The 72,089-nt window shown below is 39.4% G+C and overlaps 2 protein-coding genes across 2 annotated transcripts in view; one reads left to right on the forward strand and one right to left on the reverse strand.

Moving 5' to 3' along the window:
* Positions 1-4,017, forward strand: part of RB1 (RB transcriptional corepressor 1) — an 80,076-nt gene extending 76,059 nt beyond the window's left edge. Inside the window, exons 22-27 of the mRNA XM_075142225.1 lie at positions 41-154; positions 245-411; positions 1,333-1,363; positions 1,711-1,853; positions 2,291-2,340; positions 3,590-4,017. Of these exons, the coding sequence (XP_074998326.1) occupies positions 41-154; positions 245-411; positions 1,333-1,363; positions 1,711-1,853; positions 2,291-2,340; positions 3,590-3,663 (579 nt within the window). The 3' untranslated portion in view covers positions 3,664-4,017. The remainder of the gene's footprint in view (positions 1-40; positions 155-244; positions 412-1,332; positions 1,364-1,710; positions 1,854-2,290; positions 2,341-3,589) is intronic.
* A 1,657-nt stretch (positions 4,018-5,674) lies between these two features.
* Positions 5,675-41,072, reverse strand: RCBTB2 (RCC1 and BTB domain containing protein 2). Its single transcript, XM_075139606.1, has 13 exons — positions 40,978-41,072; positions 33,232-33,295; positions 30,226-30,384; positions 29,592-29,742; positions 27,345-27,511; positions 26,487-26,645; positions 24,830-24,937; positions 22,703-22,845; positions 20,752-20,942; positions 16,903-17,029; positions 13,912-14,048; positions 13,126-13,256; positions 5,675-9,545 (listed from the first exon to the last, which is right to left on the reverse strand). The coding sequence occupies exons 2-13, from the start codon at positions 33,271-33,273 to the stop codon at positions 9,405-9,407; spliced, it is 1,656 nt and encodes a 551-aa protein (XP_074995707.1). The 5' UTR covers positions 33,274-33,295; positions 40,978-41,072; the 3' UTR covers positions 5,675-9,404.
* Positions 41,073-72,089: the final 31,017 nt, after the last annotated feature.

The raw sequence follows: 72,089 nt of genomic DNA on the forward strand, positions 1-72,089 counted from the left end.
TTTTTTTGTTTGCTGTGTATGATTTTCTCACCCTATGTAGACTTTCAAACGTGTTCTTATCAGAGAAGAACAGTATGACTCCATTATAGTCTTCTACAACTTAGTGTTTATGCAGAAGCTGAAAACAAACATTTTGCAGTATGCCTCCAACAGGGTAAGCGGCTAGTTGTGTTAAATATTAATTATTTAATAGAATAGGAATAGGTAGACAATAAAACCTATGATTATTTTATTATCTTTATAGCCTCCCACTCTGTCACCTATCCCACACATTCCTCGCAGCCCTTACCAGTTTTCCAACTCTCCTCGGCGTGTCCCTGCTGGCAATAACATCTACATCTCACCCTTGAAGAGCCCATATAAATTCTCCGATGGGTTTCAGTCGCCCACAAAGATGACTCCAAGGTCTAGGTAGGTTGTTGACAAGCATTTCTTTGACTAAATTAAAGGTATTTGGGGGATTTTAGTGGAGGCAAATTAGAAAACCGCACAGTCTAGTTTGTCAATACTCTGTGGTTGTTATCTCTTTTCTGGTTAAAAGTTTGTGTCCTGTATTTGGAATCTTTATTCATGTTTGAGCACTTTTCTGTTTCAGTTGAGTCAGTGTGCTCAAGGAGTTTGGTTTTTTTTTCCTTTTTTTTTTTTAGAATAGTCACACCCAGGAGGGGTTTTCTGAGCTAGTTGCTTAAATGTAGTTGGCTTTGACTCTGGATCACACTCCTGAAAAATATAGATGAGCTTTGTACACTTGTTTAAAGAGAAAATACTTTTTTGGAACAAAATGGTTCAGAGTATTTAGTTGACCGAGCAGAACATTTTGAACTGTTGGTCACTAGTTCTTAGCAGACGAGGATGACAGCAAATATGCAAGTCTCCAGTGGGTTTTTCAAACTAGGATCAAGTGAGTCCCATTGCACCTGGCCCACTGGGTACAAAAGTTAAAATATTATTGTATATTTTAGGTTGAAGTCCTGCATGATTTTGATTAGCAAACACTACAGGTAATGTTGAAAGGATGATTATCTGGATGCCCAGCACTGAAGTGTCTTCCTGCTGATCAGGGACGGACTGCGGGGGCCTCTGATTCTTTCAAGCCACAGTTTCTTTTCTGTCTGTATGGTGCGGTTGATTTGGCGATTCAGCATTCACTGGCCCGAAGGGAAATGTGCATGGTCTCAACACAGTGAAATGCAGTCTGGGTTTGCACTGTTAATGCAGAGAGAGAGGAAGAGACTTTGTTGATGTTCTATACTAAGCTGTGCAAATTAGTGGATGCATCTATCATTGTTAAATGTAGCTTAATCTTAAACACTTCTCTTCTTCATTTGGCAGAATTCTGGTGTCGATTGGTGAATCATTTGGGGTGAGTTTTAAAATTTTTAATGTCTGGTCTTGAATGCATGTAACTTTTGGAGGAATGGGGTAGCCTGCTGGCACCTGTAGAACGGGCCAGTGAGTGTCTCTAATTTAATGTAGTGTTTTATGGAATCTGTAAGCACAAAGATTACAGGGGTGTCTTGTTAACTCCTTTCAAATATCCAGACTTCTCTTTAAAATATTTTGCATTTTATGTTAGTTGCTTTGAAAGAAGATAGAGTTCTTAAACTGGAGAGTTTTAGAACTCCTAATTTTTTTTAGTGGATAATCTGGAAAGTTTGAGTAGCTTCAGGATTTACTGGCAATTCTTTCCTTATTTTTTCGTAATTTCAGACTTCTGAAAAGTTTCAAAAAATAAACCAGATGGTGTGCAACAGTGACTGCCAGCTAAAACGCAGCGCAGAAGTAAGCGCTGCTCCTAAGCCACTGAAGAGGCTGCGCTTTGATATAGAAGGGCAAGACGAAGCAGATGGAAGGTAAGGGATTGTTCTCAGCTTTTCAGTAAACTTATGTGCATTTGGTTCTCGGGGACAGACATCCTAACTTCTGTTAATTTGTGAACTTTAGTAAATATATTAAATGAGAGATGGTAGCATAATACTTCTCAATTAGATGCTTTGATGTCAGAAGCAAGAATTTATTTGGTGCCTATACATCCAGCATCTCAGTGTTACTGCTGAGTGCTAAACCATGCTGTCGTCTTTAGTCAGTCTTTTAAAAAACAACCCCCAAATTTTTTAGACATAAGAGAAATCAAGCAACTCTTGAGTTTAGTGTGGAGGAAAAAAGAATTTGCATCTTTGTAAGAGAAGGCAGTAGCATGAAATGAACTAACCTTGATTTAAAGTTAGGTTATGAGGATAAAAAGTTTTTTTTTTAAACTTCCACTTTATCATATGCTTTCTGTCTGCAGCAAACACCTACCCCAGGAGTCCAAGTTCCAACAAAAGCTTGCAGAAATGAGTGAGTATTATTTTTTCATTAACTGCACAGCACTGAGTGCCTTGGATAAAACCGTTTATGCCCACAGCAATAATGTCATTTCGGTAACTTGCTTAGTTTTTTGTACTTGCTCCATTTAATCTTGAAAATGCAGATTATAAAATGGAAATCCTCAAAAGCCTTTTAGAGGATATTAAATGACACAGCAGCATAGAAGATGCGGTATTACATGTAAATAAGAAAATGAGCATGACACATTCTTCCTAAACACTAGAATTCTTGAAATGGAATTAAATGCTTGCCAAGATTTTCCCACTTGTTCCAGTGACAGACCTTTGGCTGAGAGCTAGCGGGTAGGAATCAGTAGTAATTGCAGCAGCATTTAGTTGACCAGAACACCTTTTTAGGCGATTACAGTATAGTAAAGGAAAATTATACACACAGGAAAATGGTATGTAATTTTGTATGTTGCTTTGCTGTCTTTTATACTAAAATGCCTGAGACTTTTTCTTCTACTGTGGATCAGTGTTTCTTTCAGATTTTACGGGATCACTTTTCTGTTTTTCAAATGAAACTCACATCTAGCTCATGAAAAGCAAAACAGCCCCGTCCCCACATCTGAGTTGTATTTTCCACTCCCAAGAAGGAACACACTTGGTCTGACCAGGCATTCTCACTCTCTGGTGGACTCTGAGCTCTGCAGCTGAGCGGATTTGCCCGTTAAAAATTCTTACCTAGGAAGTGTTTGCTCATCAAGATAGGTATGAGTACGGATCTAGGCACCTTTTGTTTATTTTAGGATAGGGGAAATGTTGCAGTGTTTACTTGTGGCAGAGGTTAAGAAGGGATGTGCTGTCTCACGTCCAGTTGTGTTAGTGTGCGTCGCTGGGGGGGAAGGCATCTCCTCTGCAGGCTGGCTGTGGGATGCGGGGACTGCTCAGCCCATAGCATCCGCCTGGCGACAAGACGAGATCCCCGCGTGATGCAGTCCATCTGCCCGCCTCCAGGATGAAAACAGGCAAAGTGAGGGTACAGAAGCAACGAGAACTTCGGTGAATGGGTGAAATGGATTTAAGATGTGTGAGATTGAGCAGGAATTGCTGAAGCAACTCAGAATTACGTGTTTACTTTTAAAATGTGGGATTTGTTTTATTTAGAATAGTGTAATTCAATTCCTTGTGCCATTACCAATTTTTAAAATAAATAATCATGTCTGAAGTAATTCTGAAGAAAGCATTTAATTTCATTCTTTTTTTTTTTTTTTTTAAAGCATCTACTCGAACAAGAATGCAAAAGCAGAAACTGAATGATGGAAATGATACCTCAGCCAGTGAAGAAAAGTGAGACTCTTCTCAGGACCAGGGGCTGCACTGCAGGCCCTCTTACCTTGTTTTTGTTTTACAGCCTTCATTAATTGAGTTGCTTTTTTAGTTGCTTTTTATTCCAAACTGCTAGTTGAAAGCATTTGGACTTTTTAAATTTTTAAATGTTTTTCATGATACTTTGCCTTATGATGTAGCATATATACAACATAAGCCACTAAATTTAATTTATGTATTTTTTTGAGGATTTTAAAAACAGACTTGGAAGGTGTCTTAGTTTCCTATTGCAACATTACTGATTTAAGCCAATTCAGTCTACTTGGATTGAATTCAGTTTCTCTCCTTTCAAGATAAATAAAATAGCTTTTAAAAGATTTATAGTTGGTAATTTTCTTTTATTAGATGAGAAGGCGCCTTCATATGGTAATGATGTCCTGCTGTATCACACTTCCACCATGATTCTGCAGCTGGTACAAGCAGAGGTCACTCCATCTCCAGTGATTCCCTGCGGGTGCAGAGGTCCAGATAGCTGCGCTGTCGGGCTTGGCGTTACCTTCAGAAGTTTCCACAGGACGTTCTGGACATGTTCTCGCCAGACCTGTTGTGCCAGGGCCCCCACTGGTAACGCTTCTGGCAGACGCAGGCCCGTATCGTGGTCTGGGTCAGTGTCACGGCCCTTGCAGAGGTGCTTGAGGCAGTCCTTCGGAGAAGCTGGTGTCCGCATTTAGAAGCGTCCCCCTCATGTCTCCACCCTGCTTTTCATAATCGATTCTTTTGCCTTCAGAGCTGCTGAAAACAGCCCAAGATGTCAAAACTCCCGTGTAAGCCGCCATGGCTTTCTGGGCCGGGCATCTGGCTGTAGGCACGTCAGCCTCGCAGGCTCCCTGCCGCTGCTTTGTTAGAGCCCATAGGTGCCTTGTGACTCATAACTCTGCTGAACTTGCAGTGCTATTTATAGCAGCGCCGTTCATGACAATGCTGAGAGCACAACGTGCACCGGCCGACTTGCCAGTCCCTGCCCCCTCCGGAAACACATTTTCAGTATTTTTAAGCAGATACATATGCAAACGTGTATTGAAACTAACGGCTTTTTATGAGATTTGGAAATCTTACTATGTTTGAGAGTACCTTTCTTATAGCGAGACCTTGTTGTATTCAAAATGGGCTAGAATATTGAAACTGTTTCAGGAAAAAAGAAAATTGGAATTCAGAGCAGAAGAGTTGGACAGAAAAGGGGACGGGCATTTCAGGTGCCCGATGGTGAGGATTGCACCACTGATCAAACTCTTCTTATCACAGTGGAGAAACGTACATGTGTGGAGAAAACTTGTCTCTGCCTAAGCTGTTCGTGTAAAATGAGGTCATGTGAAATGCATCTCGGAGAGATCTGTTTCTCTCCATTAAGACTGAGGGGAATTTAATCTGTGGCTTGGCTGTGTAGTCATCTCGAGACAGATGAGCTGACTCCCAGCGTCTTTATTTGCAGTTTTATCCCTTAATCTCTTGCTGCTGTCCCCTGTTTCCAAATGCTGTTTGTTCTGACGTGTCACAGAATGTGTAATCTGTGTGTTTTCAGGTACAGGAGTGGCTGCAGGAAGATAACCTGTGTCAGATGTAAAACAGCTGGAGAAGATCATGGCTGTGTGCAAAGTACAAGCTGAAATATTTTAAAATGTAACAAATAAGCTGGTCATGATGTACATTTGCTTCAGAAACAATTCTTTGTGTTTTGAGGACCGTTTTATTAATCATTAAGTCACTAGGGCATTAATTTCTTTGAAAGGTGGAAATACACTTATGCAAATTCTCCAGCTCTTTTTTTGCAGACTCAGTTTTCATTCTGCTTACAAATACTTCATCTGGTGGCAGTTATCTCCTGAAGAACACAAACAGTCTTTGAAGTATCTCTCTGAAATACTATCTCTGTTTTATTTCTTTTTTTCCCACACTACTAACGACATAGTCAACTTAGTTTACAAGTGTCGGACTTTCTTCACTTTTACTGAAAAGAAAGGAAAAAATCTGACTCATACTTTTTAAATATTATGGCATTTTTATTAATGGTCTATTAAAACCAGGCAAGTTTATAAAGAAACAAGAAATCAAAACATAATTTTATGTTCAGGCTGTAAACTTTCTACATCATTAGGTGGTAGCCAATGAGTCCTGTCTCTATGGGGGTAATTAAATGCTTTGCTTTACAAGGAAAGCCCATGGAAATTGTTCAGATCACGTAAATACAGCAGTTTACATAGTTACCAGGCATTGTAATAAAACTCTTGAGGTGGGTATGGGATGACAATGCAATGCTGGCTCTTTGCTTCAGTAACTTAAGAGCACCTTTAAATGACCCCTATCCCTGTCATTTCTTTTTCTTTCAAATTCATTTGATTCAGAAAGTTATCCACCTGGATTCTGCAATGTGGAACATCCCTCTTTATTTAAACCCCAGATACAGCTTATGCTTGACCTTATTTTCACTTCTTAGTAAATACCTTTTTGTCTGTGGTGTCCTAAAACAGAACAATACTTACATACTTAAATACTTAATAAGTATTTAAGCTACAAGATCCACAAACATAAGTTTGTTGCAGACCATCTCACAATGATGAAACGCATCCCTCATTTCTTCTAAAGTGTCCCACGATTGGATTTCAAGCACATATTTATATACATGCATTGATGTTTAACCACCTAAGCTGATATGTTTTTTTTAAACATTGACCTTTAAGTGCCAAGGAAAGTGCATGCCAATGAAAGTTTAAAAAAAAAAAAATAAATAAAGTCTCCATGAATGTAATGCTATCACATCCAGGTCAGAGGGTACATACTGCATGAATAAAAGCCACCAGTGACACACGGGATCTTTAGAATCCCCTTCATTCAGTCCAGAGATGCTTTTTCTCAAATTACCGGCTTCGTCAATCTGAAATTGCAACTAGGCTTTAATGTGTACAGTAGGTTGGAAATTAGAGCAGGAAGGAAATAAATCGAAGAAAAATGGCACTATTGGTTACATTAAGCCAAAAATGCCTTGCTAAGAAAGCACGCCATTTTGACTACAGTAGTTGTTGAACTACTGCGTTATGAACTTGAGCCAGCTTAGGAGGGTGGTACCACACTCCAGTGCTGTCACTCAATGGAGTGGTGTCTCCAGGGAACCAGGCTCTTCATTAAGCAGAGAATGTTTTTGATCAGACGTCGAATTAAAAACAATCATTTCACATTTACAGTTTTGGTTTAGTTCTTTAAGTAAAACAACAGAAACATTTGGAGAGACCTTTTATAGTACATTTCTTGGGAAGGCCGCGGTGACCGAAAGGCTGTTACAAGTGGCACGGGTGCCCAGCTGGTTCCACTTCCTAGTGCGGCTGGCTGCGTGCCAGCGCAATGCCGTGGATGTGGGGCAGGATCCAGCACAAGCTGCTACCCAAAGGCTGGCCTGTGGCAGCACACCCTCGGGTGTGCTGCTGCGGCTAAGAAAATGCTGGCAGGTGAATCCGGCAGTTCTTGAGCCCAGGACTGAAAGAGGCAGACTTCGCTCCAGCCATCCCTGGCTTAAGCAAAACATCTGGAATGACCCGTCCCTGGCTTACGTAGAATTGCCTTGTGTCTATGCTTTGGTACTAGTGTCGGGCGGTATCGTGTAAGGTTTGCAGTAAGTTGTGCCCTACCGTGATACTGTTGTACTGTCTGCGTTAACCTCTATCTGTCTGCCTGAGCCAAGTGCTTTTCAACACAAACTTACCAAAACTCATCTCGTTCCCCCAGGGAAGTTGTGGTTTTGATGAAACTGCATTATGTACTGGAAAGTTTTTGACTAGTTCTGTTTGAATACAAAATACTGACACAGCTGCTGAAGTATGGACTTATGCTGCTGGAGGAAGTTGTACTGGTCACTGAGAGGGTGGCAGAACATGCTTGTTAGCAGTAGATGATCCAATACATTTCCAGTGACAGTCTGAGGCAAATGTCTCACACACAAGTGATTTTTTACCACAGCATTTTCCAAAATAATTTGCTTATGGCCCTCTTCCTAAGTAAATTCTGCTGTCTGCATGCCTCACCCTTCAACTCACCCCCGCAGGGACTGATGTGAAGAGAGGCACTACTCACTACTTCTCATTTTCTTCCCTGAAGATGTGCTTCTCCTCCTCCTCCTTCTTCTCACGGAACAGGATTGTTTGAGAAATGATCCTCCAATACAATAAAGAACAGTTATTTCTACTTTAGAAATGAGAAAATGAGGCTGCGATCATTTAAGAGAATTAGGTTCTTAGAAACCACATTTGAGGATTAGAAAAAGTCATTGAAGGATTCTGTGGCACAGCAAGGATCTGAAGGAAGGTCGCATGACTTACTAGTGTACTGAGCCTGGTCATCCAGCTTCTTGCCTTTGCCATTTGTAAAATACTACAAAAGGCACTTAAGGCCACTTCACCCGGTCAAACTTTTAAGAGAAATAATTTCTCAGGGTTAATTCACAGTTGCCTATTAGAAAATTCAAGTAAATGCTTCATGAGCTCAGCATCTTCTGTAATGGGGCAAGCCTCCCTCCGTGAAACACTGGGTGGGGTTTCATCTTAACTCACTTCAGTCAGAAATTAAGCACCTACTCTACCTTAGCCATCTGGTCCTCTCGATGATCAGTGATGAGAGAGAGGCATGTCCAGAGGGCAACTCCTCTCACCTAAAAGGCATGTAAGGTACGTGGTATGGTCACCTCGCAGCACTGACCAAAGGAGAACCTGAAACAATGTATTTGGACAAGGTGTCCTTATTGCCACGTGGAAATAATGTGAGTTTCACTCCTATGTTTTAATTGTACGACCCATTTCATCACTTCAAAACTACCTTTTTCTCCATTTTTCTTAAGATGAGCTATCTGGGGATAGATAGTAAGACAGGAATAAAAAAACCTCAAGTGGAACTTCCCTTTCCTTGAGATTTTTGGATTTGGGTTTCTTTTTCTTGGTAACAAGCAACCAGATGGTTTTCTCAGTACCAAAACACACGGCACAGTAATTCATGTCCAGACAAATACTGTGAATGCTTCCTGGCCCACTGGGGTGCCAGGGAACATGCTTGGTGTAATGGAAAGGAAGATTCTTTTCATTCTGTCTAGAACAATGGATGTAAGTGCCAGGAACTCAAAACTGTAATATCCAGCTGAAGCTCTTCATGGCTTATGTATTTACACTCCAAATAAACACCAAGTGAGACATATCCTCCTACCAATCAGAAAGCCTCTCATCCTAAAGAATTTGTATTACTTTATCATATGTTCAGAAAAACAAGTTTGTATCTGTCTTCACCGGATAATAAACCAGGCAAAAAGAAGCCCACTATGGCATATTAGCTTAGTTTGGTGATAAAAGTATACTATGAAAGTTTTAGCAGCAAACAGGTCACTGTCGATAAAATCCAAATGCAGGTTGTTTGAAAAAAAAAAAAAAGAAAAAACTCAAAACAAAGATAATGATAGCTTAGTTTGCTTGACTTTAAGTGGGAAAGGGTAGTTACTGCATTAGATTTTTGATGTTAAATTCTGACTGTTGGCTATGAACTCTCACCATACATCTATGCTGTAGCCATCTTTACAAAACCTATATGTTAGCAGACTTTTACACATCTCCTAAGCTGATGGACACCGAGTCTTCCTTTCCAAACCTTTGCACATTCTGACCATGGATAAGTTCTCCAAAGGAGAAGTATTTCCAGGAGGGAAGAGAACGTGCTCTTCAGCTTGGTGGTAGTCAGACCTCAATTTCGGAATGCTCCCACTCTGCTTGCTTTGCTAATGAAGTTTTTCAGGAGGTCGTGGTCCATTTCTGCAAAGCCTTGAGTTTGTGTAACAACAGTTAAATGGTTTATGCAAAATCGGAAGCAAAATTCTTCCAAGTCCTAGGAACAAATTGAGGTAATTTGTAATATGAATGACTATAGCAAAGTTATTATTTTTCTTTTTCAAATCTGTCATTTAATTAGCGGAGAATACACCAGATATAGTTCACATTACCAATCCCTTTTCTGATCAGTTTGATTAGATCACAAATGATAGGATGAAATTTGTTCATACAATCTATTCAATAAACCCACTCTGATAAAACAGGAGTAGCCACCTAAATCGACTCTAGAACTCCATCACATTTACTGAGCTCATTAGAAAAGTTATTAATAAGTGAAAACATCGACTTTCCCCACATACAACTACTAGAGCATCAGTAACTCCTTTCTTTTCCTCCCTGCACTGAATTCAGTAGTGGTCCTGTGAAAAACAGCAGATATCCTAGTCTTGCAGAAAATAAAGCAAAATATGATGTAACATTCAATGATGCTCACTGAACACAAACTGGATGTTAGGATACATGCGTCCTTTGTGGCAAACCTAGGAATTGTGTGTCCCTATCTAGGAACTGGGATACCTGGATAGCAAAAACGGTTCTGTCTTGCCCTGGATGCTGTAACAGGATGTTCAGATGTTCAGCACAGGACAGGTACAAGCCATTAGACCATACTACCATGATTTCACACAGCAAATTTTGCCCACTGAAAGTCCTCACAACAGTGGCAATCCTTCTCTCCATGCACTGGGTCAATCCCCTTTTGCTGGTTCCTATGCAACAATTTGCGGTTGAAGGAAAATTAATTACCTTCTGCAGCAAGCAGAGCTGGAGCTAGCAGCAAGGCAAGTCTAAATTGGCAGTATGATCCATGATCTACAAACTCTTCCAGAGTTACAGCAAAAAGGCGTCTCTTAATCCGTGCCAGTTTTAGTCCATGTTAATTACACAAACATTGCAGCCAGGGCTTTAGAGTAGAAAGAAATCTAGCAGAATACCTGCGCATTTCCCTTTGAAACCTTTTGCTTTGATTGAATGTTTCAAGTCTATTGCCCCTGTCAAGATGTACCTAAAGCTTTAACAGAGGCCAAGCAGCATAAAATACCCTTTAAAAAGAAATAACAGCAACAATGCACAGAAGTAAATTGTATCTCTCATCAAAAAGTGCTGGAAAAGCAAGAAAAGGAATGAGAATAGAAGAAGAAGAAATAAAAAATGTAGAAGAAATAAAAAATGTAGAAGATCAAAGACACTGACAGCTTAAGTTTCAGCAGAGCTCTGAACCTGGGTTGCTTTACAGTCAATGATGTGCAAACTTTTACGTTAAATAAAATGAACAGCAGCTGCCTTTTCTGGTACTGGTCTATGAAAAGGACCATAAATATCACAGAATTCTGATCATTAATTTTGCAGTTTCAAGAAATACTGGCTTTTAATTCTCTTATATAGAAGATGACTAATCTAAAATTTGCTGCACTGTGTATTAGAAATATGCTTTAAAGTAATTTGTAGCAGCAACTCTTTGTATTTTCTGAGGGTAGGACAAAATATTTTCAAGCATTTTTAATGCTAACAAACAGATGCATACAGTAGCCAAGTCAGTCCTCAGTTAATTTGATATGTTAATGGCAGATGACACAGCATTTTAATCTTGCACTTGCAGTGTTCACATTTAATGACAAAAAATTGAATTAATTCTATCTTTTCAAACTTCCAAAATACCATGCCTCTTCTGGACAGTCTTCTACTGAAGTGCTGATACACTGCACATGGTTCTCAAACCAATTTTTACTATATTAATGTAGTACGCTAAAAGATCCTGGCTTACTTCACGACTCCTTAGACAGACTATCCCATATGTTTGATAAAGAAGTCTTTGCTGCACTTCTCTGAAGCAGTTCTACTATAGCCCTTTCTGAGCTGTGGATGTAGGGAGGAGGGCAACAATGCACTCCTGAGTTTGGCACATGCTGCACCTGGGGCAGGTGAACCAATTCATCATCTGATGATCGTGTTAAAATATTACATGTTTTGAAAGAATGCTAGGTATACAGAATAAAACGCTGAATCATAGAAGGAAGAGGAAGATAATATATATTTAGTCATCTAGCCAATCCAGTTTATTGTGTTTCAGCCACTATAAACTAGTACTTTGTCCAGGCTAGTTGTAGTACTTCACAATACACAAATGTATCTTTAACTACTCTTTAACGACTTCACCTGACACAGGTTAACAACTAAAGGTACTTCTGCTTTGGAGACATTCAAAACTGTTGATAAGCCTTGTAAGAGGAGAAACTCCAGAGTAAACTTTCGATGAAAACTTCCGCTGCGAGGAGAATCAAATGATTTGGTCCTCCCTTCCTGTCCAGTCTTCCCTGATATGCTGCGCTTCTACCACCACAACACATTGAAAGTACAATTCCTCTTTGCCTCAGCTGTTCGTGCCTTCCCTTACTGATACCTTGGTTACAACTGCCTTGTAACTGGCAGCTGATAATCTTATTATCTAATAATTTTGATTTACAAAACTCACTGACTTCTGGCCTCCTCTTTACAATCCCCACACAAATTCATCTCATCTAGTACGCTGCCTCCATACAGCACAGACTACTGCAACATTTTTTACTCAGTTTTTGTTTCAGTCCCTTCTTTCTACTTGCTTCCTATACCTGGAACTGTTTCTTAATCCGTCGTATTACCCTTCTAGCCTCTCCTGCTTTCAAACATCATCCTACATTTCACAGCCAGGCAAAAGCAAAAAACAGGTATTTTTAAAAAACGTTGTTACCAGCTACATATTTTGGGTCTTCTAATAGGTAATCTTCTCTGTTTGGCTATATTAATTTCATTCTTACAAAGCAGAAGAAATCTTGAACAGAAAGCTGAGGACCTCTCAACTAACACGCTCAGTTATAACAACGGCTACTAAGTCTAAAATACATACACAGGCTTCTTGAATAATAAAAACTACCACATCATTATTTCCACAATCAGCATAGCACTAAGAAGTTGAGAAAAGAAAAACATCTTTGAAAGTATTTGTCTGTTTACAAAAAAAGCGCTTGCAGTGCTGCTGATAACAGGTTGAGTGCTGGTGACATATTGCAGAGCCAAGGGCAGACCAGATGACAGGATACGGGAGAGGAATAACAACAGGTAATTCATTGCGTGTCAGCACGATTCATTGTAAACAACATGGCGAAAGTGGATTTTTTATATAAGCACAAGTGTAAATAGGGAGGAACTTTACAGGTAAATTCTCCCACTGCCTGTTAAAAGTGGTACCAGACACCAGCAGACAAAATGATCAGCTGGAGAGCTCAGGAAGTGAAGAGGCAAAGCAAAATCCAAAGGTGGAGAAGTAAATGGCAGTGAGAAATCTGCATGCCATGCCGTGCCAGATGACAAGGCAGGAAGCAGATTAAGAATCCTGACTCACAGGTGCAAGCCAAAAGGCCAGGAAGAAAACGCTAGTAGCTGCATTTTTTTATAACTTAAAAAGGCGAAAACAAACGTCTGGGAAGCCAGAAAGGGAAATTGCAGTAATTATGCCTCATCAGTTACATGCAGTTATGTTTAAATTAAACAGTTTCATTTCTCAGAAAACAACAGTTTGCCTGAAGAGAAGTTCTCCTTACCTGAGCTTCATATTTGACAGCAGCAGAAAGAAGAGCAATGGCATTCTCTTCACAAATGCCTTGTTTGATCGTTTGCTGGCAAAGCTTTTTCAATCTGTTTTCTCTATACAGTGTTGCCAAATCTAGCAGTCCTGTGAAAATTCATGCATGTATGGAATGTATGAATTCATGTATGGAATTCATACAGCTTTAACTATCCTGGTGCAAAACATATATATTTCTTTTCAAATTAATCAATTGCCCTATTGTTTTAGGCTGAATTGATCAAAGACTTGTTCTATTTTTTTCCCCTAGATGATGTGTGCATTTTTAAAGGTCCTCAAAAAGACATATCAAAAAGGGACCCTTTTATTACTATACAAGTGTTCTGTCATCTTGTTCACTGTAATGTATCTCATTCAAGGCATCAATTAGTGACTTACATCCTCTGAAATTCATGCAGGGAACAGCTCCCTTTTCACTCATGATCAAATTGCCACAGCTACTCAAACAGAAAAGTTTCAGTATGGCATTAGTGCCTTTTTAAGGAAAAAAAAGTTCTTAGTCTGAGAAACAATGAGTTCTTTTTGAACATTGCATCTTTGATCTTATTGCATCCCCACCACCAATTCTCCTTGGGCATGTTTCCTGCTACTGCATCCCTTCTTCCTGACACCTGCCAAACTCAAGATTTAAGTGCTAATAAAACTAAAATTAACAAGCCGTGCTTTCCTCACCCTGTTATGACACAGAAACCCAACTTTTCAGAAACAGCAACCTAGAGTTATTTCCATTTACGGCAAATACCTATTGCATCTTCAGGAGGGAGCCTAATGTTGTCTGTATACAGGTATTCCAGGAAGGCTCGGTAAACAGGATAAGAGAATTCACTCATTTCTATAATTTCATCATCATTATTCAGTATGGAACGAAAATGTTCACACCTACAAAACATGAACAAAGATTGTATACTGTAAAGAGTTAAGCTTGAAAGATGAGTTGCAGCAAGAAATTGATAAAAAAAAAATCAGTCATAACAGACTAAATACAAAACCATAAACTCTAGCTACATGACTTCTTGGTTTGAATCCATTGATTTCTTTAAGCCTTATAAGCCTTATAAACATAATACAGAATTTTCCTTTATTTCTGTTATTAATATTTTATAGTAGGCTCCATTTCTACTTACAATAGCTTTAAGGATGGTCCATGTGTTTTTGATGTCATTTTCTTAAATATGTTATACATTAACTATGAATTTTATTACCTGGCTTGTAACAGATAAAACTTTACAATTAAGTTAGACAATTCTGACATTTCAACCTGCTTTCTCCAACATGATCTAGTAAGGAGGGAATACTTGAGATAACATTTGTTCCAGTGTCAGAGTCCATACACAATTTAGCGTTAGATTTAATCATTATACTTAGGGATTAAAATATTTAAAGTGAAGACATTCTCACCCAGATCTTTCATCATCTTTTTTCTTGTAAGTCTGAATATTTTTGTGACAGACAAGATACAAACAAGGAAAAAGCACTACTTACTTTCTAACTCTCCCACATCAGAATTTGTTTTTCTTTTACTAAAACTTTTTTGTAAAAGGTAGGTTGGTTTCCTTTTAATGACACTGGGACAAGTCTACATCGTAAAGACAGCATAACTTAGATACAAATAAAAATAATTATTTCTTTTATCACTTAATTTACCTTTTTCACATTTGATTTTACTGGTTATTTAAAGAATTTTTTTTCTTAGTATTTTTTTTTTAATAAAATAAATAAACATCAAGTCAAATTAATAAAGAATTAAAAGGTCATTATCTAGCTTCTGCCACATCTTGTACCACATTCTGGCATTGGAAGAGGCAGACCAAACCCCATTGCTTTGTTTCCCTGAGCTTCACGTTAAGTGGTGGTGACCATGCTATCCATCCAGCTGTGGAATAGACCTTGGGAATGGTCTATTTTGTGTGGCGCCACACAAAAGTAAAAAGTCAGAGAAAAGGTGGTGCACATTGCTCCCTTAAAAATAAATAAAAATCAGTTGGTACTCATCCTTCAGTCTCCAAAGTACCTTGGAGTGTCTCATCTTTTGGCATGCCTCTCCCCCATTCTCTCTCTCTCACTCAGCAGAGACAGACCAGACAGCTAATTTTGGCTGGCTAAATGCAGAGCAGAGGAGTCCCACCCACATACCCGTACGTATCTGTTTCTGCAGGCAGTGTGTTGCTTGGCCAGCCTCTCACTGAGCTGGGCGTTGCCCTGCCATTTCACCACCATCGCAAGCTAATAACCACCAACAATATGATCTAGTTCAACAGGAGGCATAGAACAAGATGGAAAAAAGTCTTCATAAGCGGTAAAGAAATGACCAGATAATGAAAAGGAACTTTTACCAGCGCTGCATTCATGACAATGCTCTGAAACAGGCTGAATGCTGCAAAATACCATGTTAAATACATTATCCTCTGATCCAGTTGCATCATGAGACTATAAGGCTTAAAGAAAATATTAATTCTACAGACTGTGCCTGATGCTTTATTATTCCTGCATATTATTTTGACAATGCCATACATTTAAATCCATTTTACAATAAGACACATTTCCTTCCCAGAATGCCACATAATCTGAGGAAAGTAGAGCAAGAAAAAAGAAATAAGGAAAAGTTACATATAGTCAGCTTATCAGGAAAAAGAACCTCAGAAACGTTTTGGGGATACACAAGATTTGAAGTGGTATCTGATGAAGGACACGTGGCATTCCAAACAAAGAGGGTGGACTATAGGCACGAGTGTAACGTACAAGTAATGAAACCAGTAAAGGGAAGAAAATAGTAACACAGGTAATTGGAGTAGTAAGAGGAGAGCAGAAGGGGCAGCCAAGAATTAACAAGGAACTTTAATTTTATGCAGTAATATACAAGAAATCACTAATGGGACTCAGGAGCAAAAATAGGAAGACGAAAGTGGTGATAAGCAGGATGAGATAGCCAAGCATTTTGAGAAAGAAAATAGCAAAGAGAAAAACCTATTGTAACAATGAGGAGGATGGAGCAGAAGCAGTCAGCAAGATGGAAGAGATCTAAAGCAGTGTCTCTAGAACACCCTAGTAGAAACTGCATCAGCAATAACAAACTAATCTCTGCATGTTAATAACAATGTGGTTAGATCTGTGTACGTCAAATCTCATTGTAAAGTGGTGTTAATTTGCAAAAAACTGTAAAAACAAAAAGAGAAGCCAGCTTAGAATTCACATTCACCGACAAGAAGGTTTAAAACAAGTAGGATAAGAAATCTGACAAAAAAGGAAACAAAGATAATCTGAAGAGCATCTATAGATAGAAGTTGCTGAAACAACTGAAGCGTCCTGCAGAAGGAAAGAAAGGCAGGCAAGAATAAACATAAAATCTTCAAATCATCCCAGTGGAAGAAGCCAAGCATATAAAGGAGGAAAAACTGATTCAAACTACTGGGAAGGGAGCAGCAAGAAGTGAGCCTTTTCCTCAGCAGGAAAAGGTTATTAGAAATCAGGGTCAAGGCTGTTTAGGTGGCATGAAGGAGGATATAGGTCAGATGGAGGAAAGTGATGAAAAGGCTGGTAGTAAGCAGGATGGTAATTCCAAGCAGTGAGGAAATGAGGAAAAGAGAATAACAATAAAGAATAGCAGGTGAATCCCATGGCTGAGGAAAAAGGGACTTTGTAAGAATAAGTCAAGAATTTTGAGCAGTAATTACTCAGCACAGTGGACTACACTATACAGTTTAGTTAATATTAAACTATACAGTTTGTGCCTTACCTAATTTTGAGAAGAACTTTATGAACATGAATATATTTTCCATCCACTAGAAACTTCAGGTCTGCAGTTTCAGGGTTGTCAAATTCCTTCTTTAGTGACTGGGCTACTGTTAGATGGTCATCAGGCTCTAGAATAAAAAGAGGAATTAATAGTAAGTAGTAAGTAATACAAGCATCTCTCATGATAACATCCTGGGTATCTGTCAGCAATTAACACTATTAATAAACATGCAATCTCTTTAAGGCTAGTAAAAAAACCCAGCAGATTATGTGTTCAGTATGAGCCCCCGGAAAAGCAAATAAATACTAGTTTCCTACTCCAAACAAATATCCCTATTAAAAAAAAGTAAGTCCCACTCTTCTAAGTCATCTATATAAGGCAAGAAAAAAAAACAACAACATAGTCTCAGAAATTTAATGCTGCATCTGATAGCAAATGCTATCCATCATTACTAGGTAAATTATTCTAAATGAAAAGTGTTAGTTATTATAAGATACCCAAAAGGTCAACAAAAAAATCACAGTAAGATTTTCTAGAATACTCCCGTGAGGAGACATTATCTTACAGCAGAAATAAAGCTATTATATAACCAACATACTGGTTGCAGTGAAACTGCCCAGTACAATATCCCTAAAGATGAATACCAACAGTTACAAGTCTATTCAAAAAGTGTTTTCCCTAGACTTATGGTGTTTGAAGCACTCTTTGTGTGAATGTCTGCATATTCCTGTTTGTGTCATATTGTATGCACTGTGCATGTGACACTTGCATTATAAAGTTACCAGCCAGCCTTGAAAAGTCATGCGTGGTCTGCATACAAATTTTTATCTCCTGAACTGTTTCCAAATCTCCATCATGTTTGGTAGGCTCAGAGAACTTTCTTCTTTAATACTACTAAAAAATTAAACCCCCAAAACCTCATTCTTAACCCAGAAAACATTTTGTCTTCTTACCATATAAATACACATTATTGGTTTAGACAAATTTTGTGGGTCAGTAATAAGCTGTTCTCTACAGAAAATTACATAAATGCTAGGACCTGTAACCTACCAAGCTGGAAATAAGAATAGTATTCTGCTGGAAATGGAAAGACCTTCACCACAAACTCTAGAAAAAACTTCACACACACAGTTTGATACTGTTACACCTTGTTTAGCACAATTATTTTCCATTTCATTTAGAGGATGTCACTTATGTTCAGGTATGCCCAATTAGGGCAATAATTATCAAAATGCATTGGATTACAGGTAAAAGGATGGCGGGGGCGGAGGGGAAGCCAATGTAATGATAATAAAAAACCCTTCTGAAATAATGATACTGTAAAATACTTTGTTAGTTCTTATTTTGTATAGTATGGTTTATTTATTCAGACATCTGCTATCCGAATAAATATAGTAATTTTAACAACCAATGCAAAGCTGAAGCGCTACTGTAATAGTCCGAAGGATCCTGCACTATCCTGTTGTGAAGCCTATCTTCAAAGTTACCTGGTAATTCAGACATCCATCAATATGCATCTCCAGATGAACTTCTACAGCCAGCAGAGGTAAGCTGAATATAGTGGGGTTCAGTGATGAACTTCTTAGAGGGAAAATAGGTGCTTTTATTTGTTACAGCAATGAAAGGGCAACCAGAAGAAGGAAATGAAGAGGCAGTTCACACTGACAAGGCACAAAGCCAAGAAAACTCCTTACCAGTCAGTGCTAAGAATTGTAATAGAAATGTTAGAACTGCCACGAATGGGGAATGCAGGGGAATGCCTGGGTGTCGAAGCACCAGAATACAACAGACGGAAAAGGGCTGTAAGCTGGCAGCTGCCCATGGCACCTAGTTCACTAGACGTTAAGACCTTAGGATGCAGCTGCCTGATGATTCTCACTACACTTAGATCAGGAGACAAACAACAGTGAGTCAGTCCTGATGACTCGCCAAGGCGGGACACGATGGAGAGACTAGTCACTCTCAGCTCCTAGAGCCTGCAAGAAGGCTCATCTGAAACAGCACATGGTCACCTAACTAGAAGATGTGTGGGGAAATAGTTATGAATGTAGTCTTAATGATGCTGTGTTAAAGACAGTGAATATCTACGAGTATTAATGAGCAATATGCTTATTAATAAATGGGTTACTTGAAAGTCTTCAGCATAAAGGTGATAATTACATGAATGATCATACATAATCCCACTCAGGGCTCTTTTAGCTAACGTAAAACAGCATTTCTGACCTAAAACAGCATTTGTAAAAGAAGGTAGGAGAGGGTGAATTTGCAGAAAGGAGCACTGAAAAACTGTAACAGACAGTTTCAGTCTCACTCAAGCAGTTGTCTTCTCCATGAGGAACAAAATAAGGAAAGCGGCAGTTTTTGCTTCTTGCCTTCCTCCACTCTGAAAAATTCCTGAATACTCTGCACTAAACTGAGAAGAAAAGGCAAGAGAAAAAGTGGAGGGGAAATTCTGATAGCATGAAATAATATTTTAACCGAGCAAGACGAAATGGAAGCTGAAGAGCCCCAGAACCCTGCTAACGTACGTAAGAAGATACATATAACTGAATTTATAATTAAGCTACATATACTAATAATGTCCCATTTCCTTCATAAAATAACCAATTCTTATGGAAGAAAAATCTGAACATAACTACAGATACTTTTATGTAGAACTTACAACTGACAAACAGATATTTACATGGAATGAACCACCTCATTGCCTGGTATTTTAGTGCAGTACATCTAATTTACATCTAATTAGTAGTAAGCAAATATTAAGAATATTAAGAACTTCCACAGTAATTAAGCATATATCTTACAGTTCTGAACAAGCCACCCTAGAAAGCACAACTGCCTCAACCTAGAGCAAATGGGGGTCTTTGGACTGTGGCCTAAAACATGAATTTTGGCAAAGCAGTTTCCTGAGACCAGGATTCTCCATTTAATCCCCTAGTCTCTCAAAGCTGAAATATGAGTACTATTAACATAATTTCCTTACCTTGGCATCCAGAAGGCACCAACGGAGCAAAGAGTCAGACAAAAGCATATAGCAACACAAAAGCAATTACAAAGGCAGTACAGAAGTGGAATGGAAGCATGATGGACTCAATACAGTTCAAATTACAAATTAAGAAGTTGCTGCATTCTAGCTTTTAGCTTAAGCTCCCAGATGACATCTACAGACAACCCCAAAAATCTCATCTTTGATTAGGTCAGCAAAGCCAGTAACTTTATTAGCAACCAATATGGGATTGAATTTGTAGCTGAACAATGAACTCTCTGTTAAACAATGCTATATGCTTAACTCTTTCTAGTCAAGATCAGCAAGGCAGACCTTAGTGTTAATCAAATATCTGAGATCCAGCAACTTGTCTCTTCAGAAGCCCAGGTTATGATCACTTGTGATGATACTCTAAGTGCCTGTGGCCAATTCTGAACACGGGAATTTGGCTCCCTCATTCTTAGTAGTCTACTTAAAGACATGAAAGAAAGCTTCAGGGTTCCTAAATGTTCTGCATGGTTCCCTCACGTCTCCAAATTCAAACTCAGCTTCTCCAGCCATGGCCACTGTACAGTAACATTCAGTGTTTACACAAAAAAAAACCCCTTCCCAAACCCAAGGCATTTCCCCACAGAAATAAACCACGTCAATGAAACAGACAATCATTTAGCATTGCCATCAGGCCTTACCAATTTTTTACAATTCCATATTACCATTTACACATATGTAATACATGATTATGATTATGCTTCCAAGTATAAATTTTTGCAAGAAACTGAATTTAGGCTTCAAATACATGCAACTGTTTTATGCACTAATGATTCTGTTTAGAAGATGTCAAAACAAAAAATATTTAAGCTCACCTACTGATAGAAGACGCCACATAACGGCAGGGGTAGCAAAGCAAGCAAACACATCGTCAGTGCAGGCAAAGTGAGTGAGGTGGGGAAGGATCACTGACTGCCCACGGCATTGGCCCCACATGTACACCTGGCCACTCTGGGTCTTGGCAGCCGACGTGTGAGCAGAGTGGCAGGCTGCAATCTCTATAACTCTGAATTTACAAGCAAAGGAAAAACGCAAGTCACTCTCATAAGAACAAAATGCAGTGAAGCAGCTCACTACCTCCTGTCTTTCTCTGGTGCAAAACATATTTGTAAGCATGCATGCACTTCCAATTGCAAGAATGTTTTCCCATCATACATAACAAAATTAAAAGGGCTATCAATGTTTCTTCAAACAGCATGCACTCAGAAAGTTTCTCAGTAAAAAAGCATCTTGGGAGTGAGGAGACACTGCTGCAGCAGAGCAGTGTATCTGCTGCCGCACATGCTCTACCGACCCCCTTGGCTCCCTCAAACAAAGCTATGATGAGTTTCAAGTCTCTGAATGTCCTCAGTGGTGCTGGGCAGTGAGGTGAGTGGCTGCATTAAGCTCTAGAGAAGGGGTACTCAGAGAAGATGAAGAAAGAAATGAGAAGGTGTTTCAAAAAAAATTTAAAAAACGCAAAAAACAAAAAAACAACTAAAAAACCCCTTTTTCCTGCTTACTTATTGGTAACAGTTTTAAACCAACAATTTAAACATACTTCTTTTAATTAAAATACTGAAGTGTCATTACTCATATAATTATTATTACTTACGTTTAACAGACTTTCATTTTGAAAATTAAAAATTAGAACCAAATAGCACTAAAAGCTGTTTCTAAGTTTATTTTAGCTATGTTAGGCTATCTCACCAATCCTGAAGTTGATTTAGGATTTCAAAACTCGCACTGTGTACATTACACAATCCACTGCTTTGCAGTCTGAACTACTGCTTGTTTACTTGTTTTCCCAGCTGCCTGGGGAAAATAGCTGGGAAACAACTTGTTTAAAGCTGTATGTACAAATCTTGCAGGCTTCAGTGAGGTAATATTCTCACTGACACCAGGAATGCATATTCTAGCCAACAAAAGGGAAAGGCAGCATACAACATTAAAATTTGTATTAAAATGTGGTAACATTTTAACTGCAGCCAAACCATCTGGAAAAAATTCAGTTACATTTTAAGCAAAAGCACAAACACACACAAAGAAATAGCAACATTCAAAAACAGGCCATGTCTCATCACCAGAGAGGAGTTGCCTCTTACTTACAATAATGTACACAGACGCAAGTTTAAGAGGGACATCTCACTTTAGGAGGCCAAAATCAAGACCTCAGTAGTAAGGAATAGATTCAAATTTCTGGCCACATATATACATGGCTTTACATTAGCAATAGAAATAACTACCCCACTACTCATCACGGACTTACAGGAAAATATTTAACTTGTAAAAATCTAAGCTAAATTTTCAGGCAAGAACTCTTCGCTTTCTCTCTCTCCTGGGTTATGAGCCAGATTTAACAGCAGAAATAACACAAGTTGCAGATGTCCACTCCTCACTTTTTCTGTGTGTACTACTTCTTGTCAAAAGTAGCATATTAAAATACAGTTTATATTCAGAGACAATGAAGCTTTTATCGTTGACTTCAAACAATGAAACTACATCACTGAAGAGAAACTGCAATTAAGGCCTATAAAATACAGTGTGAGCCAAAGCAGAAAATAGCACATTTGGGCTATTCAGAACATTCAGTTTCTCTTTCACAAGGATGGTTATGGGGCAGATTCAAGCACTTTCAGTGAAAATTCTGTTCCCATTTAGCAGAAGAACCACTGCAAAAAATTACAGGCTATTTCTTCAAAAAAATAGATTAAAAATGCCATAATTTTCTGTAGCTCTTCTGAGAGTATGCCAACTAATGTCTGACTGCTAGACTGTCAGTATTACCTGTCCTTATCCACAGCAACTGTTGTAGGGAAAGACTGGTTACTTTTATTCCCAGTACCTAACTGGCCGTATGAATTGGCTCCCCAGGCATAAATCTGACCTTCATCTGTTAGCACTAATGTATGTGCATAGCCACAGGCAACCTATAAGGAATAATAAAAAGAAAAATCTCATTTTGTTGTAACAGTAAGTTAATACAGACAAATGCATGTTATGCTATACGTTAATGTTACTGATTCCATACCAGTGTAAAAATTACAAATACAGATAAGTTTATTAAAAAGGGAAGCAAAGTAGATGAGGTGACTTTGAGGAAAAAATGTATCAGTGAGGAACCCTGCCAGATAATCTCAAGAGAACAGCAAAAGAAGAGCTAGAAATTAAAAAAGAAGGAAAGCTGTATGACAAATATCAACAGTAGGCAGAAAAAAACGCAGAAGTCGGCAGATTGTCTTGCACTGACCTTGCTCTATGGGCAACTACTCCAACGTGAATAGCTTACCACTGTAAAAACAGGCGAGGTCTCCCTATCTGCTCCTCTCCTCCCCAACTGCCAGCCACACAAAACTGTCTCTTCCCTGTGCCAGTTCTAGTGCTCAGCGGACCCTTTGCTGAGATAACTTACACCAGTGGAAGGAAACTCTCCACAGATGGGCCTGAGGACCACCAGTGCCCACACAAGGTAAGCAAGCCCACACAGGAGCAGCCAGACAGGAAAGAGAGGGAAGAGATGAAACTCTCCAACCTGATGGCAGCACACAACTGTAACAGCGCATACCCTCTCGTGGAAACCCACTCGGTCCTGCTGAGCTGCTCCTCAGGTACTCCGCATAAGGTTGCCTGAATACCCACTTTACAATCTATATATGCAGCACATGCCCCGCGTACAGATACATTACCAAAATTACCAGCAACAGCCTTGCTCTGCATGAGTTAATGTAACCTATTATAGCTAGATGGCTATCAGTAACCAATTTAGGTTGTTCAAATCCAGCTCATGTATCTTTATATAATCTGCAAAGCAGATATACCATAAGTACATGTAGTCCACTGCCATCCATGAAGCATGTGATGTGCTTTAAATGAAATAAATCCTTAAGTTATTTACTGATTGGAGGGCTACAACCTGGTATTAATCGATATCAAGCAAATGAAGTGGATGGAAATAGGACCCAAGTCAAACTTACTGGAGCACTCATACTCTCTAAATAGGAGAATAAATACATATTCACTTTATTACATAATTCTCCAACAGCAATTGTTACCAGTCAAGCTATTGTCTCCATCCTAGGAATTGAATGTGAAACTATGAAATTAAATGAGTTTATTTTAAAAGATTTAAAAAATCCATAACTTCCCTGAGTAAATGTAATAAATAGGATCCAAAGTTCAAAACACTCTTGTAAATTTTCGCTAGGTTACAAAACTAACGTTTTCTAGCAGAATGTGTCATTTTCCTGACAGTATCCTCTGTTTTGGATAAATCAACTAAAACCTTTCAGTATCAGTCATGCAGTTACTTTAAATATTTCTTATCAGTCAAAAGACGTTATCAGTTTGCTAGTTACACTGATGGCAGCCCAGGTATTTGGTAAAGTGTAATAACCACCCGGGAATAAGACCAACCATGGAATCATACCAACTGCTGACCAAAAGCAGTTGGAGACAATCTGTTCAGACTCCAAACACCAGTTAGTCACTGTGTCTGGACTGCAATTCTAAAAGTCATATTCAGTCTGCCAGAAAGACAAAATGCTAAACTGCAGTATTTTCCCAGAAAAGACGACAGGGGTTAATGAAGAATGGGGTAGCCTAAAACGACTTTCTTATTTACTAAAGTAACAGGATTTTCTTTTTTTTAATTAAGTTTCACAGGAAAAAAAAGACCAAACATTTCTAACGCCCTAGTACTCTTTAAGTACAATCCTGACCTCACTGAAGTCAATGGCAAAATTCGCACGGAACTCCACAGGGTCACAGTTTCTCGCCTACTGACAGAGGTCCATTTTAAGATACATGTTTTCATTCTGATAAATGGCACTTTAAACAAAGAGATAAACGTAGAATATGCCTTAGCGTATTTTCAATTATTCATAAAGGGTTTGACATGGAGCATCACACACATACCCGCTGTACACGAATGCCTTGCAAAGCTGCTATTCGGCATGGTGTTGGCTGATTGCCGCTGCTGCCCAGTCCAAGCTGGCCATTACCATTGTAACCCCAGACATAGACCTTAAAAACAGAGACAGAGATTTTAACTGTTTGCTAGTATCTCCTTCTTTTGAAAGCAATATAACTACTTCAGTGTTACAGCAATAATTTTCTTCAATATTTCCTGTCCCCACACCTTAGGATCTGTACTTTATATGTAGACACACTCAAACACACACACACATATACATACCTATATAAACGTACATACATACATACATATACACACACATGTATAAGTTTTTCTGTACCAGAAATTTTGGATGCTGCTTCTGTTAAAAATACCAACTGCATGCTCATCTAAAATTCTAAATCTCCATATTCATGTTGCTCTTTGAAAGTTAGATTATGTAAGACTACAATATTTTAATATGAAGAGTAGAAAATAAGTGATTCATATGGTTGTTTCCCAGCACAGAGCAAATCCAGCATGAATACTTCCCTTTTTCAAAGAACTAACTTCTCATTCAAAAATCCTCTAACAGAAGAGAAATCACACTAAACCGAGTATAAACTGGAAGCTATGCACAACAGTTTGAGTAGGCTGTTAACAGCTTTATGTTGAACATAAGAAAAAAGGAAAATACTGAGCTCTGATAATTTCAGTGACATATGTTCTACTGCAAACAGTCAACAGCTACTTAGGTCTAAACTGAAACGGTTGGAGCGATGGAGCTAGAGAGGATGTAGGCTGCCCAAAATCTTCAGCTCATATGAACTAGAACAAGAACACTACAACTTCTTCGTATCTTTGCAACGAGGATAAAAAAGTATGAGAGGGATTTAAGGGGTATTGCAATGTACTTTTATTTTCTCTGTTTTTTCTTGAGATGAAGTGTCATGTATGAGCACTGAAAATTAAAATAGCATTCACTGATTATTCTCACTTGATACTTAAGACTCTAGTATAGAAAATAATTTATTTTTCCATGAATGCTGAAGACAGCAGTGGGATAATGTATTAATCAGCACTTTCATTTTTGCTAGAATATAATACCAGCTTTAAAAAACAGTAAAACAGTGATACACACTTAGTTATTTTTACAGAGAAAATGAAGCTAGCATGAAATGCTAAATATACATATATAGATTTGATATGATTTAATCCCAAAATCTATAAAAAGCTCCTGACCCTCACAATGCTATTTTTACTTCAGAACTGTATTTTCAAGTAAATTTTGAAATTTGATACTTGAATTCCTTCAATTCAAAGCCAACTTCAATAGTTGATACAAAGTAATAGCTGCTAAATTTTATGAGTAATCTCATAAACCAAAAAGCCATAAACCAAATGTTACTGAACAATTTTCTCTGTTTCACTCTATCTCCTTTCTAAAGAAGAAAGTATAATCAGCATGGATAGGACGATGTGCGTAAGTATTCAGAATGTGCAGGACAATTTATGACAAAGGTTTTTATACGCAGTATAAGCAGGTAGATTTGAGGGAGTCTGGAAAGGTATACTTGTTTTCTGAGTAGTAACTCATTACTGACAGGTTTGAAATTATCTACATCCCATGATATTACATAAAATAAAATTCAGTCAGAAAATTCACTTTAAGTTTCTTACCTCTCCATTTTCCACCACAGCCATAGAGCACATCTGTCCACAAGCTATATTAACTACTATTTTATTTTGTAGGCAGCTGGTAACTCTTCGAGGAATTGGTTGATTAGCTGTTGAACCAGATCCAACTTGGCCTGAGTTATTATAACCCCATGTGTATACCTGTTGTAAGAGAATTGTCATAAAAGAAGGCTATATAACATACAGTTCAAAGCACATATTCAAGAGAGAAAAAAGTTGTATGCATAAAAAATTACATTTTGAGTGCAAGTGGATGCATTCTTTTAAAGATCTAGGCAGATACATAGGTTTACAATTTAATTGTTTCTATCAAAAATATGCCACTTATATTTAAATATTCTATTCTTTTATGTTCCTCCAATCAAAGGTAAGAGGCAACATGACAGTTACATTAATGCTGGAAGAATTCATTGCTAGTTTTCCAGAACCCAAAGTAGAATGGCTAACTGGACACAAATGGCACCTCAAAGTAAATGACAGAAAACTTTTTACTTTGGTGGACAGAACTCCTTACATGAATGTGATTTACATTAATGTCAGCTTTAACATCATTAAGCATTTACAGTAGAGTACAGCATAGAAAGGAACTGGCTGCCCTCTACAAAGAAATTATAATTTCTTATTACAAGCAGATGTGGCACAAAAATCACTGTTCTGCATGCACTTCAAAGCAGCTAGACCCTAACAGGTTTTCCATTTTCATCAAACATTTGTGTGGCATCAGCACTGTAAGGATAGCAAAAAGCAAGGTCTAATGCTCTAGGTGCGGCATGTTTTCCTGTTTCTCACATACGTGAATTTTGTCAAGAGAAAAGAGAGATTTATTCCAGCTATTCTCACCTCTCCATCAGATGTTAACACCATAGAATGATGAGAGCCACAGGCAACTTCAATGACTTTCTTGTTCACCAAGTTAGTAGAGACTTGACAGGGAACGAAACCATGATTTGTTGTACCATTGCCCAACTGGCTATAAGCATTATGACCCCATGTATACACTTCTCCTTCTATTAAAAAAATGTAAAAGGCTGGTTTAAAATCTCTGTTTTTTCAATGAGTACATAACATAAAATTACAAACTGAAAAGTCAAATTCAATAACAATATACATATTTAAGTGTTGCCCTTTGGGGCTCTTAAGCCCATGGACACACCACTGCTACCTTCACACAGTGTTGACCACAAATCCAAAAGGATAGTATCACCACAATCTTAGTAAAGGAAATCATATAGCTAAAAGAAAGGAGCTAGTGCAATACACAAGAGAAAAGGATGAAACGACAGTCAGGAGACCCCATTTCAATTTCTTTGTTACTGACAATCAATCAAAATTTCTTGCCTATGCCTTGGCACTGTCTCCCACTTTGGAAAATTCAAGTAACAAGCTTTCACTCCTTTACAATATACCTGAAGATGCTTGTAAGAAAAACTTACTATTAGTTATTAATAAATATACTATTATATACTTATTATTTAAACATACTGTTCATGTCCTGTATTTTGAGAAACATGCTAGTAAAATTAAGAATGCAAGAAATATCTGACAGAGTTAGACCGATGGTCCACCTGGTGCAAAATTCTGTCTCCAACTGGCAATATAAAAAATCTCCTGCTTAAGGGAAACACAAGCCTGATGACTTTTTGCAGTTCCCAAGCATTTACAATCACTAGAGTACAGATATTACCAGGTACTTCTGATACTCTTTAATGTACATATATTGGCCCATTATCCATGAAGCTAACACTTTGTCGTACTCACTTTCTTTCACCTGTTTTAAATCAAGTGTCTTCTAGTTACAGTAGTGCAGGACTTGAATAGTTGTCCTACATTCAGCTTGTCTATTTTATCATCATCATCATTTTCTAAACCTAAATTACACCATTATTGCAGGAGAGCTAGGTTTGATGTACAACTCCATCAGATTTCTAAAGAGATCACCAAATTGCTTATTTCTAAAAAGAGTTCCCTCAGAACTAAAAAGGCAAAGTATTTCTCTACAATACAGGTTAAATCTAGTGACTTTATACTGTCAAAAGCAAACAACCTTCTCTTCCTTTCACCAACATGAGAATACAAATTTCAGTAAACAGGTGAAACAGCCACATAGAAACATACAACATAAACTGGAAATGATAATAATTAACACAAAAATTGTGAAATACGTAAGGTCTGAAAGGTAGGTTAAAAGAGGCTGTGCTGAATGGAAGTTATTCATGTGAATGGAGTTACGAGTAAAAATCATTAAGGATGACTTCTGGACCTGTTCTTTTGCAATATTTCAGTTATCATCTGGGTAAGGAGTATGAGTGTGTCAGTGAGATCTGCCAGCAACAAAGCTCAGAAGAATACAGATACATATATAAAAAGCATCCAGAATGGTTTACCCTGAAGACTGGAGAAAATGGTGGAATGTAATTGAATATAAAGAACAGTCACACATTTACAACACAATTCCCTTCACCTACCTTTAGTCATCTAATCTAGACTACTCAGAAAGATTTCTCCTCATTAATGGAGAAAGAGAGACAAATTTTAACATCAGTCAGGCTCTAACAGAACCTCACCGGGAACATGATATTAGTCATTTGTCTTTGAGAATAAGGTACTTGATTATGAACAGAAGGGCCACTAGCATGATGTGGATAATAGAATGTCAATGAGACAACAGAAAAAAAAAGGCTGAGAGGCAATATAACTGGTCTTTAAAGCACATCCAAAAGTAGGTACAGGAGGGAAAAGATGCATTTTAGCTAAAGGATAATGTTGGCACAAGAACATATGGGCATAATGTAGCCACTAATGCATTTCAAAAGCAATCAGAAGTTCCAAACTTCACTGCAAAGTAAAAAAAAAAACCTTCCAAAAGTAGTAACAAGATCAAAGCAGAGCTTGAAAAACTTTTGAAAAGAACTAGCTATGAACAGAGCCAGCTGACACGTCATGTTCACCAATGAAAATACATTGGACTTGATAGCCCAGAATGTCTATCCCAATTCCTCTCTTATGTTACCAGCACAGACCTTTCACACCTGCTGGACTAATTAAAGCACACGTATCTGAAAAAGCAATATTCAGATCATGCTTTACCTTCTGTAGCAAGAACAACATGAGGGCCACTTCCATAACTCAGACAGGCTATCTTTTTGCCACATAGAGAATCTAACCTCCTTGGTTCAATAGTGCTCTGCATGTCACCTGTTCCCAAACACCCGCTGCAGTTCATGCCGAGCACAAAAACCTGTTATAAAAGAATCACAGAATCATAAGTTAGGTTGGAATGAAGGACCTCCAAAGACCAACTAGTCCAATCCCTGGCTCAAGAAAGGTCTAAATAGATCAGTTGACTCAAGGCCACGTCCAGTCGAGTCTTCAACACCTCCAAGGAAAAGATCTCACAACCCCTCCAGGATTTAACCACTCTCATCATAATTTTTTTTTCCTCATACTGAATCAGAATTTTCTATCTTCCAGCTTGTGTCCATTGCCTCTCAGCCTGTCACTATGCTCCTCCAAGAAATGTCTAACTCCACCTTCTCTTTATCCTCTGACTGTGGTAAGAAGCCATTAATTTGAATAGAAAATGTTTTAGTAGCAATCAAAATGATCAGGCATTTTTGCATGCAACTTTTTCTATGTATACTATCATAGTACTGGCTTTCAGAATAACTTGATACATAAATGACTGAATATGTCATGTTCATATACACTCTTGGACAATTACCTCGTCATTTTCAGTTGCATACAACACTTCATTACCAGCACTGCCAAATACACAGGCTTGACGAATTAACTTGAGCTCTTCTTGGGAACAGAGAGAAAAAATTGGCCATTTCCCAACATCCAGCATCTTCAGGGCTGACAATAATGTTGCCTCCAAGACCTGATATTATAAAAAATGGTATCAAATACCTAGACAGAGAGAAATGTATACCTTTGCATAGTAAAAAGGATAAATTTAGAGAAACACCACCATCTCCTTTCTCAACCACAAACCAGTATTTTAATTCTAGAACAATACCTGGAAGGAAGCCATTAAAATAAATAAATAAACTATACTGTGATCCAGAAAGAAAGGATCTATAAGCACGGAGAAAAGTATCATATAAGAAGTTAAATGGTGAGGTCGTATTTTCACTATATTCATACAACATAACTGCTAGCTTATAGAATTCAATGTAGAAGATTCTAATATAAAGTGTAAAGTATACATTCAAAATTTGAAAATAATTTATGTCTTTTCCTCTGGTGCTAAAATTACTGTTAAAAGAAGAAACCGTAAAAAATCTACCCAAGAATATATTTATCTTTGAAAAATATACACATTTGTTTTCATGCATTGAAAATGGAAACTTGAGAAAATTTTAGAAACTTTTTCCTTTCTCCTTCACTTCTGAAATTTACTTCTATGTTTCAACAATCACTGAATCTATTGGGAACTTCCTAAGAATATTTGCATTTTATGTAAATAGACATATAATAAAAGAAAAAAGATAATTGAGCATTTTCCAGCTTAGCCAATGACAAATGACAAGTTTATAGTTAAAGAAAAACAGATCTCTCCACACATTAAAACTAGTCAAGCTAATGTCTGAATCTCACACAACATTTCTACTGCTTTAGTATAGCATAAATCAGAAAAACATCGCAGTATCAAAATTTAATAGGAAATTTTGCATGGAGTATGCATCTAATTTTCTTTACTGAAATTAAAACAGGTTCTGGACATGAAAGAAAAGCAGCATTACTTGCCAGATCAGAAGGTAAGATTTTGCCTATCACAGGCATTATGTAGTTCAGTAACAGTGAGGATTGCATCATTAGTATATTTCTAGCAAGTAGCAGACTTACAGAATGATCTATTATAGAATATAATTTTTTCTACCTCTGACTGAAACAAAGATGTGAATAAATTCTAATTTGGAGTCTGAAGCACGTTATGTCAGTCATAATGATATTGCTTTTTTGATTAGTATCGCTTACTATGAAAAAAGGTACACAGAAACATAGATAACGTTTGAAACTAAAGAAATTATCCCTAAATTAATCCTGTATTAAAATCTTTAAACAAATAGCAGTTAATCACACATTTTTTTATAGTATACTTCTGAGGAAGGGAGAGTTTGTCATTTTCCCTAAAGAAAAGCAGTGGTTTTGATCACACTAGTTCTTTCTCCATCTCCTCACACCAAATAACTGCCCAATTTCAGCCAAATTTGCAAGTGAAAGGGAAGTATGATTCTGCTGACACAATCCATTTGGCAGTAGGCAGCTGGATAATCAGACATGTATGTTATGAAATAAGTCAGCAAGCAAGTACGTCCAAGCTAATCCCAGCAAATGCTTTCCTCCATGACACATAGCAGGGTTATGAGACGAAGGACATTAATCCATATGGAATCAGGCTTCATTCATCTGCTGTTTGCAGAACAATTTGTTTTATGTCAAGAAGTTAGCATTAATTCTATGGAGGATTTTAGGCACTTTTAAAACATGATAATGAATACTGAAAGCATCACAGACTAATCTTCCAATTGCATCAACAAAACTGTATCCCACTTTTGTTCAAGACTGATGAAGCCTGAGGTTCAAAAGGACAGTCAGGGTGTCCTTCAATTGTACAGATTCCCTTACTGGAATAACATATTGGTTTCTGTAAAATGTGGGCTCTAAATTCCAAGTGCACAGTGGGTCAGAATGCATTCATCTTAAACAGAAAAGTTTTTTTCTGTAACCTCCTTCTACAAAGCACTCATGTTCTACCCTTATAATTAACAGGTTAAAAAAATCCAAACTATAGCATTTCTTAACACTGAAATAATACACTGAAGGAAAAAATCCACTATTATAAAAATTACCCAAGGAAACACTTACGATACTGGTTTTTTTTTTTACAAAAGATGTAACAACAAACTTTATCAGACTAAAAAACATCCATAATCTAAATCATGTCTCTGGAATTACATTCAACTCAGTAAGAGATATTCTCTCACCTTTCAAGATTTTCTCCCCTCCCACACTTCTCCATTATATTTTGTCCCAAAAATACGAAAACCAGCTTGAACTATCAGCCTGCCAATATTTATGTCCCATAAGTGATCAGTTCCCTCATCATATTGCACAAAGTCACGAAAGACAGAGTTAGACCAGAATTTGAGATTTCATATGGTCCAGCTACCTATCCCAAAGGTGTATCAGTTATGCCTCAAGAATTCCTAAAACTTCTACACTTCATTTGACCTCAGCAATCAGTTTGAAAGCTGGTTATTCAGTTTTATTTGTCATACAGATCACCTTAAAAGGCATCATCATTAAGCTCAAAATCTGAATGATGTTTCATTAAGTTTTACATGCAGACTGTTCAAAGAAAATAAAAGAGAAAAATGGGAGGAAGTTTTTACATCAAATTTTTCTACAGAAGTTAGTTCTAACAATTTTATGTTGTTGAAACATTAGGCTGGAACATGTAACTTTAGAAAGTAATACTAAATTAAAACAGTCTTGTAAGCTAAAGGAGCAATTCAACCTAATTAAAATGAATGTATTGTTCTTCTAATATTTTGTGGATCACATAAGCAACATTCCTTTCGCTAGTATCATTATCCTACCTATAGTTTTGGTTTTCTGTTTATCTTGAAAGCTACTAGCATGTACTACTGCTAAATGGAACCAAGCTTCTTCCTTTTAAGTAGAGCAGTACAGAATTCTCAATACAAATTCACACTCTGACCTTGACACTGACTCCTCCTGAAGGAGGAGATTCATCCTCCATATGGATTTGTGCTTGTGTCCCCCTGCAGAGAGAGAACTGTGGTTAAAATCACCATATCATATTGCTGCTGCAACACTTTATGGAACTATACACACTTAATAGTAAGCCAGAACGATTTGCTTCTGTGGGGTGAGAAAACAAGAAACAAGGAGCTCAGTCAATTTTGGTTTTGTATTCAACTGTACAGTGATCAGTTAGACAGACTCTGCTCTTCTGTATTCTTACATAAACAAATAATTCTTGGACAAAACGTTTTTTGAAAACAAGTAGTAAAATTAATCAGACTGTGATTGGAAAGGAAGAAGTTTTATTAAACGCAATACTCCAATGTCTCTTTATTGCAGTAAAAATAAATTTGGAACCTTATTGATGTAATTTTTCAAAACATTTCTTTCAGCAAAGAAAAAGTACACTGGTTGGAGCCTTTCATTTCTGGCTTAAGCCTTCAAATATTCCAGTTCCATTCTGAAAACCAATGTTAGAAAAACATTTGGGTCTTTTCAGGTTTACTGAGAATTGTTAAAATATTCACTCTGTTTCAGAAAATATTGCCAGCCCTGTAAATTACTTGTATAATTTCTATGACATGCATCATCAATAGAAACAGATTTTCAGATCAGATGTTTCCTCCAAAATAAATATGGACAACTCTACTATCCTTGAATTATTTCCTAACATAAACCCATGCAACTCCATTTTCAGTAAAACTGCAAAAATGAGTAAGCAGCTCTGAAGTTGTGCAAGCTGCTTCTACTCAACAAGTGAGAAAGTTGTACACATCATTTTCTTTGAGGTACACTGGTTCAGCCAATGCTAAATTTTCTAATTTAAATAAATGCAGAATTCTGTATTTCCTTCCTCAAGCCATTTGATACATAACTGATATTCACGATTATTCAAGTTCTAATATTTCAATTCAATTGCTTCTGTTTAGACAACAGCATAGTTTGATTTTAGAAGCAGTTTATTTGTTAGTACAAAGAAAGATATGTTAGGATGGACCATTTCAGTTACCTAACGAAAGGTTCTCCAACCCACTACTTTTTCAAAGTCCCACAAACATGCTGAGAGTTTTGCACTAACTTTTCAAGAACAAAGATCACTTACATGTCCTCACAAGCCAAAAGTTATAACATGTTTTATCTTCTATATAACTAAGAGAAAATTACCCTGCAACTCCATTCTTCAAACGCTGTTTGGCAAACATAGACACGTTATTTCTGAGCAGCCCTATAGGAGTACATGGGATGGCTCAAATTACACCAGTTTATTCTGTTATTCAAATTCATGTATTCTAATAAAAGTACATACTGATTGCCACATGTCTGCATCTGCAAAGGTAAGCAAGAAATATTTCTCATGTATTAAAACTTTATATACACTTTCACTAGCTGTGCTTCACAAAAAAATTTTAAAGTGCAGATCTAAAGGAGAATCTTTTCACTATGTTGTTTATGAAACATAAACATTTCTTGAGGATGTGCACAGCATTTTAATACAAAAATATTTATATTAAACTTTCACCAATCTCTTATCTGGAATCCAAGTACAATTTAAGAATCTGGACAGCATACTCTGGCAGTCTGTGTTTAGGTTTAGGAATTTGCAAGTTCTGACCCTGATTCTGGTCCAATCATGATAGGTCTTTGAGTAAGGCACATATGCTTCTGTGGTACAGGTAACATTGAGTTAAGAAACACAAATACTAGTTCTAATAGGCAAGTTCTATTAGCAGTCTCAGATCATTTAATCCTAAATAGGATTCAAAGGTTCACTGACTCATTTGAATGTAAACATTCTTGTAGATTCTCTCTCTAGGAACTTGGCAAGCAAACAAAAATTTTCAGAACTCCACTTAGTATTTCCTCCCACTTAATTTGAGCATTTATGAATCTCAGCTACTGAATCAAAGATCTGTCTAGAGCTTCTTCCCCAAGGACTCTAACCACAGGCTTAGGAAAGATTAGGAGGAAAAAGTCACAGAAAAACAGGACTTGTTGACACCTTTAGGAAAGGAACCTAACCTTCTCTGATATTCTTGGTTTCTCAGCAGTTTCCTACCAAAGTAGTCATGAAATGATGCTAACTTGTCCAAGCGATCTTGCAGGAGAGGACAGACCAGTAATATCGTCAGTTATTCCTACTGAACAGGTCACATTCCCCTTCTAGGAAGATATTTTCAAAATTACCTTCCTTTTTCATGTACAAACAGTGAAATGTCACTACTCCGTTCAGTGCTGACAATAAACTGACAGAACTCAGATTGTCATTCATTCTTCCATTGATGCAGCATTTTCCATTGCCAAGAAATTGCAGACCTTGAGAAACAGTACGTGATTGTTTGAAAAATTGCTATCTCCAACTAAAGCATAGTCTTCTCTTGTTCCTTTACTGCTTCTTGACACCAGACTGTGACTTCTCGGCTACTGATGCAAGCTCCACTGGCTGCCTACTAATTGCAAGAGCAAATCTACATGCAGTTAGAGACTAGATCCAAGAAACTCTGAAAGACTGGAGTATTTACAGTCTGAAAGACTGACATCCTTCACCTTGCAAGGCAGGTACGTGCTACAGAAATTTCTAATTGAAATGACCTGCCATTAAGACAGCTTTATTGTCTCAATCTCCAGAGAAAAAACTTTAGCCAAAAACATCCTGTCAGACGCAACCTCTCTTTTGCGATGACATCCAGTTCCACCTGTTGGCTCCAGGGATGGACCTCCAGCATGACCCCACTGAAGTTATCAGAGGTTCATCTACATGCACTATGCTGTATTGGAGCTAGATGCTTGAAACCTGTTCGCAAAGGCCTTTTTTTCAGTAACATCATCACCCCCAAAAAGAAATTGGTTGCCAAGAATGAAAGCAGTGAAGGATAAGATGCAAACACCACACAAAAGAAAACATGGGCACATGAAAAGCAAGGAAGATAGTGGGAATACTGTTGTTACCCATGCTCAGCACCATCCGTCAATACAGGTTCAATACTATTGCAATAAAGAGCAAATACATTGGGGAAAAACGTTTTGAAAAAAGTGAGGAGACAGGAAAGAAAACAGAGGGCATGATTTTTCAACTCCCCAGTGGTTTAAAAATAAGTGTTAGGGTCTGGTGAGAAATTCCTGCCCTAAGTGACAAAACTGCTTTGAAAAATCATAGATTCCTGGGACACCTTGCCCTCACCTCCAAAAAAACCCACCATGGGGTTTTGGGCTAGCAAGACAATTTGACGAATTTGATTTTTATAAAATCATCTAAGACTTTTAAAAGTCCTATACGATGGTAAGACACACTGTTCATACTAAGTTTCTTTATTTCTCCCATTCCTATTCCAATTACTTTTCTTCCTCCTAGAACTGCTGTCCATCATTATCGATGTAGAATAGTGTATTGTTTACCAGCGAGCAACAAGAGTGGAAGTGACTGAAAAAATGCATCATCATCCACCAGAAGGAAAATGTTCAAAGCGAAAGAAAAAAAATCTCAAATTCTTTTCTCATTCTACAAACGCTACAGTCACTCTGAAAAAATAATTTCAAAGCTTTGGCTATCCATCTACTTGACTGAAAAAAAATGAAGATTTGAATAAAGCGACTAACAACTAGTAAGAAAGAGAAACTATATAACAAGCTAATGAAAGCCAGAAATATAAAGACTAGAAAATAGTAATGAAGTTTATACTGAAGTTATGCCTCTAATAAGACTTACTAAAATGTCAAGGCCAGCAGCTAAAAAGGCCTGATAAGAAGGCATCAATCAAAAAATATTTTCACTTTAAAATATTTACACGTCTTTCTACAAGTGCAAAAATACCTTTTGAAGGCAGTCAAGAGTTTCATATCATGGAAACAATGCAAGAACTACCTTCAATGCTGAAAAGCATTATAGGAGTATGCTGGAGTCATTTTCGCATAACTAGTGGTTTACTTCTGCAGTAAAAGAAAAAAAACTATAATGAGCATTATCTCCAGACCTTGAAGTGTATTAAAATAATCAAACATTTTGTTAGACAGTCTCTTGGGAACAGGATGTCATTCCGGTATCCAAATCTAACCTAATGTAATCTAATGTAACCTAAATCTAGCCTGAGCTGCTGAAAAAAACCATTTGTTCACATTTTTTCATGTGGCTGATCCAAGATTTTCAGAAAATTAACGTGAAAAGCTCTTTCTCTTTGCCGAATTGTTAGCCAAACTCTAAACACACTTCAGTTCCTGTAATCTGTACATACACACAAACCTAATAAAATATAACTGATGCAATTGTTAGCTCTTGCCCATTTTAAATGTTATGTAAAATTTAAGTTACCGTATAGTTGATTTGGTACCATGGACACTTATACTGATTCTTCATTTTGACCTTCCGACATGAGAGTTCAAGGAACCGGCTTTAGGGAAACAAAAGTATTCCGAAGATTTGGTTTTGAAAGAACTTTATTAAAAATATTAACCATGTAACAGAGCAAAATAATTCACAATAATGCAATAAATATGTGAAAGAAACAGCTATTTTATTTTTATAAACTTAAAGAATCTTAGTACAGAAAATGTTAAAGCTTTAAGAATTTAAGAAACAAGGTCATCAAGTTGTTCAGGATAAACCACATGCAAGCTTCACATGTTAGGTGGCATTGCCCCTGCATGTGGGAGCCTGATTGAACTGCTCAGTTCAATGCCATAGGAACAGCACGTCAGGGAAGAACCCTTCTGTTATTATGTAACCATAATACTATACTGCATTAACAGAAAAAGAGCACGCAAATGCACGCATTTTGTTATGCCCCCTCTAAGTAGATCTGACCTAGCCTAAATTTTTAGCAGTCTGCAGTTACCTGATTCAGTCAAACGCTGAGCCATGTATCAGGTCTAGCTGTTGGATCTTTGACCTCACAGTCTGCTCTAGCTGTTAAAGAAAAAACATTCACAGCTTCTACAGTTCTAACCTTTAATCACTGCCTTAGATGTCCAAGGAAGGTCATTCTAACCTCATCTAGACTAAAAGCTTTAATTTATAAAATGTATCCTCTAAAACATTCTAAGCCTTAATAAAAAACCTAAACAAGCCCATAAGCACTACTAAACCAAACCTGGCTTTCTTTTCTACGTTTTCCTTGCTGACTTCAGTTTAGCACGGTCTTTCTGCACATCAGAGCCTTGGTCCATGACAAGGGCTCTTGCCTACAGCTAAGAGGGCTACATGTTGGGTCACCAAGAGGAGTCTTTTCAAGACGATGTCTAGCATGGTTCCAGCATGAATCTGGCCACAGCTACGCTTCCCTGTAACACGGAGCACTTGCCAGAGCACTTCCCATGAACCCAGCATGCAACGCCTGGGCGGGTGGGAGGATGGTGCAATCTTTCCCTGACACGAAGCCAGATTTTGCCTAGGTACATACATCAAACACATATATATAAATGCATATCTGAAAAAAATATAAAAATGTATATATATGCCCACACACACAACAGGTATTACATACCTGGACCCAAGAATTCTGATAGTTTAAACTTTTATAGTTATAGCTGTCTGCATAAAAAGATACCGTATGTTATAGAAGAGAGAGATACAATAGTAAATATAGTATGTATATGAAAGAAAAGTTAGCTCACTTCCTCTGAGTAATTGACTGTGTAACTGTCCATTGGGGTATTTCTTTAACAGTCTTCTGATACTGCAACTGACCAACGTTAAGTGGCAAGAGCATTGGATTAGACATAACGCATAGAGGTTTCCCAACTCTTAAAAAATAATTAAGAGACAAAATGTTATTCTTTGTGCTGTAAGTTTAAGCATCTAATATTAAATCTACCCACTGCAGTAGTCTCCTCCAAACTGCCACAGATCATATGCATTACTATGCCAAGGTTATTTTACCTCAACTTTATCACTCAGTGGTCTTACTTCTATTCTTGTTTTTACTTACATGATTAAAGAAGCTTTAAAAAATGATTGCCTATAACTAACTCAGAATTACTTTTGTCAATTCTCTCTTTAGAGCTTTTAGAACTGCACTTTCTCTCTTATATTTTTCTTTGCTTATCCACCCTTTTTCTAGTCTTTATTCTTAAAATCCTTTTTGAGATGGGTAAAAGTTCTTTTCAATAGACGTTTTCTCATTTTTTGGATATAAATTCCAAACAGATTCTACCTTTGGCATAAAACAGCTTCATACCTTCTTTGCTTCTAGGGCCCTCAGGACTCCAGTGCAGCTAACATCACTAAGTAATCCTCTTGATTTTTCAAAGTTTGCTCTTCTAAAATCGAGAATTTCAAACCTGTCTCTGTTTAGTCCTCTATTTTATTTCTATTTATTTAATCTAATTAAAAATGTGATCCAAGATCACAAGCTGACTAATAAACCAGCTCTTCTCAGAATTTTTCACACTACTTACTGAGAGCAAGTCTAAACCAATTCAGTGCTTATTTGGTAAGCTTACAGCAGTTGTGTGTAAGAACAACTGGATCGCTGTATGTCCTTCCCAAATAATGCTGTTATCTGTATCTAAGAAAGAAATCCACCTGTGACATAATTCCTGATAGTATCTCTAGTAAGCAATATCCTTACCCATATCCAACTCTTGTGGTCTATGCTAAGACACCATCAAAAGCTCTTATCATTTTCTTTTCTCAAAGCAATGATACGCTTGACTCTTTTTATCCACACAATCTCTTCCTGTTACTTTACAGTCTATCACAATATTCACATGCAGTGTCATTCTGTCACATTTATTTCTCATACCTGGACAGTATTAGCTCTCTACCCCACATTCAGTAGGATCATTATTTCTCCTTGTTTCCCTTACGCCATGTCTGCTTTCACATCCTTCACCACTAGTTCAGCCCAAACGGTTTCCGATGGTGTGCTAACACAACTGCCTACAGACCTTACTCAGTTCATAATCTGGAGTAAAATCCCTTTGCTGATTGCACCCTCTCTTTTTATCCATCAATATTAGAAACCTTCATCTCCACAAGGAAATACAATGCAATCCTCCCATCTCCCACACACTAACAAGTATTCTTTCTCTGCATTAAAACTGTTAACTGCCCATCAAGCTAAGCTTGCCTAAGGTACCGCGAGCTTCACGCTTCTTCTGCACACTGGTGGACAGGGCTCTCCAACACTATACAAATTTAACCCCTGACAAAAGTTGCAAACCCCCTGTTATCAGCCATTTATAAATCAGGCGCCTGGGAAACATAACCCAGGGGAACGCGACCACACCGGCCCAGCACACGCAGAAGAGGCGACAGCACCCTTCCCCAGCCCTCCCTCCCCTCCCGTGCCCACCAGTGGGGTGGCTAAACGGCAGCCTGGGGAAGGAAACCCGCCTCGCCCCCACAAAGGCGAGCTTCGAGCTGCGGCTGGCGCAGGCCGCGGGCCCGTCACACCCGCGATGCCTGCCGCCGGCCCGCCCCCGCCGCACGGGCGCAGCCAACGTGGCGGCCGCTGGGCGGGAAGCGCTCGCGCGCACCGCCCGCCCCTCCCGCCCCTCTCGTCCCCTTTCGCTGCCAGCGGCTGGCGCGGGGCGGGAACGTCCGCCACAGCCCGGCGTAACGGTCTCACTCGCCGCCCGGCCGACAGCAGCGGCGTCGCGCGCGGCGCCTCCGCGCTCTCCTCAACGGGGAGGCGCGCAGGGCTCTTCCCGCGGAAAGCGGGAGGGGGGCAGGTGGCGGCGGCGATCCCCTTCCTCCGTAGCTTACCTTCCCGGCAAGCGGCGGCGGCGACAACGGCTGCTCCTCCCCCCTCCAATGAGACAAGGGAAGATGCCGCCGCGCTCAGCCGCCTCCTCAACCGCGAAGAGAGAGAGGGAGGGAGGGGGGGAGGAGGGAAGGGGGTTAGCGCCTCCCAGGGATCCACCTACTGCAGCAGGAGCGTGGAGAGCGGCGGCCTACGTCCTCCGAGCCCGGCGTAGACACGGCCGTTGAGAAGGCTGCCCCATGGGGCTTGGCTCTAACTGCAGAGCAGCTTGCTTTCTGCCAAAGAGTGCTTCTCTCCTGCTGAGCTGAGGCGAAGAGAGGCCGAGAGAACCCCTTCTGTATCTTCTCTGCCAAGGCCCGTCTCTTTTAATGATATGGCCGCCTTGGGAAGACTTAGATGCTCAGAGCGAGCACGGCGTTGGGGGATATAACACCCACTTTCCATCAAGCCTCAAGTGTTGCCTGGGCCTAAATACATGTGACAACACCACATAGTGAGAGACACATGGTCAAAGATGACTGTTAAGGGAATGTCAAATATTGCTATGCTGTTCCAATGTGCAATCATTTATTCTTTTTCCCAAGGGAAGTGAGAGAATATAAGCATTTTTCTATTTCTCCTAAGATATATGTTTAAAATTAAGCACTCCCAAAGAGGATAGACTTGAAAAGTTTTCCTAAAAGCAACAACCTGGCTGTTTTGCTTGGTTATGTCTCTTACTTTGAGTGTGATAATACCTTGCTATCTTCCTGTGGTACCTGTTCAGAGACCTTTGCTGTGGTATTCGATGATATGGTTAGGTTATTGATGTGGGAACCTTATTCAGAAGGAGAATGTTTGCTCTGGGGCTAAGGAACTAACTTTCTATCAAAAACTAAATTCCTTTATCTCCTAGGGGAGGTCTCAATTTTTCTTGTGGGAATCACAACCTCATAAGGATGTTTTGGTATTTTAAAGATTGATGTACTTGGATACAAGACTTTGGATGTCCAAAAATGAGGTTTGTATAAGTACCTAAAGTAGCAAGAACTTGTCCTCATAGTTACCAAAGGAGTAGAGACAATATGTTCTCTATACTTGCTGCATTGTATGACAGGCTCATGTGATACGCTACACATGACTTGCATCCTGTTCTTCACATATATAATGCTGAAATGCCTGTCTCACTGTACCAACTACCAATGGTCTTTCCTAACGTGCTCCCCTAATGCACATATGTTCTCTGCCACTGACTGTAGTGTTTCGTGGAGTCATTATCTCCTTTTAGTTTATCAATTATTTTTTACACTTCAGAATGCATTCAACTTCCAATGCATGCATCCTGAATGCACTGTAATCTGCAAAGGGTATATGTTTTTTGTTTTGTTGGCTCAGTCACTTTAGTTCTTCCAAGACAAAATTGAGAGTATTTTTTGCTAAGAGTGGTTTCTTCATTCGAAAGAGATATCCATAATGATTTGTGTAGAGTATGGGATGGAAGACAAGGAATTTTGGGGGCACTGGGCTCAATAAGGACCATATAAGGTGCCCAATAGTTTTGCTTTCTCTTTATATAGAATAAAATGATCGCTTTATAACACAAAGCAACTTAATTGTCTGTTACCATGTTCCCTTCTGTGTTTTCCTGAACACAGTTCAGGGGGAAAAAACTTGCTGGATCTCAGATGCGTGTGTAAATATAATAACATACCTGATAATTTCAGTCAAGCAGACAGTGGTAACAAGATCCAATGGAAGTTGAAGCTATTCATTTTCAGACTGGCAGTAAAGCAAAGAGTAGTTGTCCCCTAAAACAAGTTTCATCTTGGGCTGTGAGCTGTTTATTGATTCTTCAGTGCACATTTTAAAGCAGTATTGGATATTTTTCTAAAAGTTATGCTCTATTTAACTCAAGGAAGTGCTGTGTACTGTGTTAGGCTAAAGGTCACACTTAGATCAGTGGAACAGATGGTGTGTTTGACCCATTGAAATAAAGTGCAGTTTAATACAGTGAAGTCCTTAAATCTAGAAGCAATGGATGTGGATCTACAAGCAGCGAAACTGCGTTCTGGAACATTTAGCTAAAGGATTGAGCTCAGTGAACGGCAACTGAAAGTGTAATGCCAGAGGATGTAGAAGTGAAAAAGGCTAATGTATTCCTGAATGTATAAAGAGAGGAGTCAACAGTAGTTAAAAGGTAATTTGCCTCCAGTAATTAGTGTTTTAAGCCAACTAGTGGGACACTGAATATAATGCTACTATACGTTTTGTTAGAGAAGTTGAAAATGGGATAGGCTGCATGAAGATGATCAATGGTTTGAAAATAAGAGATACTCAGATTATTTGTTTAGTTTATTAAAAATGGTATAAAGATGATTACAGTTTATAGGTTCCTTACAATGAGAAAATATTAGGTACTGAGTGGCATTTTAATTTAATGGAAAAAGCCATAACAAGAAGTAATGGAGAGAAATTAAAGCCACAGGAATTCAAACCAGAAATAGAGCACAAATTTCTGACAGTGAAAGTGAAAAGTAGTCTCCATTTTTTATGCCTTCGGGTAAAAACCTGATCCAGTTACTTCTGCCTTTCCTTACATGCCAGTTGTTCTACACCTGTCTCATTTTCTTCCTTTCATTTGAACTGTCTCCAGTTTGTTTTTCTTCTTTCCTGAATGTAATGCCAGATTTAGAACTCAACAGCACTGAGTGGAAGGGAAGCCTCTCTCGTCTTACAAACACTCTTGTGAGTATGTACCAGGATTGTATTTTCCTTCTTTTTCCACTAGCAATGTATTGTTGGCCTCTGCAATTTAAGCTTCAAATCTCTTTCTTAATTTACTTTTCATTTGAATTTCTGCATTTCCCCTTCCCCCTTCAGAATAACTTGATTGAAGTTGACCTGATTTTCTTTTCTGATTAACTGATGTTTATTTTACTTTAATTCGGCAGGATTATTTTGTACACTGTAAAAATATAATTAGACATTAAGTGATAATGTAACAGGAATCCCTCCATGTGGGAGGTTACAGATACATCCCAGGTGCTTTTGGAGATCATGCTCTTCTGTGACTACAAAACTAGAAGCACCATAGAGCATGACCATGTTCTTCTCCAGGACTACAAAGAAAAGGATGGGCATAGCCCATGTAGTTTAGGCAGGGAGAGATTTTGCAACACTTGGCTTATAGTACTCTGCTACTCCTTGGTATAATCATGATACCACAAGGAGAAGGATGGAGGGATTACCACTAAGGACCAGAGGAAGCCAAAGAAGAAACAGAGCGGAGCAGGGTTTTTTTAGAGACCCAGTTGGTAAAAGTGGAGATATTTGGAGGTAGTAATATTTTTTTTTCAAAAACATTTAATAAAATCATTATTTGCAACATGTAAATGGTAGCACTGTATTATTTGAAGCATCATCTCTTCTCACATGCAAACTGTCCTCCCCACAGTAGGATCCAGAGCCATCACTTGCCTCTGTCATCTTGAACTCTTGGTAATCTGACGCTCAAAATCAGCTACAGAATTCTGGCCGGAGCACGTCAAAACATACTGTCCTGAATGCTGCCCCTGCCATCCATCCAGCTCCATCAAATATAGTTACAAGCAGACTGAACTCACATTAATTAACAGATCTCCCTGAAGTATTTGAACCATTGGGAAGGGTTTCTGTACTTCCTAGATGACAAGAAAGCTTTGGACTGACATATTATTTTGGGGTTTGCTACAAAAACATGGACTTTTGTAGTTCTCATTCAGTAGTTACAATTTCTGTACTTGAGCCCAACTACTGCAGTGCTGGGTAGAGGTGGCAGAGGTAAAGACTGACTTTGTTAAACTCGTTTGCAAAATAAGGGTGCTGAGTAAACCTTTTGTTGTGTTGTTTGGTAGAAAGTCTGTCAGCGGGAAGGAAGTGAGAAAGCTAGGAGTCCTTTCAGGTCAAAATAAAACCAGCTTCTGACCTCAGTAGCAGGGTTCCCATTACCTGTGTTGTGGTTGTGGGGGATGACATTTCAGTTATGAACATCAGGGGAAACTGCTGTTGTCTGCAGAGTTAATAGACGGCACAAGAGGCCCATTTTAACCTTTGTGGAAGCAAAATAATGAAGTGGAAGGCAACTGTAGGCTGATAAGTTCTGTCAACAGATGCGAGATGAGAGGAAGTTTAAGAGATTTAGGACTGGATTTATATAAAATTGTTAGAACTGAAGCAGACAGAGCAAGTTAAAGAAGGAAGAAGTTTCCAAGAATCAGATGCTTAACAAGAATTGTCGTCTTCTGTTGGACAAAGGTCCAAAAAAGTAATGAAACATTTTAATGTGCTTTGAGGTTGGTTACATTCCTGACAGTAAAAAGAGTCTTAGCAGATAAAGGCTAAAAACTCTCAGTTACGCTGGTGGATCCATGAATTTTCAAACTCATGAAGTCTGGTTTTGTGTTCTGACCACATCCCAGCTTCAATTCAAGGGAAGACCTGGCCATGAAGTACCTTATAGTCACTATGCTGTAATGAAATGGTTTACCGTGGTTAAGTAGCTTTATCTTGACTGTTTTGCATTTTACTATGTTTTTTCTTCTCAAGTTGACTAAGATCCAAGGAATCCTTAAAACTAATTATATTATCTCAGTGCTGCCCTGGTTTGTTTTCTGCTACTTGCCTTGTTTATGTTTTATTAATAGCCTACTACCATAAATGAAAATAAAATTAGCAAAAATATTAATAGTGTAAAATTAATAGTGCTAGCCTTTCTTCAGTTATTTTTGCTTCTAACATTTTAACTGACAGATATATATGATTTGACGGCTATGCCAGTCAAATACAGAGGAGAGGAGATATTTCTGCAGCTTCTGATAATGTGTAGAACATTTCACATCAGAATGTCTTTAATTACAGACACTCATAGCTCTGAATCTTACTCAGTTAATAGAAGGGCAAAATTCGTTGCCATATGTGGTGACAACTTTTTTCATAGTAGTTAGCAATGGTTCTCTATCCAAATGAATGTATTTAATAAACCTCTGTAAAGTCTGTGTGGGTCCAGTTCTTTCTAATATTTTCATTAATGACCTGGATGATACTCATTACATTTTTTGGTTGATATGAAGCTGGGAAGGACTGGCAGTGCACTGGAAGACAGACTAGTTTTAGCTGGTACAGTAGCATCATGTCATTACAAAACAGGTAAACTTCATACTAGGATGTTTAAAAGGAGTACCTTAAGATAGAAAAGAAACGTTGCCCTTTTCTTGGTACTGAGAGAGTTTCAAAGGAATATCGTTCCCAGTTACGGGAGTTGCAGAAAGTTGTGGAACAGTTGCGGAAAGTTGTGTTTCAAGAAAGTAGTTCAAGGAAAGCTAAACTTAGTAAACAATTAAAACAGAGCTGGGAAGAACTTGAAGGAATAGGGCTTCTTAGACTGAAGAAGAAAGGACTGAGGGAAAAGAACATTCTGAAGAACATAAAATGCTATTGCAAAGGGGAAGGGGAATTATAATTCCGTGTATGATCAGGAGAAAAATTGAAGTAAAGGAGATTCAGCTTTGGCAATAGGGGTAAGTGCTTTCACAGTAATAATAAGGAAGCTGGGAATGGATTGCCTGCTGAGATTGCAGTTTCCATCATTAGAGATTGTATGTCAGAAATAAAATAACTTTTGTCAATCATAATTCGGGTCATGGAAGATGATCAGATGAACTGTTGAGGTCCTTTCCACTTTTAGGATTCTGTCATTTGTTCCATTTACTATACAGGAAATTACAAAATATTTGCAATACAAATTTTGTTACTTGTAACAAAAACATTACTACAACTTGTAGTTAAAATAGGAACAAATAGCCATTTTTCATCAAAGCAAAATGTCTTTCATATAAATGTTGATGAATAAAAAGATTACTTCACAATAACCTAATTATTGAAAATACTCAAGTGGTTTTAGTGGCTGAATTCCCTTTAAAAATTCATTGAAGTTCACTATTCTTTGTTTGGGATGCAATGTTTTAAGAACGGAATAACAGACTACAAGTTAGTCTTCACACAGCTGAAAGAGCAACAAGTCTAGAAATAATCATATATTTTGCTTCCATATTCTGTAATGTCTTAAAGGTTGGTCCTGGCAAATCTTTGTTTATATCTAAAAGTCAGTTTTGTTATGATTTTGTGATACTGCCCATTATGTTTACAACAAAACAGTTTTCTCCTAGTTTTGAAAAGTCATGGTTATGGAAATATAATTCGTCATAATTTTTGTTTTGAGTGAACATTTCAATAGATAATCCCTGGCTCCGCTTCCCCTTGTATATAGCTCTTTTAACATCTTCAGTAGTACTGGTTTTCAGTCTAATTAATCCTTTTTGATCTTTTCAAGATATACTAACAGAAATAATGTTTCACTATCAGTCTCAGTGAGAGAAGGAGCAGGGCTTCACTACCTGCATAATTACATCGCTTAGATACTACATATGAAAAATTCGCTTTAAATTATTTTTTAATGTTGGAAGTTCAAACTTTAATGAGTGCCCATGTAACTTTTGAAAGCCATTTTCTCTTTAAGTTACTTCATACTATGTACAAAGAAGAAAACAGGACAGAAATTAGAACTGTGACCATTTTCTATAAGACCTGTTATTTAATTCCTTGCAAAGATGCTATTTCTAGCACCACAGACATTCTTTTTCCCACAAAAAATGTTACAGACAGGAAATGTTTTGGATAGCGTAACAACATTTCCTGATAAACATTTTATCACAGCTTGATAACCATTTCCTGTTGGTAGGATTTGTTTTAACTATTGTCATTTTGTTGTCTTTCTTGCTATAATTAACACACATATGTGATCTGGCTAAGTGTGCTTATCCTGTCAAACAAAGGTTTCAGCAAGTCAGACACTTGGTTATAATGTGATGCAAGATTTTATATTGTCCATTTCCCTTCATTTAAACTTTGTCTGAAACATTAAATTAAATAGCAATACACATGCAGCATTCTGGGAACTGGGAATTCCCAGAAGGGTGGAGGTTCCTCAATATGTCAAATAGAGCATTGTCTGCTGTGGTCTCAGTGATTTCAATAAGCTTCTAAAATAGCTTTAGATGAGAAGGTGGGACTTCATGTACGATCTAATTGTTCAATGCAAACCTGGACTTGAGTTGTCCTGGAAGGGTATCAGAAGAAATTTGGCACTTTCTCAGGAGCTTTAAAGCATTGTTGTCCTGATTTTGGCTGGGATAGAGTTAATTTTCTTCCTAGTAGCTGGTATAACACCGTGTTTTGGATTTAGTATTAGAATAATGTTGATAACACACGGATGTTTTAGTTGTTGCTAAGTAGTGCTCAAGGACTTTTCAGCTTCCCAGGCTCTGCCAGGTGCACAAGAAACTGGGAGGGGGCATAGCCAGGACAGCTGACCCAACTGGCCAATGGGGTATTCCATACCATATGATGTCATGCTCAGTATATAAGCTGGGGGGAGTTGGCCAGGGAGCAATGACTGCTGCTCGGGAACTGGCTGGGCATCGGTCAGCAGGTGGTGAGCAATTGCATTGTGCATCACTTATTTTGTATATTCTATCATCATTAGTATTATTATTGTTATTTTCCCTTCCTTTTCTGTTCTGTTAAACTGTCTTTATCTCAATCCACGAATTTTACTTTTTTTCCATTCTCTCCCTCATCCCACTGAGGTGGGGGGAGCGAACGAGCGGCTGTGTGGTGTTTGGCTGCCTGCCGGGTTAAACCACAACAATTGTCCTTGCAAACTAATACTAAAATGAGACTACGTTCAAGAATTTTGCTTTACCAAAATGTCATGTTTTCAGTCAACAGAACCACTTTTGTCATTTTTTGGAGTTACTTACTTTAGTGACAAGAGACAGGCAGTATCACTTACATACAGCTGATTCTGGTTCTCATTCACACAAAGATTGGAGGCATATTTGACTATGCGTCGACTAAATAGTAGATGGCCAGGATGCAGCTTCTGGCCCTGAAGCCTAGAGGCATAGCCTAGCTCATGTCGGTATCATTTAGGGCTGTATTTCCCTTAAGATGAGACTGGCCAATCCACACCACATAGCTCTTGACCCTGGAGCTCCTCTGTGCTGTTTAACATCCTGTGGCCTTCAGACATAACACTTATTTATGTCTGTGGGGTTTTTTCAGTTCAATGTGTTTGAAAGTGACTGTTTATTGCCTTTTGTTTAAAAGTTTTGACTCCACAGTTTTCTTCCCCACAGTTTTTCAAAAAAAGTAAAATTGAGGCACGTTACTGAAAGCATGTAGTATTTGAGGGTGCAAAGCCTGCTAGATAGCATTGGGGGAGTCTGCAGGGAGCAGGCTTGGAGCAGTGTTGTCCATAGAGCCCACTGGAAACAGTGCTGGGTGTACACTATCCCTGAACTGTGCTGTTGGCACAGGCCACGTCTGCCAGGACGTCAGCTAACAAACAGCCTGGATGTTCAGAGGTCAAGCGCTCAGGCTGCGCGTCCAGGTTATGATGAGTTTATGGAGTCTAACTAAGGCTTTGCCTTAAGTTTTATTTGTATTGGAAAGGCCTGAGGAAAGAAGAATGTGGAGGTCAAGGCTTTAGACAAAGGTACATGCATAGAACTGAATTTCAAAAAAAAAAAAAAAAGGATTATTGGTGTATTGTGGGCAGGTATATTTTGCATGCACATCCTGAAGGTATCCTCAGAAAAATATCCAAGGAAACAGAATCTGAAACAGAATGAAAGTTTTTTTTTTCAAATTAGGCTGGAAGAAAGTGAATAAAGTATTCTTGCAAAGAGTTGATCCAAGTGCTGACTGCATAAGCTATTCAGGCATCTGAAAGAAGGTGACATTGATGTAACCATCTGTGTCACTCGCTGAGGATATGTGTAAAAATTTGAGGTGTTTGTGGAACAGGAAAATGAACTCGCATCCTTGATTTATAATTCCAAAACAAAACAAAATCGGTTACACGGACTCCAGTAATGGCAACAATAAAGTAGATTGATTTTCCATTATTGGACTCTAGCAATAAATAATAGGTAAGGCAGTGTGAAAACTGTATGTGGATAGTATATCATATCCATTATCATTATCTGCTTTCTACAGAGCAGACATCTTAGAGACCTTTCCTTTGGCCCTAATGAATAAAACAGTTTTAAGGTTCTATACTAAAAATGTAAAAATTATGGTAGCGTATATTGATAAAGTGCACAATTTTCACTAAATTGCCTTTAAATCTGTAACTGTGTTATTAAAAGACAAGATAATTGCTCATTTTAAGCAAATGCTTTAGCATTGGTCTTATATAGCTTTCTGGCAAGGAATATATATAGTAACTATATAACAGATAATGACATTGATATCTCAGGTTTTGTGGGATTTATATTACTTGCCACAGAAGTCTTGAAAACAGTATGCATTTTTTCACTGGCAGTAATTTGCAAGTCACTCTATGGGCTGTTGAAAAGCTAAATAAAATCAAGCAATTGCTCTTTGAATACGTGTTAAGAACGATATAGATGATAGGAGCATCCCATTTTATTAGAAGCAAAGAACAATATTACATTATTTATGGTTGCTGTTAAAATGTGAACTTGTAAAACTAATTGTCAGAAGAACAGAAAACTTTTTTTTAATTAGACCTAACATTTCAAACAAAAAGAGGTTTTCCTCTTGCAATTCAGCCCACAGAACTTCCTGTTACAAGATTCTGCGAGTGCTAAAAGTTTGCATACACAAATCAAGGGAGAGCAATCAACTGAGATTGCTCAACAGAGAGTCTCCCACTCAGGAAGCCTCCGCGCTACAAATGTTCGAAGATTAGGAGAATATTTGAAGGAAGTTTCATATTTACTTTTACCCCATTCTTTTCTAACACTCTGCCAGGGAACAGATTTTGTTAGTGCTGGGGAGAAAGCACTCACTTTGGTAAAACTTTGGCCTGACCCTCTATGGCCCTTTTTTCATTCTGTGTCCTTATGCAGAGGATGTTTAATTATGTGTCTAGCTTTTGAGATAATGCTGATAAGTGCTTTTTACTTCCTGTGAGGAAATGCTCAATGCTTTCTGGGATTGGGGTTTTTTTGTGTTTTGTTTTTAATGGAAGCATTGTTGCAGTTTGTTGATGTGAGCGCTATTCTCTGTTAAGGTCAGAGGGATTGAAGGTTTTGGACTAGTCTAGGAAATGTGATGCAAGACTAGCTGGGCAGCCGGGCATGCCCAAACCCACACTGAATCTAACATTGAACGTGTTATATATATACTATACTAAAACATACAGAAATGAATAGCTTAAAAAAGGAAGCATATCATATATTCTGTATAAATGTAAATTATTATTTTGCCATTAGAAATGTTGTAGTGTTATACTATATACACATTGTAGAGTATGTACACCATATATAGATGTCGATACACTTAAAATGCTACACTAGTCCGTGATATATCAGCTCTAAAGGTGACTTATGGAGTGTCATACATGAGAGAAATAGATGGTCATATTTATTAAACAACAATGTCAAAAAATAAAGCAAGAATTTGAAATGAAGGTGAATCAATTAAGCAACAAGTCTGGGTCTACTTGAGGAAGTGAACATCCCTAAAGTACCTATCTTCAACCTTAAAGCTGCTTTTTTTTTCAGCTTCTTCATAGCCTTGTTGACCTGCATTTTGAGAACAAGTGAACAGGCAAAGACGACTTACCTGCTCTATTACCTTTCTAATTTTGTATACAGTAAGCATGTGCCTTTTATGCACCTTCTGTTTATGCCTCAGGATGTTAATATATCCAGTGTGTACTTATGTTAAAATCTTTTCATCCTTTCCATCAATGACTTTAAAATATTTAGTTAATTCAGATAGTCCAATGTCAGCAGATGGCTGTTGAGTCAATGTCTCTATACAGTATTTAGCACTCTTTGGAGGAAATGTGATATAGAAATAGAATTTATTATTTGCTTTTAAATTCATGTTATGTTTTCCCCAAAGTGGTGTGTAACCATTTTTTCTCACAATAAATGGGGAAAGGAAAATAAACAAGTTGCTCATGGGAAAAAGCTGGAACTATAAACTGAAGTTCCTCAGACCAGCCACAGACAATTTGAGTTCTCAGCTTCGTTTGAAATATTCCTGAAACCCTCAATCTTTTCCAGTGACAAGGGTCTCTGGACCACCACAAAGTTTTCAATGTTCTTTTTTGTAGACTGGGGAATAGCTCACACTGCACTTCACAGCTTTTTCATATGTTTCAATAACGGCAAGTCATGGTGTGTGACAGTTCATCAATCACCCTGTCAGTTTCTCTTCCAATGGAAAAATGAAGATGACTCTAAAAAGCGTGATGGAAGCTCTGCCATTCAGGGGAGCATTTGCTATCAGGAGAGGAGTTGGAAGAATAAAGAAGCCTTGCCAAAATGCTCATTTTTTCCTAATTCTAATGTCAAAACCTTTTAATTTAAGTAAAATTAATTTATTGGAGTCATAGATATGAATTGTGCTTTGAAGTTTAGCAATGGAACAGAATAGTTCATCTGAAATTCTTGATTTGCATCAAAAGTGAACTCCATCTTTTTTTTTTATTCCACTTTTAACTTGTTTGTCTTTCAGGGCTATGGTTTTTCTCTTTCATTACTGCTACACATTTTATACACCACATTTTCTACAGTATTCCTTTCCTTCTCTTTCCCCCAAACCCCTTCCTCTCAAGTGTTGTATGTCTTCCTTGAAAATCTCACAGATGGGGTGAAATTGCTTCAGTCTAGGTGTTAAAGGCCCAAAGCAGGGCTCTGACCACTCTACTATAATACAAAAACCACTTTTTAAAAACAATAGACGCAGAAGTCCAGGAAGCACTTTTGATATGTAAATCACATTCTTCAGTAGAGTGCCTAGCCCAGACCTGTAATTAAGCACCGAGACAGAGTTACAGTTTCAGATGTCAACTCGTCTGTGGTACTTCCTCTCGGTCTGAGCATCCTGCGCAAACATGCTGTATGGTATAAACCTCAAGTTTGGGGCACACAACTCTCCCAAGTCAATGTTCGGGGAATACAAGTAACTTCCATATGATGGTCAATTCCACTTCTTTCAGTACCAAAGGTCACACAGCTTTGTGTACATCACAGCTTTACTGGCAGTTAGTGGTGTTCTCTCTCTAATGGTTTTGAGATAAAGGCAGAAGGGTCCCAAATGGTCCTGAGTGTTCAAGAAATCTGAATTGTGATCCTCTGGAAGAAGTCTAATCACCCTAAGTTAAAAGTAACTTATTTTCCATCAGTGGATTAGTAATTCTTGTTATCTAAAACATTTAGACACCCTCTAAAACATTTAGACACCTAACAATGTTAGACACCCTCACTGTGAGATATTTCTTCTCCCTTCTTTTCCAAAACTGATCCAGAGACTAAACTACAAAATGCATTTGACAAAATCACAAGGGATTTCAGATACAGCCAAGAATGTAAAAAGGGCTCCTGAGGAAGAGTTCAATGTCTTAAATACAGACTGTTCAGTCTTTCCTTTATTTTCTAACTTTAGAAAAGAGTTATCAACATCTGGCACACTGCTTGGTTATGTGGATGTTGGTTCTACATATTGATTTGTAAAGAAGGCTAGCAAAGTAGTACAGTTTTGGGTAATGGATCCAATCAGCTTAGCACATAAATCCTTAAGATCTCCTATGTATGTGAGATTCAGAAGTTCACCTCAAAGATATGCATTCCACTGACTCCATTTTCAAAGGGCAAACTTGTGTCACTGTTCCATGCCCAAACCCTTCTTAGCTGTAAATCAGATGTACCATCACTAAAGGTGTTCTGTTCATGTGAAGGAGGACTTTTATGACAGAACAACCTTTTAGCCCACAGCTCATTAAATAATTTTTAAGGTGGACAGATTAGGAAAAAAAAAAGTACCCTAAAAATATATGTGTATAAAAGCTAGCGTGTGCAACCAGATGGTAGGACTCCAGCTGCCAGGCAACGGAGTGCAACATCATGGCTTTGTGATAGCCCTGAAGTTACTTAACCCGATCAGATAGGAACAGCCCCCTCCAGCTGAAGCATATCTTGATTTGCTCCTTCCTGCCAAGTCCCAGGGTCTAGGTGGATGAGTTGCAACAGGATCAAGTGGAAAAGAAATGCAAAGTTCTCATTTGGAGGAAAGGGAATAAGCAACAGTGCTGTGCCCCACTCCAGCTGCTGTGCTCTAGCCACTGCCACCGGGCCTTTCTGGGCTCCACCCTTGTAGGGGATGGAAAGGGTGTGAGGAGAAAGGCTCATTTGGACAATGGCCCCTAGCCAGGAAATGCTGGGGCTTCTTTGCATATTCAGCTAGAGAAACTCTCTCCTAGACCAGCGGTTCCTCCCTGAGGAGCCCTCTTTGTCCCCAGGCAAGGGGAAGAATGCTTTTTGCATCTCAATAACTTCTCTGAATGTGCACAAAGGTCTAGTTTCTCAAGGGCTTGACTATTTCCCAGTGTGTATCCAAATGCCATTTCCAGATCATCAGTATGCCTGTGGGTCCAATGGCTCTCAGTCCACTGACACTGGGCCAAAGCAGATCCCAGACCTAAGCTTTGTGCTTGCACCTGAGAGAAGGAGGTCTGCTTGTAAGCAGTGTAGGGCAGCACAGGCTGGAGATCTCTTTCCCCATGTCAGGGAGCCAGACTTTGTCCCTTTCATGTCCAGTGCTGTTTCCCTTTTGGGATGAGGTGGACCCCTCATCCCCTGCAATCCCCAAAGAACCCCCGAAATGACTATCTGGAAGTGTGCACAGGACACCAGTCTGTCCATGTCCCTGTGAGTGCTGGTCAGGATGAAAAAACAAATGAGAACCCAGGCCTTTCAACAGGGTGTGTATCCACCTGAGCTCATTCTTCCAGGATGCTCATGTCTGAGCCTGGGCAGTGGCTTTGTGTCAATTTTCATAACAACTCAGAGTCAGGAACCTACAGGTCCCCGTTTCGGTCCCAGGTCCCAGTTTTGGTACATAAGTCCTCTGAGGTTCTCCAAGTTAAGTGTTTATTACTCTTTTCCATGCATCATTAATGGAAGCACTATAGTTTTATGTTTCTTCCTGCGATAGTTTAACTAGCCAAGAGAATAAAACAAGATTGTATCAGCATTGCAAGATTTGGTTAGTGAACAAAAAAATTATTAAGATGCAATCTATTTTTCCAGACAGGTTTAAGGGAGCACGTCAGTAATTAGAGAATAGAACCACCCTTAGCATATTTTAAAAAAATGGTTTTTTATGTTTTGGAAGAGTGATTTGTGGGGTGCCTATGTTGTACTGGTTATCCATAAAAAGCAACAACTGGCCCTCACACCCCTTTCAAAAAAAAGCCCACACCTGAAATAGAAAAAAGGAACGTGCTCTTAATGGAGAAATGCAGTAACATTGCAATTGGTATTGTCGCTTTAATAGAAGCTTGCACTGGAATATCACAACGAGTGTTGTGCACATTACAGTCACATAAAAATGCTAAGTAAAAAGTATCTCTAAAAGTCATGTATCCAATCTATGAGATGCTGAGTACCATCAGTTGCCAGATATCAAGTTCTGATCACCTCACAGTTGTGGCCCTGCTGACATTTTAGGGGACATAGGAAGAATATACTTGATGAATGAGGTTGGATTAAGAGGGTTAGGCACAAATGTATTTATGGTACCTAAGTCTCAAGATTCAGGGGTGGACACCAAACCACAGCCTCTCAAAGCCTTAAAAAACCGCTAAAGATGTCTATTTCTGCTGCAATCCTGAAGCTTAAAGCATTTCTGAAATATCTGCCTGAAAAGCCACATTTCTCCCATCCCAATTTAAGACTGCTTATGCCTCCCATCTGCCCTGGTCAACAGCAGGGTCAGCGTTCCTCCAGAAAAGACCATGGACTGGTTTGTCTCTTGGCCATGTGATCTAACTAAGATGGTTTGGAGAGGTTAGGCACAGCAGGGCTGGTTCATAAGGCTGATAAACACCCTGAGAACACCCTGAGAAAGTAGGTGTGGTTTTCCCTGGACATACAATTTAGTCTGCCTCCAAAGACTTCCACAGTTTTTTATGAACAGGACAAAAATCCAGCCCCAAGTTGCGTTTAAGTTTGCTCTTGCAGAGCAGTGCTGACTAATGGGGTAGGATGCAGCTTTAGGATGAGAGGAAATTGCCTCAAGTTGTGCCAAGGGAGGTTTAGATTGGACATAAGGAGAAATTTCTTTACTGAAAGAGTGGTCAGGCCTTGGAACAGGCTGCCCAGGGAAGTGGTTGCGTCACCATCCCTGGAAGTATTTAAAAGACGTGTAGATGAGGCGCTTAGGGACATGGTTTAGTGGGCATGGTGGTGTTGGGTTGACGGTTGGACTCGATGATCTTAGAGGTCTTTTCCAACCTTAATGATTCTATGATTCTATGATTCCCTCACTACTTTCACAATGCTCACACTGGACTCTAAAGTGTCCTGCTACTTCTGTCTCTCTGCATCCATCATGTTTAACACAGCTTTAAATCACCCCAGTGCTTATCAGGTTGCAATGCAAATGCAATTGCCTAAGTGCTACTGGAGTTGAATGGGAGTACAAGCAACATAACAGTGAAGAATGAGGGTAGTTAGGTTGAATACTGAAGATTCTTTTGATACTTTGGCTTTCAGACCATGAATAGAATCATATAACCTGATTGCCATCATTTTCAAGATGATTTAGTGACCGAGGAAGTCCTTCAAGACTTCCATTCTGTGGTCATAGGATCACCTTACTTCATGCATGAGTATGACATGTAGGGTGGCCATTCCGCAGCTGCCGTCGTTGCTCCGATGTAACATTCTATACACTGAACACCGATGTCATGGAAAGGCTGCAGCCAGCTCAGTACAGAAACACTGCTGAATGTGGCTCAGTCTTACTTAAGCACCTTCCTTACTACCCTGATCAGTGTTATTTCTTCCAGATGGAGCCAGCCAGGATGCTTCATACATGAACAACAACAACAACAATCAGGAGAAACCCAAAAGCCAGAAGTTGTCATAAGCAAGTCACGCTGAATAAACAAAGAAAACTTCAGCTTTACTTAGAATGTGTAACCTGATGTATTCTTGCTGGCTTTTTCTCTTGTCTTTACCACAGCCTATTTGCCAGACCTTCTTCTAAGCACCTCTGCAAAGGCAATTCCCAAAAACCCTTTAGGCCATTGGAGCCATGTACAGTTTTCTATTAAAGCATAAAAGAAGGAAGAATGAAGCCCAGCAGTCTCTTCTACAGTATAATGACAGCAAGTCAACCGTAGAGGATAGTCCACATATCTCAGTCGCTGGTAATCCTTCTTGGTAACCATTATTTTGTGTCTGTCTTAAAGTCCCTTATGTCCTTGCCCTTACAGAAAATGTTCAGGGAAAAGAAAGTTTGCCCTCTGTTTCAGTGCCGTGGTGTTGCCAGGACACAAATCTATGCAAACAAATATTAAGCTCTTTAGGGCTAAGCAGTAATTATCCAGCTTTGCCCCCTGACTGGTTGACTTGCTGCCAGGGGACTGAAGCAAGGCTTGCGACTTCTGAGCGTATTGCCTGATAAGTGACAGAATATGCAGCGGGGATAAGGGTACCAATTAGCACAGTTCAGTGAACAGAAAAACAAACAAAATGGGGCTAAATGGGGTGTGGTCAAAATAGATATTTATTCATCTGAAAGCCATCTGGAGTTCTGAGTGCAAGCTTCATATTGCGAATGCTGGGATGGAACTATTCAAAATTTCAAGAGGAGTGTCTCCCAGCTCCAGTTTATCAGAAGTATTTCCTTTGTGCGTTTTTGTCCCCTGCAGGGGCTTTGTATATAGAGAATTGTTCTTCACAAGCTCTTTCTTTGGCTTTTATTCCTTCTTAGTGAAAATTCTTTCTTTCTGAGGAGATATGGTTACAATCCTATCTAACCCAGTTCTTGTCTATCCTCTACTCAGTCTCTGAAAAGAAAACTGTACCTTTTTTTACTTCTTCCTCCTGGTTCTTTGAATCCAAATGGCTAATCAAAACCATAAGTTAACTGAAAAAACATCAGTTACAGTGAAGCAAAAAACCAAACTAATATTGGTTTGCCTTTGGACACAATCAATTAGGGATGCAGCTGAACTTCAGTATCAGAGCCTAAATTAAGGAAGTTTTAAGTTATATTTGAAGCTTCAGTTTGTTCATTGGTCTTCTTGAGCAACAGGAACCTTGATAGGATGGAGTTCTATGAAGCAAGATAATTAAGAATTAAATTATGAACCAAAAAGTACTGTTCAAATCACACCTTAATCCTACCAGCATGTGCATGCTTTGCCATTTGCTCTACAGGAAAACATTTCAGAGACAGACAAAGATTGCATAAGCAAATAAATATGGGTAGAAGTAAACCTAGGTGAAGAATGCCAGACTAGAAGTGTGTCTTTCCAAAATGTGGGATATCAAGACGAATCTGGCTCGATTCCCTGAAAGCAAGGGGCTTCACAGAAGTACAGATATCTTTCCTTTTTAATGAATCTAAAATATTCCTTCTTTCATGCTGTGAAAAGCTGCGACCTCTTAGCGGGGACTGGAGTTTATAGTGATGTGAGAAATTTCTGCATTCCTCAATGAGGCCGGATCCAGTCCCCACACAAGCAGGCATCACGGGTAGGAGCATCTTTCCTATCTTTAAGTATATCTACAGGGTAGACCTATACAATCACCCAGTGTCCTTTATGGACAGTGGAGAATAGCCATCATTTTGAGGGGTGATTTATTTTATTTTAGATGTCTGCTGTAGGACAAGATGAATTAAATCTGGGCAATGTCTCTTCCTCTCTGCTGATTACAGAAGGAATTTGGGATGGTGACTGGCACAGAAATCCTTGTTTGATGGAGTAAATCCATCACTAACTACTGCTCAGATTTCATGGAGTCATGGCTGCTTACAAAGCAACAGCATGATAACCTGCTGAAATGTACTGAGCTGTTGGATGATTTTTTGATAATTAGAACTTGAGGTTGTCTATTTGCAGGTGTGTGTAGAAATACCATAATACTGTAGTGAACTACATATGATATCAGGAAAAATTCATTCTGATGTTTTCAGTTGATTTTCATCTGAGCAAATAGCTTTCATTCACACTTAATTCTTTTTCTACTCTGATTTGTACAAAGAATTAGAAATGCCTGTTCTCTGGCTCTGTCAGGAAAAGCTGAACACAATCTTTGAGCACTTAGGTTTAAATTTAAATCAATAACTTTTCTGGACATTTAAATTACAATTAAGATATTAAACAACATGAATAACTAAAAAAAATCTTGATCTCTCTTTATAACAGTGACATCAAAAATAAAAAAGAAAAGACATTGGATACATTGGATAATATTAGTTTCAGTATGTACTGCGTTACTTAAAATGCAAATTGCTTTCTGAATCCCTAAACCTGAAGGTCTAATTATTGGTATCTATTCTTGTCACTGACTATCTCTCTCTTTTCTGGTCATGCTAATAATAAGCCTAGTGCCACTTCTCACTGTTCTTATTTGGAAGTTCCTCACTGTCTACATTTTCCTGGGTTTTTAAATCAGCTTTTCTAAAAAGAATGCGGTCCATATGATCACTTCATTTGCTGATGTCTCCCCCTCCCATCCCCTCAGCAAATGACTTTTAAACTCATTGTCCTGTTTCAATCAAATGAAATGGAGGGATTGAGGTTTCCAAAGTAATTATGCTTCTACCAGATTTGTGGAGACTGACAGCTAGATAGACGAGAGAGCTGAACAAATGCCTCTACCGATGGACAAACAAGACTTGGGTCATGACAGATTGCTTCTGCCCCAGAGCGCACTTTTTGTGGTCCTTGGAGGAGCCCAAGGAGGCTTGGGGGGGATTTGGGTTAGTGTAGGATGAGTACATGGGTGCAGATGAAAGAAGTCTGATTTACCTATTAGTTGCGTCATTCGTGAACCAATTTGTCTGTCTGCCTTTTTCTTTTCCCTCTGGTTCATTTTTCTTTGCTTTACCCTCCTTGAATGAACTGATAAGAGCTTTCTAAACTTGTCCAAATATGCAAACAGACTGAAAACAGAGTCCATTTGACCTTGTTTGCTGCCTCAGAATAAGCTTTTCAGGGCATTTTTAAGAGAAGTATGTAAAATTCCAGGAAAAGTGTTCTAAAACCTCAGAGTTTTAATCCGAACTCCTTGAACTCAGAAGCAAGTCTGCTATTTCTGTGACATAATGACACACACTTTGTATGCACCACAATTAGTATTACATTTATTCACATGTAGAAGTGGGATTGTGGCCTCTTTGAGCTTGATGTTGTACAAGTGTACATGCACGAGAGAAAATGAAACACAAACAAAAAGCAAAAAACATTCAGTAAAGTTTTCTATGAAGATTAGAGACAGCCAAGAACTTTTCACCAAAGTGACTGTCATCACAAATTGCCCATTATTTGAAATGAAATCTCCTTTTGCACAAATGCAGTCATTTCAGCTACATTTTTTGTATGAGATGGAAGAAGTCCCAGGCTTGGTCTGCCCTGCGCAGAAACCTGTTGCTATCTGGAGAAGCACCAGGCACAGACACACATCCATACACAGGGTAAAAACCTCTCTGAAAATTCAAATATTGGGTGCTGAAGCTCTTATGATGAATCCTGAAAGCCTTATCATGACCCCCTGCCTGGATGTCCTGCTTGTGGGGTGATCCGTATGAGCCTGGTCGTGGGAGCTGCTCCATGGAAAAGCATGGGGTGAGCTACCCGCAGGTCCTCAAATGGGCACACCTGCACCTCTGCTCGGGGGCTTGGGCTCTAACCCAAACTGGGTAAGCCGTTGCCTTCTCAAAACTGTAACTAGTTTTTCTAGAAGGGGGCTGGCTGCAACTGCATTCTTCTGGGAAGGCATCAGTAATTCAGTCCCAGGTTTCACCTGGTTGCTGCGATGAATTTGAAAGTGTTTTTTCCTTGAGTAAATGGCTTGACCTGCTTTTTTCCACGCTTTTGAAACCCCCTGTTTTTGAGTGTAGAGCATTGATTCTGAGGAGGATAGCATCAGTAAGAACATGCGAGCCTGGGAGTACAGCTGTGTGTGGTCTCTCTGCAAGATTTCAAAGACAGATTTGGTCTACCATAAGCCACATCTGAGGCTTGAGCTAGTGTGTTTTTAGAAGACACTTTGCTCCTAATACGAAGTTTTGCAACCCACATCACAAGTCTTACTCTTTCTACCCAAATAGGCACCATTTGGAAGAGGCAAAGCTCTGGTAAATTGTTAAAAATGTCAGAGAAACCTCCAAAACATCTTCTGCATCCTATGAAACTTGCGTCTTTTCCCTTAGTAGAGCTCTTGTTTTCCACTTGGCTCTACTTGTTGTTAGCCTGTTGTTAATATAGTGCGTGCAATATATATAAACTGTACCATTTTCCAAACCCTCCAACCTGTGGCACTCATGGTATCATAACATAAGGTGTTCTGGGATATCTTTAGAACCTATCTTCAGAAGGATTAAAATCTATCTTCAGAAGAATTAAGAAGATTTAGAGGTGTGAGAGTACATACGACATATTTATGTTTAACTGAAGTCTTGTTCAAGCTTTGCAGTTTCTAAACAAGTCTGATCTCTAAATCAAACTTTAACCTCAAAGCCATGAAATCATTCCATGCTTTTTTCTTAGCCAGGTGATATTATGGACCATATTATGGAATATTACAGTTCCATGAATATTGTAATGCTGTTTTCTCTCTCAGTTGTGTCCTGATGCAGACATTTCCAGTTTCTAGTTGCACTTGAAAAGAATTTGTACAATATACAAACAATATAGCTGTGCTCCCCCGGTAGAATGATTGAGTTTGTGGACTATTGGATACTTGTCTGTCTTTGTGCTTCTTATAATGTGATTACAGCAATGTTTTGGCCTCTTTTCCTGGAGAAAAGTTATTAACGCTCATATGCCCATATAACATTCTTTAGCTGATCTTGGCTGTGAAAATTAGATATTTTGAAATTACCAACTTGAGGCAATTGGAAGAGACAAATAATATTCAAAAAGAATATTTGTTAATCCTCATCACATATACAACCATGAAACTGATTTCTTACAAATTCATAATTTAGTATTGGGGTGGAATGAGTTCTTTGTTGGGTATCATCAACACAATCTTTCAATAAAGTGCTGCTAAACTTTGAAAATTAACTACCTTTTTTCCTATTGTTCTTTTCTATGAGCACTTACAATACTTTTAGACATAAAAACTTGTTGGGTTTTTTTTCAGATAGTTTCATATATTGTAATTAATTACTTCAGTCATCACAGCCTTTTATGTTTTGAACCACAAATTGTAAGGTTGTTGTATTTGGACTGATGGAGACCCAAATTTGCAGTGAACCAAAGGAGACAATGTGCTGTGTCCTTCTTGTTGAATAGGTTTCAGACCTCAAAACTTACGTGTTCTGGATTAGAAAAGAGACTTTAAAGCAAAGTTAGAAGAAAGAGTTAGTGTGAATTATTCTGTTTAAAATAGTGAAAGATTTTGGAGAAAATGTCTTAATTCAACACCTCTTTGTGCTGGCATTTTTATTTCAGGGAGTGGCAGAATTGTGTCCCACTCCTGCAATGTACAGCTGACATTGGCTTATTACTGCAAATTAAAGCAGTCTGCAGACTAATTTTAGATGTGTTGAGAATGAATCAAAGAATTAGGAAGTTGTTGCTTTCAATTTTGTTGTGAACCTGTTCTCTCTTAGGGACGTCAGGTTTGGTAGGCAAGAGAATCACATGTTATTTATTCATTTATTTGTTCATAGCAAAGTACATCAGATACATGGTATTTCATCATCTCTGGTCTCACAGGCCCTCTGCCAGTGAAAAATAATTATAGAGATTTTTTTTGATGGCATTTATGCCCAAGATGCTAGGCCCAGTCACTTAAAATATAATGGATATATGCTGACAACATGCAGTACTCTCTATGCTTTTTTTCATCCCAATGACAAAAAGTAGTCATTAAGCCAGTTTAACAGTGCAATTAGGATTGGTTTCTGATTGCGTTGGATGACTGAAGGTAGAAAAGCAGATGGGGTGTGTTGGGAATCTGCCCTGTGGCTGTCCACCTTCTGCCTCTGTAGTCTTCCTTTATCAACATACATCAGTTCCAAACGCCCACCTGCAAGTCAAAAAGCAGCAGCTATAACCATGCTTGCAGAGCATCCTATTACTGTCAGCAATTTCACTGATAGACCCTTTGCCTGCCAGAAATGCATCTATTAAACTGTATGTGCCATAACGCAGGAAAAATATGGGTTGTTGGAAAGTATTACTAGACACTGTTTCCATACGTTTCTCCAAAGGAAGAGATACTGCAATGTGTGAAAATATGATTAGGAACAAATGCTGTCTAGTTGCAGGCAAGAGTGGTCACAGGGGAAAGATTTATTTTGGCTGCTGCTGAGAGCTTTCCTCTTTAAATTTTTAATTGGTCTGACAAATCAGATCAGATACATTTGCTTTGTGAAGACAAGTTTTTGAACTGTTGATGATTCTGAGAAGCTCTGAAACCAATACCTGGTTTGAATTTAGCAATATAGGATGTAAGAACACGGTGATAATTTTTTACTGTTAAACTCCTCCAACTAATCCAAGAGAGGTAATGGTTTCTTCTTGTAAGACCATGAACCAACATAAAGATAAATAAGACCATGGCCGTAATAGCCTTTCTGGCTTTCCTGGATTTTAGGCCATAATGTGTGAGTGATAAAGCTGTTTATGCTGCTGAAGAAACACAAACACACAGGGAGGGATGGAAAGGCACATCTCATGGAATCACACATCTAAGCAGCTGTGGCACCTAGGATAAAAGAGGGAGCTCATTGTGTCCTTGAACTCAGGACCAGTCCTGTTGACAGCAAGTTCTTGTCCCTTGGGCTCTGCACCCACACTCTACCTCTGCTCTCAGCAGGTTGTATAGGCACAATCAAGCCCTTATTTTTATTTAGGTATAAGCTTCTAATATAGTGACCTTTGTCATGGTTTAACCCCAGCCGGCAACTAAGCACCACACAGCCGCTCGCTCACTCCGCCACCCCCGGTGGGATGGGGGAGAGAATCAGAAGGGTAAAAGTGAGAAAACTCCTGGGTTGAGATAAAGACAGTTTAATAGACAAAGCAAAAGCCGCGCACGCAAGCAAAGCAAAACAAAAAATTCATTCACTCCTTCCCATCGGCAGGCAGGTGTTCAACCATCTCCAGGAAAGCAGGGCTCCATCATGTGTAACGGTTACTTGGGAAGACAAACGCCATCACTCTGAACGTCTCTCCCTTCCTCCTTCTTCCCCCAGCTTTATATGCTGAGCATGACGTCATATGGTATGGAATACCCCATTGGCCAGTTGGGTCATCTGTCCTGGCTGTGCTCCCTCCCAGCTTCTTGTGCACCTGGCAGAGCATGGGAAGCTGAAAAGTCCTTGACTTCTTGTAAACGCTACTCAGCAACAACTAAACCATCAGTGTGTTATCAACATTATTCTCATATTAAATCCAAAACATAGCACTATACCAACTACTAGGAAGAAAATAAACTGTCCCAGCCAAAACCAGGACACCTTTTAAGTTAAACCTTTTGGTTGGATCTTCCTGAACAAATTAGTTCATGTCAATGTCTATGTCTGAGCTAGTTGTGATACAGAGTCACTAGAGAGGGACAGCAGTGTTGGGGGATGATTCCTGTTATCTTAATGTAAATGTCTAAAATAGGTCAGATACACTGCCTTATACATGCCTGCTTCCCTCCATTTACTGTAAAGGAAGCATGTGATGTAAGTAAAACTACACAGATTGTAAGTTATGTACAATTTGGCACTAGCAGGAATTCTGTTTCAGTAATAGTGCCACCTTACTACCAAATTATAATTTTTAAATTACTATAATAGTTTTCCAGTTTTCTTGGAATTCATGCCAAGATACTGTTTAGATAGTAGTTACCACTTATAATTCAAAGGCACATTGAACATTTCCTGTGACCTTAGCCAATGGTATATATAAATGGAATCAGATCATGGATGTAATACGATATTCATTCTGAAATTACTAAAAACAAGAGAGCAGTGCCCACACTTAGAGCTACTGCAGAGGAAAAAATTACTGAGTGGGAGCAAAATTGTTCAAAAGTTTGACTTCTGGCCACAAGCTACTCAGTAATTAGACTGTGGAGACAAATTTTTTAGAGACTGTGGATGGATGTAGATTTGGAAAATAAGTAAAGGAAGAAGGCAGCCTTAATTTTACTAAAGCTTCAAGTGTATAATTGATTCTAGATCGTATTCTAGTTTGCCTGTAATTAATTACCTGTAGTTTGCAAAAGAGGCACAGTGGTGGTGGCGGAGAATGTAATTTGATAATTCCCATTGTGTTCCTGAATGAGCACAAGAGAGAGTGTAAGACAGGTAGGTTACATGACACTGTGCATGTCATGTTTGCTTTGTGAAACATGGCACTGTTTGCTATACCAATCTCTGGGTGTTGTCAGGTGTCAATAGCTGTAACTTGTAACTCTGTTCACTTATATATGACGGGAGATGTTGGAAATGGGAGCAAAAGCATCTTTCCTAAAGTATCTTTTATTCCTGTGAAACTTCACCAAAATAGCTTAGTATAACATGGCTGTTTTCCTAAAATAATGTTAGTAACAGAGAGGTTTAACTCAAATATTCACACTCAAGTGTGTAAATCATTGCAGCAGCTAAGTCCCTTAGTAGAGAGGACTATAGGAATAATGATGCTGTATGCAATTCATGCCAAAGACAGTGATACTTACATAATTATACTCTATAAATAATGTTTCCATATATAATTGTGCATGTTCTGGATATGCTGTGATGTGGCTTTTCCACCCAGAGCTGCAGGAAGAGGGGAAGATGAGGACTGGTACCTCATCAGCATCTCTGGTCAAAGGCATTTTGCTGTGAGATGCTGCTGCAGGCTGAACTTTTCTATGGCTCCTGTGAAATCTCCCTTTGAAGCTGCTCAATGCCACCTTTTAGAGATGTACTCTACATCCTCTCCAGAAACAGCCTATACTTGATTAGGGGGGTTGTCTGTAACCTCTTTTTTGGCCACATACAGGGAATATCTGGGTTGCCTTTAATACAGGTGCAGAAAAGGGAGGAAGGGGGCTGTCGAAGCCACATCCCATCCTCTCCCACAACCTAAAGGAAAACCAGAATCCAGACATGGCAGAAATCTTGTTATTTCCCCTAAAAAATTCTGTTCACTTTAGGTATGCTTTGTTTACCTAAAGTTTCTAAATATACTGTGTATTATCATATACTTGTGTGGTGTATATATATATAAGCATACTATGTTTTAAATAGAGATTGCATCATCTAAAAACTAACTCATAGGTACATTGAGCATTTCTGAAGATGAAAGAAATCATGTATCCAACCAAAACTGAAAATGGAATCTGGAAAGGTTACAAAAAGAAAAAAGGCAAAGTACTCTTCCTGGTCTCTGGTCACCGTTTTGGCCAAGAAGCTGAGACTGATGTATTTCAATCTAGCAACAGAGATATCCTGAATAAATGAGAGCTATCTGCACGTCTTGTACAGCAAGCTGTGCTAAAAGAGCATGAAGGCTTTGGACCCAAGCTCTCAAAAGCTAGGAAATGCCATAAAAAATTACAAAGATGACCTTAATTTTACCCCTTTGTACAGACATGTTCTAATACAGTCTTTAGCTACCAGTTCCCCGGCTATTTTTGCTCCAAAGAATTTCTGCCTTAATCTGCAAAAGAGGAAGAGTGCTGATTTTTCAAGAGCTGCTCCTCAGCAGTTTGTTTTATCCTGCTTTAGTCTTCAGCCTTTGGTCTGGTTTACTGGCGCTGAAATTAGGGGACAGCTGTCCAAGGCTCCCTCTGGAGTCAGTGGAGAGACATTAGCACTTCCTCAGGGTTTTTCAGTTCAGTGTAAAATCTGAGTTACTTTCTGGAAGTGTTTCTTTCTCTCCTTTCTGCAGCAGGGAGCCCGAGGTGAATAAGTGCCTATATCATAGAATCATAGAATCATAGAATACCAGGTTGGAAGGGACCTCAAGGATCATCTGATCCAACCATTCTTGGCAAAAGCACGGTCTAGACAAGATGGCCCAGCACCCTGTCCAGCCGAATCTTAAAAGTGTCCAATGTTGGGGAATCCACCACTTCCGTGGGGAGATTATTCCAATGGCTGATTGTTCTCATTGTGAAAAATTTTCCTCTCGTGTCCAGTTGGAATCTTCCCAGGAGTAACTTGTACCCATTACCCCTTGTCTTTTCCATGTGACTCCTTGTAAAAAGGGAATCTTCATCTTCTTTGTAGCCACCCTTTAAATACCGCAACATGGTGATAAGGTCTCCCCTAAGCCTTTTTTCTCAAGGCTGAACAAACCCAGTTCTCTCAGCCTTTCCTCACATGGCAGGCTTCCCAGTCCTTTGATCATCTTTGTGGCCCTTCTCTGGACCCTCTCCAGCCTGTCCACATCTTTTTTGCATAGTGGGGACCAAAACTTAACACAGTATTCCAGATGTGCCCTGACAAGCACTGAGTAGAGTGGGATAATGACTTCTTTGTCTCTGCTGGTGATGCCCTTGTTGATGCAACCCATCATCCTGTTGGCTTTCTTTGCAGCAGCAGCACACTGTTCACTTATATTGAGCTTGTTGTCCACCAGGATCCCTTTCCACAGAGCTGCTCCCCAGTCGGGTAGATCCCAGCCTGTGCTGCACTCCTGGATTATGTTTTCCCAGGTGCAAGACCTTACATTTGTCCTTGTTGAACTTCATAAGGTTCTTGTTAGCCCACTCTTCCAGCCTATTTAGGTCTTCCTGCAGGATGGCTCTCCCTTCTGAAGTGTCCACTTCCCCACTCAGTTTGGTATCATCAGCAAACTTCATCAGGGTACACTTGACCCCATCATCCAGCTCACTTATGAAGATATTAAACAGCGTTGGGCCCAATATCGATCCCTGGGGGACTCCACTTGTGACAGGTTGCCAATTTGAAAAGGAGCTACTTACCACCACGCTCTGGGTGTGACCTGTCAGCTATTTCCCCCTCACCGCACAGACCACTTGTCTAGACCGTAACTCATCAGTTTCTCTAGGAGGAGGCTGTGGGAAACTGTATTGAAAGCCCTGGAGAAATCCAGGTAGACAATGTCCACCACTTGCCCCACATCAACCGAGCAGGTTACTTTGTCATAGAAGGCAAGCAGGTTTGTCAAGCACAGTTTGCCATTCGTGAATCCGTGCTGGCTTTTCCCAGTCATGTGCTTCATGTGACTTGTGATAGCCCCCAGGAGGATTCGTTCCATAACTTTCCCAGGGACTGAAGTAAGACTGATGGGCCTATGATTTCCTGGATCCTCCTTTAAGCCCTTCTTGTAGATGGGGTGACATTAGCCTTCTTCCAGTCTTCTGGAACATCCTCCAATCTCCATGACTTCCGAAAGATTACGGAGAGCGGCCTCACAATGACGTCAGCCAGCTCTCTTAACACCCTCGGGTGGATAACACCCTCAGGGCCCATCGAATTGTAGGGGTCAAGCTCCTGTAATAGTTCACATACCAACTCTTCCTTCACTGATGGTGGGCTTGTGTTTGCATCAACCTGGATTTTTGTTCCCAAGGCCTGGGGCCCAACAGTGCTGGTAAAGACAGAGGTGAAAAAAGTGTTGAGAACCTCTGCCTTTTCAGCATTGTTGGTGACTAATTCATCTCTCCTGTTTAACAGCGGGCCAATATTTTCCTTCTGTTTCTGCTTGTTGTTTATGTACCTGAAGAACCCTTTGTTGTAGTTTTTAACATCTCTGGCCAATTTCAATTTGAGCTGACCTTTTGCTTTTCTAATTGCATCTCTGCACACCCTGGCAATGCCCTTGTAGTTCTCAACGGGTATTCATTTGCTTTTCCATCTCTGGTACGCTTCTCTTTTGGTTTTGAGCAGACTTTAAAGCTCGCAGTTAAGCCAAGGGGGCCTCTTGCTCCACCTACTTCCCTTACCTTTAAAGGGGATGAACTGGTTTTGTGCTTCTAGGAGAGTGTTCTTGAAAAACTCCCAGTACTCGCTAGCTTCTTTATTCTCCATGGAAGCTTCCCACGGAATATCTCCCAACTGAGCTCTGAGTGAGCTCTTCTAAACCTAAAACCTTTGTCTTAGTACTATCTTTTAGCGTGCTCATGCACTTTAAGTGACTATTTATTTAGGTGGAATAAAGCTGGTTCATAAGCCTTGTCTACAGCACCTTGTTCTGCTGCTCTTCTCAAAACAATGCTTAATTTCCCTATGTGATTTGCAATGATACGTGTTATTTCAGTGTCAGAATGCTTCGCAAAGTATAACTTTTTTTCAAGATCCTCTAAAATGAGGTGATAACACAACTCCAATTTGTCTGTTGAGAGCTGAGACCCTGAGTAACATTAAAAAAAACCTGCTAATATTGATTTTGGTGTACTTTGCATTGTATAGGGATTAAGAGGGAGCTTTCATTGCCTTTGGCTGTAGCTCTATGTAGATACATGAGCTCCAGATCAGCTCACAGTATTCAGGACAAGCCCAGAAAAATGCACTTTGTGACCCCCTTTGAGGGGTCCAGTGTAGGTGACCAGCCCAGGACCTCGCAGGATGCTCTCTCCTGGAATCATAGAATCATAGAATCATTAAGGTTGGAAAAGACCTCTAAGATCATCGAGTCCAACTGTCAACCCAACACACCATGCCCACTACACCATGTCCCTAAGCGCCTCATCTACATGTCTTTTAAATACTTCCAGGGATGGTGACTCAACCACTTCCCTGGGCAGCCTGTTCCAAGTCCTGACCACTCTTTCAGTAAAGAAATTTCTCCTTATGTCCAATCTAAACCTCCCTTGGCGCAACTTGAGGCCATTTCCTCTCGTCCTATCGCTAGTTACTTGGCAGAAGAGACCAACACCCACCTCACTACAACCTCCTTTCAGGTAGTTGTAGAGCGTGATGAGGTCTCCCCTCAGCCTCCTTTTCGCCAGGCTAAACAACCCCAGTTCCCTCAGCCGCTCCTCATAAGACTTGTGCTCCAGGCCCTTCACCAGCTTCGTTGCCCTCCTCTGGACAAGCTCCAACACCTCCATGTCCTTCTTGTAGTGAGGGGCCCAAAACTGAACACAGGATTCGAGGTGCGGCCTCACCAGTGCCGAGTACAGGGGCACGATCACCTCCGTGCTCCTGCTGGCCACACTATTTCTGATACAGGCCAGGATGCCGTTGGCCTTCTTGGCCACCTGGGCACACTGCCGGCTCATGTTCAGCCGGCTGTCAATCAGCACCCCCAGGTCCTTTTCCTCTGGGCAGCTTTCCAGCCACTCTTCCCCAAGCCTGTAGCATTGCCTGGGGTTGTTGTGGCCGAAGTCCAGGACCCGGCACTTGGCCTTGTTGAACCTCATACAGTTGACCTCGGCCCATCAATCCAGCCTGTCCAGGTCCCTCTGCAGAGCCTTCCTACCCTCGAGCAGATCAACACTCCCGCCCAGCTTGGTGTCATCTGCAAACTTACTGAGGGAGCACTCGATCCCCTCATCCAGATCATTGATAAAGGATCATATTGAACAGGACCGGCCCCACTACTGAGCCCTGGGGAACACCGCTCGTGACCGGCCGCCAACTGGATTTAACTCCATTGACCACAACTCTCTGGGCTCGGCCGTCCAGCCAGTTTTTTAGCCAGCGAAGAGTGCACCTGTCTAAGCCGTGAGCCGCCAGCTTCTCTAGGAGAATGCTGTGGGAGACAGGGTCAAAGGCTTTACTGAAGTCCAGGTAGACCACATCCACAGCCTTTCCTTCATCCACTAGGCGGGTCACCTGGTCACAGATCAGGTTGGTCAAGCAGGACCTGCCTTCCATGAACCCGTGCTGACTGGGCCTGATCCCCTGGTTGTCCTGGACATGGCTTGTGAGCGCCTTCAAAACGAACCGCTCCATGATCTTCCCTGGCACCGAGGTCAGGCTGACCAGCCTGTAGTTCCCCGGATCCTCCTTCCGGCCCTTCTTATAGATGGGCGTCACATTGGCGAGCCTCCAGTCGTCTGGGACCTCCCCAGTTAACCAGGACTGCTGGTAAATGATGGAGACCGGCTCAGCAAGCACCTCTGCCAGCTCCCTCAGTACCCTCGGGTGGATCCCATCTGGCCCCATAGACTTGTGAACATCCAGGTGGCATAGCAGATCATTAACTTCTTCCTCTTGGATTATGGGGGGGTTTATCCTGCTCCCCGTCCGTGTCTTCCAGCTCAGGGGGCTGAGTACCCTGAGGATAACTGCTCTGACTATTAAAGACTGAGGCAAAGAAGGCGTTGAGTACTTCAGCCTTTTCCTCATCCTTGGTGGCAACGTTCCCCCCCGCATCCAATAGAGGATGGAGATTCTCCTTGGCTCTCCTTTTGTCATTAATATACTTGTAAAAGCATTTTTTGTTGTCTCTCACGACAGTGGCCAGGTTGAGTTCTAGCCGGGCTTTTGCCTTTCTAATTTCCTCTCTGCACGACCTAACGCGATCCCTGTACTCTTCTTGAGTTGCCTGCCCCTTCTTCCAAAGGTGATAAACTCTCCTTTTTTTCCTGAGTCCCAGCCAGAGCTCCCCATTCAGCCAGGCTGGTCATCTTCTCCGCCTGTTTTTCTTGTGGCACATGGGGATAGCCCACTCCTGCACCTTTAAGACTTCCTTCTTGAAGAACGTCCAGCCTTCCTGGACCCCTTTGCCCTTCAGGACTGTCTCCCAAGGGACCCTCTCGACCAGTGTCCTGAGCAGGCCAAAGTCCGCCCTCCGGAAGTCCATGGTAGCGGTTTTGCTGGCCCCCCTCCTTACTTCACCAAGTATTGAGAATTCTATCATCTCATGGTCGCTAAGCCCAAGCCGGCCTCCGACCACCACATCTCCCACCAGTCCTTCTCTGTTTGTGAACAGCAGGTCAAGTGAGGCACCTCCCCTAGTGGCCTCGCTTACCAGCTGTGCCAGGAAGTTATCCTCCACACACTCCAGGAACCTCCTCGACTGTTTCCTCTCTGCCGTGTGGTATTTCCAGCAGACGTCTGGAAAGTTGAAGTCCCCCACGAGAACAAGGGTTAGCGACTGTGAGACATCTGCCAGCCTTTTGTAGAA

This window comes from Calonectris borealis, chromosome 1 (genome assembly GCF_964195595.1).
Source record: "Calonectris borealis chromosome 1, bCalBor7.hap1.2, whole genome shotgun sequence".
Lineage (NCBI taxonomy): Eukaryota > Metazoa > Chordata > Aves > Procellariiformes > Procellariidae > Calonectris > Calonectris borealis.

Excerpts from the sequence above, each read along its gene's own strand:
- RCBTB2 (XM_075139606.1), bottom strand. The coding sequence starts at position 33,273 with ATGGAGGATGAATCTCCTCCTTCAGGAGGAGTCAGTGTCAAG. Across the intron at positions 27,512-29,591 it reads TGTTGTTCTTGCTACAGAAG|AAGGAGAAGTGTATACATGG; the intron begins GTAAAGCATGAT and ends TTTTTTTAATAG. Across the intron at positions 13,257-13,911 it reads CCCTCCTGAAGATGCAATAG|GACTGCTAGATTTGGCAACA; the intron begins GTATTTGCCGTA and ends GAATTTTCACAG.